General features: G+C 52.8%; 3 protein-coding genes across 4 annotated transcripts; all 3 read right to left on the bottom strand.

The window, feature by feature from the left end:
- Positions 1 to 20,574: 20,574 nt before the first annotated feature.
- On the bottom strand, positions 20,575 to 21,364 carry LOC104584143 (predicted GPI-anchored protein 58). The gene is made up of 3 exons (XM_010238286.1): positions 21,162 to 21,364; positions 20,903 to 21,081; positions 20,575 to 20,828 (listed from the first exon to the last, which is right to left on the bottom strand). Exons 1-3 carry the CDS (start codon positions 21,362 to 21,364, stop codon positions 20,575 to 20,577), a joined length of 636 nt encoding a protein of 211 aa, XP_010236588.1.
- Positions 21,365 to 25,521: 4,157 nt separating this feature from the next.
- LOC100843365 (late embryogenesis abundant protein 31) lies at positions 25,522 to 26,980 on the bottom strand. The gene is made up of 3 exons (XM_003571752.4): positions 26,596 to 26,980; positions 26,223 to 26,504; positions 25,522 to 26,121 (listed from the first exon to the last, which is right to left on the bottom strand). Exons 1-3 carry the CDS (start codon positions 26,953 to 26,955, stop codon positions 25,960 to 25,962), a joined length of 804 nt encoding a protein of 267 aa, XP_003571800.1. The 5' UTR covers positions 26,956 to 26,980; the 3' UTR covers positions 25,522 to 25,959.
- A 2,946-nt stretch (positions 26,981 to 29,926) lies between these two features.
- Positions 29,927 to 39,406, bottom strand: LOC100842763 (E3 ubiquitin ligase PARAQUAT TOLERANCE 3). Of its 2 annotated transcripts, XM_024461782.1 has the most exons (16): positions 38,448 to 39,406; positions 37,758 to 37,857; positions 37,396 to 37,474; positions 37,099 to 37,262; positions 36,919 to 36,998; positions 36,675 to 36,746; positions 36,443 to 36,599; positions 36,198 to 36,346; positions 35,846 to 36,013; positions 35,478 to 35,765; positions 35,269 to 35,313; positions 34,327 to 34,585; positions 33,958 to 34,083; positions 33,193 to 33,231; positions 31,478 to 31,634; positions 29,927 to 30,750 (listed from the first exon to the last, which is right to left on the bottom strand). In XM_024461782.1, exons 1-16 carry the CDS (start codon positions 38,611 to 38,613, stop codon positions 30,130 to 30,132), a joined length of 2,670 nt encoding a protein of 889 aa, XP_024317550.1. In that variant the 5' UTR covers positions 38,614 to 39,406; the 3' UTR covers positions 29,927 to 30,129. The 2 variants fall into 2 exon arrangements, with proteins under 2 accessions (XP_024317550.1, XP_010234748.1); XM_010236446.3 differs by lacking the exon at positions 33,193 to 33,231 and having other exon boundaries at positions 38,448 to 39,405.
- Between the last annotated feature and the right edge of the window lie 30,696 nt (positions 39,407 to 70,102).

Raw genomic sequence — 70,102 nt, 5'->3', positions numbered from 1 at the left:
AACCTCCTCATTAATGAAGCCATTGAGAAAAGCACTTTTAACATCCATTTGATAAAGCTTGAAACCTTTAGATGCAGCAAATGCCAATAAAATTCTTATAGCTACTAATCTAGCAACAGGGGCAAAAGTTTCATCAAAATCAAGACCCTCAATTTGAGTAAAACCTTGAGCAACCAACCTAGCCTTGTTGCGAATAATAACACCATCCTCACTTTGTTTGTTTTTAAAAACCCAACGTGTACCAATAAGGGTATGACTTGGAGGTGGTGAAACAAGAGTCCAAACTTGGTTACGCTCAAAATTTTCCAATTCCTCATGCATGGCATTGATCCACGATTCATCAGTAAATGCATGAGATATATCTTTGGGCTCAAAAGAAGCAACAAATGCAGAATGATTGTGAGAGTTTGAATCGATAAACCTTGACCGTGTGACTCTCTCAGTCATGCTTCCAATAATCTGTTCAGGAGGGTGCCTCTTTTGAATGTGTCGGGGTGCTGAAATATTTGACTCAGCAGCTTGCTCAACCCCAGCTTGAGTAGTCGAGATAGTCTCCTGAGGGTGATCAACAACATACGACAAACCGGTGCCCTTCCGGATCATCGTAGCTTTCACTTCCATTGTTCCTTCGCACAAACGTCCTGCATGACCTTGATCCTCGACCTCAGCTTCTCCCAAGCTTCGTCCCTCGATCCCGTCATCGACCACGTTCCTCTAGCTCCGGCAACACCTGAAAGCAAACACACAAATAACCAGTACGAGCACAAGTCCACGACTTGACTCAGGGTAAGTTTCACACAACTCATGCCATGTTTTCACATAAGAAACTAATGGATCAGCACACCACTAGCAAAGCACTAAGTCCAAACAAGATACATGTCATCACTTAAATATCCATATTATCCAAAGTATCCACATCAATGTTTCATCTAAAACACTTGCCAATGTTACACATCACATTTGGCATATCGCATATACATTGGTGTTGTGTTTGGAGGCTTTTTGGTACTTTGCATACATATAGGATTGCGGCACTAGTCTGGAGTGGTAATTCTGCGAACACTGAACCACTACCAGCTGTCCACGCAACTCTTGAGTCCGTACGACGCTTCGGCCAGGCTCTTGTTTCGGATTAGACTCAGTTGGGTGGTTCCCTGGATTAGTTGTGGGGCTTGGAAACGTCGTGTCGCCCAATCTTGCCGACACACGCCTTTGTGTGTTCCTACTCGAGTGGCAACAAGGGTTGGACGAACGTGTACGGGTAAATTGGCACACCCTGCAGGGATAAATCTTTCGGAAAGCCGTGTCCGCGGTTATGAACGACTTGGTTGGTCATTACTTGATCATAGAGAACTTAATCTTTTAATCAACTTAATCTCATAAACTTGACTAGTAATTAGCCTTAATCATGGATACGCTTAAAATTGTTTAACTGTGAGTGCCTTTGGATCATTTCCTCACAAGGGGTTGAGGGGGTGATAAGAGGTTGTGTTTGGTTGGTGTTACTTCACTCCTTGAGGAACAAGAACAAGCTGCTTCATCACCAACAGTACTGTCTGAGCAAACCGCCCAGCAGGAAAAAGGAGATGAGGTGCTGGGGTGGAATAAGGAAGAGCTCGCTCATCGTAAAGAACCCCCCACCAGCAGCTCGTTGCCTCGGACAGAGTCTGTGGATGCCTCTGCTGAAGAAGGAAGAACTTGTGACTTCGAAGCTGAAGCCACCCATGATCTCAACGTCAACGATGCAGAGACTGACGCAGATGCCCCCGTGCCAACGCCGCAAGTCCGTGTGAAGAAAGTTGTGATGAAGAATGTCGCACCATCCGAACCGTCTGACCCAAGCTCCTCAAGTGATGAGGAGGAAGAAGAGAAGAAGGAAGAAGAGAAGGAAGACGCGCAAGAGTCTGATGATCTGATGGAGATTGACCGTCTGCCGGAAGATCTGTTGAAGACTGCGCCAAAGAAGAAACGATCTGGAGTGGCAAAGGGTCGTGAGGACAGGAGACTCTCTCGGATGCTCGTGAGATCTCAAGCAATGTCTAAGGACAACCAGGAGTTACTGTCTCCAAAGCCCAATATGCCAGTCTCCTCTGACCGTGAGAAGGTATACTTCAGGCCCTGAAGAACGCAGAGCTTCGCCTTGTGTGGCTGAACAATGGGCTGAAGTACAAAGAGGACAGATCAGCTGAAATCCCGCATTTTTGGTCTTTTGAGGAGCAGGATTATTTTGCCCAGGACCACTTTGCAAAGATGAAGTATCTTAATGATGATTGGTTTGCTTACAATCGTCAGAGTAGTGTCATGCCTGCAGCCAATGCGCTCAATGATCTGAATGCGTTCCAGGGCGGCTACAAGCGCCTGGGAACCATGGCGGAGCTGCACATGGTCGTGCAGAAACCGGGGTAGACGTTGCGGGACTTCACCAACAGGTTCTCCAACCTCTCCTACTCCATCCCTGAGGCGGAAGCGGCTGCCATCATCAACACGTACACCATCAACGTCCGTGACCCGAAGATTCGTGAGAAGCTTAATACGCACCGAATCCGGACCACCAGGGATCTCTACGCTCTCGCGCACAAATGCGCGATGGCCGAGGAAGGGTGTTTGGCGCCCGAGCTTGCCGCCAAAGCGGCGGCAAACACACCGAAGGGCTCCGGGAAGAAGGGCTCCCGGAAGTGCGGCGGGAAGCAGGTACTCACCGAGGAGCCGGGGCCCCCCCAAAGGCTCGCCAAGAAGGCAGCGTCGGCAGGAGCATCGGGCAGCAAGCCGGCAGCGGCCGCACGCTGCCCCACCCACACCAACGCCACCCACGACACGCAGGACTGCCGCACTCTCCAGACCATCAAGGAGAAGCGCGAGCAGCGCCCCGAGGAGCGCTGTGCTGCCGGGGCCTCCTTCAACTGCGGGGATATCGGGCACCTCTCCCGGGACTGCCCAAACAACCCCCGCGGCGGAGAAGGCCGGGCACAACCAGCGGCGACAAGGGAGAACCTGCGGGGGGCTGCGGCAAGGACCGGCCTCCCCAGGGACGTGACAAGCCTCGTGCTGAGCAGCACGGGGATATCTACAGCGACGACGACGCTGATGAGCCTGGCTTCCAGGAACCTCGCGACGTCGCCTGCATCCACGGGGGAGCCTATGCTCTCACGTCTCATGCTGCCGTGAAACGGCTTACCGTCTGGACGCACCGCCGTTGAGGTGGCCGCACGTGCCAATCACCTTCAGCTCGGACAATCACCTGATCCGTCCCTTGGGTTCAGGGGTCCTCCCCCTCGTGGTGTCGCCGATCATAAACAACATGACGGTGACCAAGGTACTGGTGGACAGCGGGGCAAGCCTCAACCTGCTGTCCGCCAAGCTGGTGGGACACCTTCAGCTGCCCCTAGAGCAGATGAAGCCCACCGACCCGTTCCGGGGGATTAACCCCGGAGGGGTGCAGCCCATGGGGCGAATCACGCTCCCGGTGACCTTCGGCTCCCGGGAAGCGTTCCGGACTGAGCACATCATTTTTGATGTGGCTCACACCCCGTTGCCGTACAACGGGATAATTGGTCGGCCAGCGCTGATCAAGTTCATGGCGGCAACGCATTGCGCCTACGGCGTGATGAAGATGCCGTCAACATACGGCGTTCTCTCCATCAAGTGCGACCTGAAGGACGCAGTTGGTGCGTGGGCGAGGTCACGATTCTAGCACCGGAGCCAGTCGCACAAGCGGCCACGATGCCGCCCGCGCCGGCCAGCGAGTTCACTCGCGGGCCGAAGACGTGCAACGGCAGCTGCGCCACGAACACACCGCGTCGTGGGTGACGCCGTCGGGACCGCACCCTACTCACCCGGGTGCGCCAGGGGACAGGGCGGAGGGAAGCCGGTCGGAGAATCGGCTGCCTCCAGCCCAAACCCCGGCAGAAGCCATCATCGTCGCGCGAGTCATGGTGCGCGACGAGCCGCAGCAAGGCACGCCGGCGCACGAGGCGTGGAGTGCAGAGCTGGACGCAAGGCGAGGGCGCCCTGGCTGGTTCGGCCGGGGGCAGACCCCGGGACGTGGAGATGCGCCCCGTGCCTGGGGGCAGGGAGAAAACTCTCCCCCGCAGGGAGGGCCGGGAGGCGAGGATCCCTTGGGGTCCTCGGATTCGTCACCTACCGTCACGCGGGGTGACGCGCGGGGCGTCCTGAACGCGCGCCAGCAAGAAGACCTCCGCCAGCACCTGGAGCGCCGGCGCCGGCGTGAGGCAGAGCGCCCTCGTCCAGAGGAGCAGGAGGATGCTCTCATAGGCGCCGAGGACGGCTGCACCGTGTTCACCCGTGAGCTGCGCCGGGTAACGTGTACCCGCAAGTTTCGAGCGCCAGCGCTTGGGACATACGATGGGACCGTGAACCCGAAGGATTTCCTCCTGACCTACACGTTGGGGATGCACGCCATCAGCGCCGACGACAAGGTCAGGGCCAACTGGTTCCCGATGGTTCTCAAAGGATCAGCGAGAACTTGGTTTGCTCAACCTGCCTGCCGGGTCTATAGCCTCATGGGCTGACCTGCACGAGCAGTTTGTGAGCGCGTTTCAGGGCGGCTACAAGCTCCCGGGAACCATGGCGGAGCTGCACACCGTGGTGCAGAAGCCAGGAGAGACGCTGCGGAGCTTCGTCACCTGCTTCTCCAGCCTCTCCTACTCCATCCCCGAGGCGGAGGCTGCTGCCATCATCAACACCTTCGGCATCAACGTCCGCGACCCCAAGATGCGGGAGAAGCTGAAGCACGCACCAGATCCGGACGACGCAACAGCTTTATGCCTTGGCGCACAACTGTTCCATGATCGAGGAAGGGCGCTTGGCGCCCGAACTCGCAGCTAAGGCTGTCGTGAGGTCCGCTGAGGGCTCGTAGAAGAAGGGCTCCCAGAAGCGCAGCGGGAAGCAGGCGCTTGCCGCGGAATCGGGGGCTACCTTGAGGCCGGCAAAAAAGGCCTCGTCCACTGGCGGGTCTGGCGGCAAGGCGTGTGACGCGCCCCGCTGCCCCATCCACACCAACGCCACCCATGACGCGCAGGATTGCCGCATCCTGTAGGGCATCAAGCAGAGGCGCGAGCAGCGCCACGAGGAGCGCCGAGCGGCTGGCGCGTGCTTCAACTATGGAGATATCGGGCATCTCTCCCGGGATTGCCCGAATGACCCCAGGGCCGGAGCGAAGCCTGCCGGTGGGGATGCCGGCAGAGAGGAAGCCCAGGGGGGCCGAGCCCAAGCCCACGCTGGCAGGGAGCGGCCTCCCCGGGGACGAGACAAGGCTCGCGCTGAGGAGCAGTGCGGGTCTAACTACAATGAGGGGACGAGCCTGGCTTCCAGGAGCCTCGCGGCGTCGCCAGCATTCATGGAGAGCCTATGCTCTCTCATCCCATACTGCGGTGAAGCGCCTCACCCAGGAAGTGTGTGCGCTATTGCCGGACATGGAGCCGCAGCAGCCGCTGAAGTGGTCGCACGTGCCGATCACCTTCAGCCCTGACGATCACCCAGCCTGGCAGCTGGGGTCAGAGGTTTTACCCTTTGTGGTCTCACCGATCATTAACAACATGACATGGTGACCAAGGTGCTGGAGGACAACGGAGCGAGGTTGAACCTCCTGTCCGCCAGGTTGGTGGAGAATCTTCAGCTGCCGCTAGAGCAGATGAAGCCCACCGACCCGTTCCGGGGAGTGAACACCAGGATCGTGCGCCCCCTGGGGCGCATCACGCTGCCAGTGACCTTCGGGTCCCGGGAAGCGTTTCGGACCGAGCACCTCATGTTCGACGTGGCTCACACCCCGTTGCCATACAACGGGATCCTTGGTCGGCCGGCGCTGATCAAGTTCATGGCGGCAACTAATTGCGCCTACGGCAGGATGAAGATGCCGGCCACGTACGGAGTCCTCTCCATCAAGTGCGACTTTAAGGATGCGGCTTGGTGTGTTGGCGAGGTCGTCAAGGCTGCCGCCGCAGCTGATTCTGGCGACGAAGGCGTCGCCGGAAGCGAAGGCTCGCTGCCGGGCGACAGCCCCGCAGCGAAGAAGGCTCGTATCACCCCGTAGGAACTTGCCGGGGGAGCCATAAGCTCGAGCTCACGCCCCGGCAAGGGCCAGAAGCTCAAGGAGGAGGCCGCCAATGTGAAGAAGCTGCCCCTCCAGGCCGGCAACGAGGAGCGCACCGTCACCATCGGTGCGAACCTCAGTGCCAAATAGGAAAGCGCCCTCATCACTTCCCTCCGGGAGAATGCCGACGTGTTCGCTTGGGAGCCATCGGATCTTCCCAGAGTCCCTAAGGAGGTGATCGAGCATCGACTGGCGGTGCGTCCAGACGCCCGCCTCGTCAAGCAGAAGATCCGCCGGCAAGCACAGGAGCGCAAAGATTTCATCAAGTAAGAAATGGACAAGCTTAAAGCTGCGGGGGCTATCAGGAAAGTACTGTACCCCACTTGTACCCAAGGGGAAGAATAAACTTTGCATGTGTGTAGACTTTACTGATCTTAACCGTGCGTGTCCTAAGGATCCTTTCCCTGTACCTCGTATTGATCAAATCGTTGGTTCCACTGCTGGTTGTGATTTGCGGTGTTTTTTGGATGCTTTTTCCGGCTACCATCAAATTAAGATGGCAGTCGAAGACGAAGAAAAAACGGCGTTCATCATCCCGGTTGGCTGCTACTGTTATACGTGCATTCCTTTCGGGTTGAAGAACGCGGGCTCAACATTCCAGCGTGCGTTGTGCAAATGTTTGGGAGCCCAGCTAAGCCGGAACGTAGAGGCCTACATGGACGATATCGTCATCAAGTCAAAGCACGGGGACTCGCTTATTGATGACTTGCGGGAGACGTTTGATAACCTCCGCAGGATCAAGCTCAAGTTGAACCTCGAGAAGTGCATCTTCGGTGTGTACTCGGGGCAGCTTCTGGGCTTCTTGGTTTCACACGGGGGGATTCAGGCCAACCCAAAGAAGATAGAAGCTATCGAGAAGATGGAGGCTCCCCGCAGGGTGAAGGACGTGCAGTGCCTCAACGGCTGTGTAGCCGCGCTGGGGCGTTTCATCTCAAGGCTGGGCGAACACACCCTGCCTTTCTTCAAGGTAATGAAAAAGAATGGCCCAATTGACTGGACCCCTGAGGCTGAGGTGGCGTTCCAGGATCTCAAGCAGTACCTGAAGTCGCCGCCAATCCACGTCGCCCCCAAGCCGGGCGAGCCGCTGCTACTCTACCTAGCGGCGACTAACCAAGTGGTCAGCTCGGTGCTTGTTGCCGAGAGAGAAGAAGAACTCCCGGGGGCTGAGCTTGCGGGGATGGGGGCTGAGCCACCCCCGGCAACCGCCTCCGACCCGGGAACCGTCGTCGAGCCGACGGCGACGATGCCCCGCAAGCGGCTCGTGCAGCACCCCATGTACTTCGTCAGCACGGTGTTGCGCGACGCCCGCACGCGGTACCTGCAAGTGCAAAAGCTCTTGCTGGGGGTCCTGCTTGCATCACGCAAGCTGTGCCACTACTTCCAGGCGCACCGCGTCACGGTGGTGTCGGGGTTCTGCCTCGAGCGGGCCCTCACCAAACGTGAAGCCACCGAAAGGGTGGCCGAGTGGAGGATGGAGTTGTCGGAGTTCGATCTACACTTCACGAACACCAAGAGCATCAAGAGTGCTGCGTTGGCCGATTTCGTTGCGGAGTGGACCTCGATGGGCATAGAAGAAGAGCAGCCGAAGACTAGCCTGCCCGGCAAGCTGGACGAAGTCCACTGGATCATGTACCTCGACGGCGCTTTCGGCCTGCAGGGAGCTGGCGTTGGAGTCGTCATCGCGTCACCCACGGGAGACCAGCTGAAGTTCGCCATCAAACTCGACTTGCCCAACTTGACCAACAACACGGATGAGTACGAAGGGTTGCTCGCGGGGTTGCGGGCGGCAATCGCCCTCGATATCAAGTGCCTGGTTGTTCGCGGGGATTCCCAACTCGTGATCAACCAGGTCAACAAGGACTACGACTGCCCACAGATGGCAGCGTACGTGGATGAAGTCCGCAAGCTAGAACGCAAGTTCAAGGGTTTGCGGTTCGAGCACGTCGAGCACAATGATAACTTTGCAGCTGACGAACTGTCCAAGTGGGCAGCAGAGCACCGGAAGGTCCCGGCGGGGGTGTTCTGGGACAGGCGGACTGCGCCTTCGGTCACTCCTAAGCCGAATTCCGGGGAAGCCCCCCCGGCAACCGAAGGAAACCCCGCTGCAGCGGAGGTCCGTGCCGCTGACGTGGCGGCATGCACGAGTAGGGAAACCCCTCCTTGGGCAGCGGACATCGCCCGCTACCTTAAGGGGGAAGCCCTCCCGGAAGACGACGTTGCCACGGAGCGCGTAGCCCGGCAGGCCAAGATGTACGCTCTGGTAGACGGGGATCTCTACCAGAGGCGTGCAAATGGAGTGAAGCTCCTCTGCGTGCCCCAAGACGAAGGGCGCGCGCTTCTGGAGGACATACACTGAGGCACATGCTCACACCATGTGGCCTCCCGGGCACTAGCCGGCAAGGCCTTCTGGCACGGCTTCTACTGGCTTACAGCGCTAGCCGATGCCGAGCAGCTACTCAAGACGTGTGAGGCGCGCCAGTTCCACACGAAGAAGAGTAACTAGCTGGCGCAGGCCCTGCAAGTCATCCCATCCGCCTGGCCGTTCGCGGTCTGGGGGCTGGACATCGTCGGTAAGTTGCCGAGAGCGGTTGGTGGCTGCGAGTATTTGCTTGTGGCCATCGACAAGTTCTCCAAGTGGGTGGAAGTGGAACCAGTGCGGAAGGTGACCGCTCAGGCGGCCATCAAATTTTTCAAAGGCATTGTGTGCCGGTTCGGAGTGCCCAACAGCATCATCACCGACAACGGCATGGAATTCACGAGCGCCGTATTCCAAGCCTACTGTGAGGGCATGGGCACCAATATCCACTTCGCCTCTGTCGTTCACCCGAGGAGCAACGGAAAGGCAGAGCGAGCCAATGCAGAGGTGTTGCGGGGCTCAAGACGATAACTTTTGACAAGCTCAAAGGCCACGGAAGCACTGGGTCGAAGAACTCCAGCCCGTGCTATGGTCAATCAGGACCACACCTAGCCGGGCAACGAGCGAAACTCCTTTCGCCCTTGTCTACGGGGCAGTAGCGGTGCTGCCCCTCGAGCTCAAGCATGGATCCCCTCGGGTACGCGCGTACGGCAACAATGGCCAACACGAGCAGAGGGTTGACGATCTGAACTTCATCGAAGAACTTCGATGCCGGGCTGCTGTACGAGCTGCATGCTATCAGCAGGGACTCCGCCGTTATCATGACAGGCGGGTCCGTCCCCGGGAGCTCGAGATCGGAGACCTTGTCCTGCGCCGGATACAAGGAACGAAGCCCAGGAACAAGCTGGCTCCGAAATGGGAGGGGCCCATCCAGGTAGTGCAGGTGACCAGGCCGGGGCTGTCCGGCTAGAAACCGAAGAAGGCTTGCCGGTGCAAAACAGTTGGAACCTTGAGCACTTGCACAAGTTCTACCTGTGAAGCGGCGGAGCCCGACCCATAGGTGATGCTCCGGTAGCATGCCTCTCGAACTAGTGTAGCCGGGCAACCCCCAGTTGTAATCTGCTAGTTTCTATGAATAAAGATAAGTGCTTTCCTCTGAATTTCAAGCTGTCTCGATTATTTGCATGTTTTTTCTTCTGTCTCCCGCTTTAGGTGCACAGAAGTCTCTTTCCATTCTTGGTTGTGAGCAGGGGCTGCCGGAGCCTCGAAAACAAAAACCCGTTGCCGGATCACTCCGGCATGGGGCCATGCCGTTGCCGGGTTCCCCGCAACACGCATCACGCGGAAGCTGCATCGTGGAATGGAAGAGTGCTCACACCCAAGTTTGGCATCGACCCTTTTGTGCCCGGGGGCTGGGAGGTAGGAGGGTTACCTGTGCTCTATCTGGGTTGCGTCTTCTTTCGTGCATTTTGATTATTTTTTGCAGCATCTTGGGCTCGGTAAGAATCTGACATGCAGGACAAGGACGGGATTGGGTGCACTGTGATGCTCGTGGAGTGCTCACGGGCCGTGTCATTTAGCGGTAGCCAATGGTGCGTGGCGACCGTTTCAAGGTTCTTACCGCAAGAGGGTGTTGCCACGGGTGCTGCAGTAACTCGGCGCGCATGGCGGCAGGATTCTTCACCGTGCCTATAAAAGGGCATGGTGGTCATGGAGCAACTCAAAGTGAAGCTAAGAAGATAGCTGCGAGGGCGAGGGAGACCGCGGAGACACGGTGGTGGTGCATGCCATCCGCGCTCAGCGCCGATGGGTGCACTGCCGTCGTGCCCTCGCCGCATCCCTCTAGCGGGTGTTCCCAAGGTGGTCCCAAGGCGAGGGTTGCCGCGGAGACGCTGTGGTGGAGCACGTCATCAATGCTCGGCGCCGACGGTGGCCCCGCCACAGCGTCCCTGCTGTATCCCTCCAGCAAGCGTTCCAAGTGCGAGAACAGAAAGCTAAGTGCACGATCCTAGCCTCCTAGCTTTCTGATACTTAACGTTGGCTCGTTGGTGTGGTTTGAGTCTTGCGTGTGGTTGGGGTGTTAGAAGGACGCTTGCGGGGGGAGTGCGCTCCTCATGCGGCTTGCGGGTCCGCTCCGTGGGCACATGCTTGGGAGTAGCTATCCCGCGAGCGGAGTGGCTCGCCGCAGCTACTTGACCCCCGGTTGCCACTGCGGGTCCGTCCCGGATCCTTGGTCTGGTTAAGTGGGTAGCGCACGAGTCCTCGGCAACACAAGGCATAACACGCGAAGGCCAAAAGATCCACCCCGCGCGCCAACTCCAGGAACAAGAACCAAGTACAAAGTAGAATCAGAAAACGAAAATTTATAAAAGTGGCGAACAATTACATGGACTGATAAAACATTAATTGTTCAACGGCGCCAAGCGCGATACTTGCAGGAATCAAAAAAAGACACAAAGAGAAAATGAGGACCGGCAGGGGGCTGCAGTGACTAGTTGCCGGCGTCTCCCGCTGGGGGCTCTGGCTCCAGCTTCCTCTGCATCCGGTCCACCACTTCATCAACGAAACGGCTTACCGCCCTGGTGTGGGAGGGGCCGTCCTCACTGTCCGACCATGCGTCCAGCAGCGCCTCGAAGGGGAAGTCGGGGTGCTGGCAGTGCACCAGGGGGAGGATCGTCTCGGCGATCTCCCTGGCGCACGACGCTATCTCCCCGTCGCAGAACTTGGAGATCCACACGTCCAGTGCCCCGAGCTTCCCCACCATGTCAGAGAAGAAGGGGATCAGGGTGCTGACGTCTGTGCCGTCCACCTTCGCGGCCTGCATCTCGAACCTCAGCAGCAGCTCATGCACGGCCTGGGCGATCTCGCGTAGCTTTTCGGTCTCCCACCGCCGCTGCTCCGCCAACTTGTTGTGGTTGCCGCGCGCCAGCGCCACAGCGCTCTTGGCCTTGCTGAGGAGTTCCGCGAGCCGCGTGATCTCCTTGGCCTTGGCCACATTGTCCTCACCCAGCTTGACAAGCTCGCCCCGGGTGGTGGACAATTCCGACTCGAGATGGACACTCTTCTCCATGGCGGAGTTGAGCTCCTTCTCTTGCCACGCCGATGCCGCGGCCGCGTCCTCCGCGGTCTTGGCCTGCTCCTCCAGCTTCGTCCGCAGCGCCTGGAGCTGGAAGGAGTAGCTCCTGACTAGCTCGCTCTTCTCACTGAGGCGAGCTTGGGCTGTCGCGAGCACCTCTTCGTGCTCCTTGTTGGCCTTCTCCCGCACCGCGGCCAGCGAGTCTAGTGCTTGCTGGTGCTCGGCACGTTGGGCCTCTAGTTGCCGATGGAGCTCGGCCTCGGGGACAACCGGCGTTCTGGCCTCGTCCCTAGCCTGCCGAGCCAGGCGCGTCTCCTCCCGCAACCGGGAGAGCTCCTATCGCTCTCTCTCGACGTCTCGCCGCACCTCGCCGAGCTGGCTCTTCGCGAGCTTGTGGTGCTCCCTCACCTTGTTGAAGGAGGTGACGAACGCTAGCTGCTGCTCCTTGATGGCATCGAAGATTTGGTGCCCCTGATCGTAGATGCTCGGGTCCCAAGTCGCCCCGGCAAGGATGCCGGGGTCTGGGCTGGAGGTAGCGGCGAACGACCCCCGCCGTGACGGTCTGGCCGGGAGGAGCACTGTCCTCCTGTAGGGAAGCCGCCTGCGGCTCCCCCGGCACTTCCTCCTCCACCCCTGCGTCCGAAGGTGGCGGGTCTGGTGGAGGAACCGCGCCCCCAGCAGGGGTCGCCTCCTGCGGGGCAGCCGCGGGATCCGTGCCTCCGGCCTGCGAGGCCGGGGGTGCGCTGCCGGGCCTCGCTCCGGTAGCAGCAGTGGGCGCTGCCACCGTTGTGTCTGGGGCGGTGGGGTTTGGCGCGGGGGCCGCTTCTGGCTTGTTCCCCGCCCCAACGTCCTCGACGTCGGAGCTGAGGTCAATCACCACGCCACCTGCCCCGGTTGAGGGCGCGGAAGTACCTGAGACAAAGAACAAAATTAGTGCCTCGATCTAAGCTGAGGTACCCGGCGACGAACGCAAGGAGGCTCTAGATGAGTACTTGCGGGGCCGCCGTGCTGGCAGGGGGGGCCTTGTCCCCTTCTGTCCCGGCTCCCGCTCCCGGGCTGTTTGCTGCGGGCTCCTCCTCCACTAGGATCGGGTCGGCGGCAGGCGTGGTGGCGGCGCCGCTGGCCCCTGTGCCGGTTTGGCTGGCGCTGGCCCTGGCCCGGGTGCGTGGCTTCTTGCTAGGCGCGGCGGGCGTGGTGTCCATCCTCCCCCTCTTGCCGGCTCCTGCCGGGGTACTGTCCCTGCAAGGCGTAAACAAAGGAGTGAGGAAGCCAGAGTTGGCGCGAGCTTTGTAGGAAGAAGGGGGGGAGAGACGTCAGCTTACCTCGGGGGGTTGAGCTTGAACGTGTAACCCTCGAAGATTCCCCGCTTGGGCGGAGCCACGGACCCTGGTGGGGAAGCCGCAGCCCCGGTCACCGTGGATGCCGCGACGGCGCTTGCGGCCGCTGCGGAGGCGGCCGCTGCCGCGGGCACCCTTGTCCTCCGCACCAGAGGAGCGTCGTCCTTGTCCACCTCCTCTGCCTCAGGGAGGGCCGACTGGGCCCCGGCCACGTGGCCAGCCTCGTCGCCGGAGGACTCGACGTCGGGCCAACTGAGCTCCGATTCCCCCCTGCTCTCCTCGAACACTCGCTTCCCATGGGCTGCGGCTAGTAGAGGTTGCGGGGCTCGAGCACGGGAATCGGACATCAGCCCCCACTCGTTGCAGGGCGGGTAGCTGCTGACGATGTCGTGCAGCCCCGCGACGCCGGTGTGGAGGGATGGTGCCCCCAGGGGCAGATCAGTGAATGGGGCATCCTCGCCGGTGATCCCCTTCACCCACGCCCGAATTGCATCCGGGGTCACACCCGCGTTCTGGAGGCGCGTGTTGTCCCCGGGCCCCGTGTACATCCACGTGGGGCAAGATCGCAACTGCAGCGGCGCGATGCGCCGGCTGATGTAGGTCCACACCACGTCGAGATCAGTGAGCCCCGCTAGTCGCAGGGCCTTGATCCTCTCGATGATGGGGCGGAGCTCCGCGTCGCGGCTATAGCGGTCCCGCCAACTGTGGTTGGTCACCGACATCTCGGTGGGCGCGTAGATGAACTCGTTAGGTTCCTCCACGCGAAACCAGCACCAATCCACGCGCCACTCCTTCTCGATCTTCTTCTCCAACCGGACGATGAACTCTGACTTCATCCGGTCGCGGGCGCGGAACACCACCCCCGACGACATCGCCTCCGCCTGCTCTACGCGCGGATAGAAGTAGTGCCGAAACAATGCCACCGACGGCATCACTCCGACGAACCCCTTGCAGAGGAACTGGAAGACGGCGAGGAGGAAGAGGGAGGTGGGGTGGAGTGGCGCCACCCGGAGTTGGTACACCTCCATGAGTGCGTGGAGGAACAGGGAGTATGGAGGCACCAACCCGGCTAGGATGAAGCGCGCGAACACCCGAAAGTCGTTCTTCTGGTGGTCGGCGCTGTACTCGTTGAACCGCGAGGCGACGGCGTGCCAGATCTTGTCCAGCCCCTCACCGTTGTAGCCGGGCCTGAAGAAGGCCTCTGTGGCCCTCAGCGCCCATTTCATCTGTTCCTTCTCCGAGATAGGCTTCTTGGGAGCCTTCTCGCCCTTGTCAGCCGCGGAACTCTTGGAGCCTTTCCCTTTCTTGGGGGCGGTGGGCACCATGGGGAACGTGGGCGGAGGCTAGCAGGATTCAAGGGCGCAAGGAAGAGGGGGATGAGGAAGAAGGGCTGGGGGCTAAGTGTTTGCTCCTCAGCACAGCGGTGGGGTCTTATAATGCCCCGACGCTAGGCAACGGTCGCATCCGCAACCTATGGGTGCGCTGGGATATAACTACGTTTTAAGGAGATAATGCGGGACGTGACCTTAACCACCCATGATTAGAGGAGAGGTTAGGGCGGAAATCTCACACCCACCATTCTGCCCGTAACACAGAGTCCATGGAGCAACGCATGAACGGGGACCCGAAACGACTCGGGACCCACACGTCGGTTAAGGGCGTAGCCCGGCAACCGACCAGGGGTGATTTCGCCCAGGAACAGGCGTTGCCGGCCCACGCCCGGGGGCTACTGTCGCACCAGTGGCACCCGGGTTACCACCGCTGCATGACGTGTGGGTCGCCTCGCTTGCTCCCCGCAAGGGTAGCACCCCGGGCAGCCCCGTGCAAGCTGCCCGGCAAATCACCAACCCGGCAGGGCTAGCCGGGCTGCGGGGGTTGCTCTAGAAGGCAACGAGAAGATTCCCGTCTGGGCACCCCCCGGGAAGGTCGATTGCCGGTGAGGGTGTTCCTGGCCGTAGGCGCTTACTACAGGGGCGGGACCAAGCGGGTAGAGCAACGACGCCACATGGCTGCCCGGCGGGCTCCCTGTGCGCAGGGCTCGCCAGCACGAGGAGTGAAGCACAAGCAAGCATTTAATGCTTCGACAGAAAGGTGATTTCCCATCCAGTCAGCCCACAGTGACTGGCCTGCTGTGAATTCTAGGCACATAGCGCCCTAATCGCAGGGCTACTCACCATGCATGCAAGCCAGCGCAGCGAGGGAAAGTTGCCTGGTTTCTTTGTTCGCCACTTGTCACCCATGCACCAAGGCACCTGTGGTATTCCCTTGAGTATAAAAGGAGGACCATCGCCAACGGTCAAAGGGTTCGGTTCGGTTCGATTCCTTACAAGTTTTAGCCAGAAATAGCAAGTAGTCCTTAGCAAGAAAGGAGAGAGCACCCGGGGACTCCCCCGGCAACCTGTAAACCATTGTCCATCGGCTCATAAAAACACAGAAGCAGGACGTAGGATTTTACACCTCAGGGTGGCCCGTACCTAGGTAAAACAACTTGTGTTCCCTCACGCTTGACATTGGCCTCGCCGGCGATTGCCAGAGCGATTGCCCTCTGTTGAACCAAAAAGGGGGTGCCACTCACCCCCGGTGTCTACGCCCCGGGCTACGACACCCGGCTACCTCCTCTTCCCCTGATCCGGGGGACAGCCCATGCAGTCTGCTCCCCGCAAACGGCTAGTGCGGCATCCTGTGTACTTCGTTAGCACGGTGCTGGGCGATGCCCGGGTATTGTACCCGCAGGTCCAGAAGCTTCTGCTTAGGATCCTGCTCGCTTCAAGGAAGCTGCGCCATTACTTCCAGGCGCACAGCATCACAGTGGTGTCGGGGTTCTGTTTGGAAAGGGCCCTCACCAAACGTGAAGCCACCGGAAGGGTGGCCGAGTGGAGAATGGAGCTGGCGGAGTTCGGGTTGCGTTTCGTGAAAACCAAGAGTATCAAGAGTGCCGCTCTCGCTGACTTCGCCGCGGAGTGGATGTCGACGGGCATAGACAAAGAAGAGCCGGGAGCGAGCCTTCCCGGCACATTAGACGAAGGGTACAGGGTTATGTACTTCGACGGTGCTTTCTGCTTGCAGGGTGCCGGCGCTGGAGTGGTGATCGAGTCGCCCATCGGAGATCAACTCAAGTTTGTAATCCAGCTGGACTTTGCCAACTCCACCAACAATACAGCAGAGTACAAGGGACTGCTTGCCGGCCTGCGCGCGGCGATCGCCCTCAACATCAAGCGCCTGGTTGTTTGCAGGGTCCAATTCGTGATCAACCAGGTGAACAAGGACTACGACTGCCCCCAGATGGCAGCGTACGTGGAAGAAGTGCAGGAATTGGAGTCCAAGTTCAAAGGACTTCGATTTGAGCACGTAAAGTGCAAGGACAACTTTGTTGCGGATGAACTGTCCAAGTGGCCAGCGGAACGCAGCAAAGTGCCTCCCGGGGTGTTCATGCAGAGGCAGTCGAAGCCCTCTGTCGACCCCAAGAAAGTTGCCGGGGAAGCCCCTCCGGCAACTCAAGGTGACCCTGCAACTGCAGGAGACCATGCCACCAAATTGGTGGCATGCACTAGCCGGGAACCACCACCCTGGGGGGCAGATATTATTCGCTACCTCAGGGACGGGACCCTCCCGGAGGAAGACATTGTCGCGGAGCGAGTAGCCCGGCAAGCTAAAATGTACGCCCTGGTGGACGGAGAACTCTACCGGAGGCGCCCTACGAAATCGTGCTCCTCTGCGTGCCCCAGGAGGAAGGGCGCGCGTTGCTGGAAGATATACACCGAGGCACATGCTCACACCATGTAGCCTCCAGGACACTAGCTGGGAAAGCGTTCCGGCACGGTTTCTACTGGCTGACAGCACTCGCCGATGCCGAGCAATTAGTCAAGACCTGTGAAGCATGCCAGTTCCACGCCAAGATGAGCAACCAACCAGCGCAAGCCCTGCAAGTCATCCCATCCTCGTGGCCGTTCGCGGTCTGGGGGCTGGACATCATCGCCAAGCTACCGAGAGCAGTCGGCGGCTACGAGTACTTTCTTGTGGCCATCGACAAGTTTTCGAAATGGATCGAGGTGGAGCCTGTCCGAGCCGTCACGGCACAGGCAGCCATCAAGTTCTTCAAAGGCATTGTGTGCCGGTTTGGTGTGCCCAATGGCATCACCGACAACGGCACGCAATTCACTAGTGCGGTGTTCCAAGCTAACTGTGAGGACATGGGCACTAAGATTCACTTTGGCTCCGTTGCCTATCCAAGGAGCAACGGGCAAGTTGAGCGAGCCAACGCAGAGGTGCTGTGGGGATTCAAAACGAGAACCTTTGACAAGCTCAAAGGCCACGGGAAGCACTAGGTTGAAGAACTCCAGCCCGTGCTATGGTCGTTGCAGACCACATCGAGTCGAGCAACGGGTCAAACTCCGTTTGCCCTCGTCTACAGGGCAGAGGCTGTGCTACCCCTCGAGCTCAAGTATGGGTCACCTCGGGTACGCGCATACGGCGACAAGAGCCAACACGAGCAAAGGATTGATGAGCTTACCTTCATCGAAGAGATTCAATGCCGGGTTGCTGTACGAGCTGCATGCTACCACCAGGGACTCCGTCGTTATCACGACTGAAGAGTCCGTCCCCGGGAGCTCGAGGTTGGAAACCTCGTCCTGCGCCGGATACAAGGAACGAAGGCCGGGAACAAGTTGACTCCAATCTGGGAAGGCCCTTTCCGGGTAGTGCAAGTGACCAGACCGGGGGCTGTTCGGCTGGAAACCGAAGAAGGCTTGCCGGTGCCCAATAGTTGGAACATTGCGCACCTACGCAAGTTCTACCCGTGAAACGGTGGCGCCTTACCCACGGGTGATGCTGCGGTAGCGTACCTCTTTAAGCTAGTGTAGCCGGGCAAGGCCCGATTGTAATCCGCTAGCACAAAGTTGAATAAAGATAAGAATTGCATGGGTAAATATTGTGCTTTGCTGTTTATAAATGCTTCTGTCTCCTGCTCTAGGTGCACAGAATTGTCTTCTCGTCCCTGGCTGTGAGCAGGGGGCTGTCGGAACCCCGAAAACCAAAGCTCGTTGCCGGGACACCCCGGAACGAGGCCTAGCAGTTGCCGGACCAGTCCGCAACGTGTTACGTGCCAGCGAGGCACTGTGGAAATGTAAAGATGCTCACAGCCAGGATTGAGGTTGACTCTTCTGTGCCCGGGGGCTGGGAGGCAGGAGGTTATCTAATTTATACTGTTTTTCGTACATTTCGAAAAAAAATTGTTATATACCTTGGGCACTGCAGGAATCTGACATGTAGAATAGAGATGAGGAGGAGGCACACTGTGATGCCCGTGGGGTGGTCATGGGTGTCGTCGTCTTGCGAGTAAGTTGTACATATATGGCAATTACTTCGAGGCTTGATGCAGGAGACTGAGACAAGGCCAGCACTTCCACGCGTCGATTGGTGGTCCCAGGCGTGTGGAGGCAAGTGCAACGCTTCAGCTATTTAAGGAGCCCGGGGCGAGTGCAACACCAGCAACGGGCAAGAAGGCAAGAGATGTCGCGGAGCGACGGTGGTGGTGCATCCCTCTGCGCTCGTCGCTGAGGGTGTTCCCACCACCGTGGCCCTGCCACATCTCTCATGGAACGACACCGGAAGGCAAGAGATGTCGCAAAGAGGCGATGGTGGTGCATCCCTCTGCGCTTGTCGCTGAGGGTGTTCCCACCATCGCAGCCCTGCCACATCTCTTACGAAAAGACACCAAAAATGGCGATGCAGTGGGCGAGGGGCCTCATGAAGACGCTGTGGTGGTGCATGCCTCCGCGCATGCCGCTGGAGGGTGAACTGCCACAACGTCCTTGCCATGGCTCTCAACAAGGTGCAACAAAGTCCAAAGAGAACGAGAAGCTAAGTATCTCACTTAGGGTCCTTAGTGTTTTCCCTTCAGTAACGCTGACTTGCTGGGGTAGGTTCGGTCTCCATGTTGCTGGAGCGTAGGAAGGACGCTTGCGGGGTGAGGACGCCCCCCACACGTGGCTCGCGGATCCGTCCCGGAGGTGTGCGCGCTGGGGTAGTTAACCCGCGGGCAGAGTGACTAGCTGCTACTGTTTGGCCCTAGGTCGGCACTGCGGGTCCGTCCTGGGTCCCTAATCAGGCCAAGCACGTGGTTGGCGAGTCCCCGGGTACGCAAGGCTAAAGCACGAGAAGGACAGAGCCCTTCCCGGCAAGCTAGTCTTAGGCAGAGAAGCAAGTAAAAATAACATTGGATATATATATTCAAGCTTGGGCAAAACAAGTTGATAAATAACACTGGCAATAACAAGGGAAGCTAACATAAAAGTACTAAGGCGCCTCACGCCGCTTGCAGGAAAACACAAAGAAAAAGAAAAGGAAAGGAACTACGCGGGAGGAGCTCCCGGGGCGGCTGCGTCGGTGTCAGGGGCGTCCTTGGCATCGGGGGCTTCTCCGGCAACCTCCTCAGCAGCGGCTTCGTCGTCATCGACCTTGCCCTGCATTCGAGCCACCATCTCGTCCACGACGCTCTGCACCACCTCCCGGTGAGTCTTGGCCTCTTCCTCGTCCGACCAGGCGTCGAAGACCGACTCAAACGGGAAGTCAGGGTGGGCGGAGTGGACCCGGGTAAGGATCTGCCTGGCAACCTGCTCGGCCGCAAGGCCGACTTGCCGGTCACTGAAGGCTGTGACGCAAGTTTGGAGGCCGCCCAACCGGCCGATGAAATCCGCAAAGAACGAAGTGAAGCTCCCCAGATCCGCCCCACCGAAAGTAGCCACAAGGATGTCGAATCCCCGCAGCGCTTCCAGCGCCGAGTCGGCTAGCTTCTTCAGCTTGGCCACCTCCCCCACGCTGTGGGCCCGCAGCTCGGTGCACGCGCCACGAGCCTCCTGGGCCTGAATCTTGTGCTCGCGGCACTCGGACTTCAGCCGACCGATCTCCGCCGCTTTCTTGGTGTTGTCGTCGTCGATTCGCCGAAGCTCCTGCCGCGCCACGTCAAGCTCGCCCTCAAGGGACGAGTTGGCATCTTGGATGGCCTTGAGCTGCCCCGCAAGCTCGCGCTCCCGAGAGCTGGCCTGCTCCTGCAACTCCTTCTCCCGGCGCGCTGAAGCTTCGGCTGCTGTTGCAGCCGCCGCCTCCAGCTCTCCGACCTCGCGACGGAGGCGCTAGATCTCCAGGGAGTAGCCAGACAGCTTGTCCGTCTTCTCCCAGAGATGCCCTTGGAACGAGCCCAGAGCCGCCTGGTGCTCCTCCTCGCGCTTGGCGTGTGTGGCCTTCACCAGCTCGAGCTCCCGATGGTGCTCTTGCTGGAGGTCCCACAGTTGCTGGAGGACCTGCGCCTCCGGCACACCTTGCACGGCAGGCGCTGCCTTGGCTTGCCACGCCTGCTGGACCTCCTCCCGGAGCCACTGCAGCTCGGTGCGCTGCTCCTCCGCCTCCCGTCGCGCCGCGCCCAGTTCCGCCACTACGCGGGCGTGGTGCTGCTGCGCGTCGTTCAAGAAATCGACGAACATCCCCTGCTGCAGCTGGATGCTGTCGATCACCTGGTGTCCCTACTAGAACACGCTAGGGTCGAACGTGATCTGACCCCAAGTTTGCTCGGCGAGTTCCCCTGCTCCCAGGCTGAAGGCTGGTCCGGCGGAGGAGGAGGACCCCGCCGCGACCGTTTGCGACCCCGAGGGCGCGTCGGGATTTAGGGGTGCGCCCCCGGCATGGCCGAGCCCCGCTGCTCCTATTCGTTCGAAGGGGCGAGCTGGGGGCTCAGGGGCTTCTCCAGAGCATCGCTGCCTGCCCCAGCTGCCTCGGATGGCCCCCCCTGCGTGGCGTCACCTGCGGGAGCGGCCACGGCCTCGGCGGGTGCCGTGGCCGGTTGCTGAAGGGCTTTGGCGTGGGCAGTCTCCGCCGGAGCATCGTCATCGACCTCGCCCGTAAGTTCGATAACCCGCACCTCAGTAGGCGCGGGCGCAGCTGGAGCCCCTCCGGCAGCTGCACAAATGGAACTTGCATCAAGCATAAGGATTGACACGAATAGCAAGAGAAATATTCGAACTTGCGCGTACCTGCCGCCGGGTCGGTACCCTGCGAGCTCGAGTCAGGGACCCTTGGGTCCCCCGTAGCTGCTGCCGCCGCCACAACCGCTGCATCAGCGACGTCTTGGTCGCCGCCGCCCAGAGCCGGGCTGGGCTTTTTGGTTGGGGCAACCGGCGACACGCTGGTCTGCCCCCTCTTCCTCGACGGACTGGAAAACGAAGAAGCAAATTAGTCAGGCACAGAATAACTAAGCGGAATTGAAGATGTTCGGGGTGGGATCAGACTTACCCCGCCGGCTTGAGCTTCAGCACCCTGTCCGCCAGGATGCTCCTTGCCGGAGGGCCGCTCCGCGAGAGGGGAGCTGTAGGAGTTGCCGGGGTGGTCGGGGTGGCTACCGCAGCCGCGCCACTGCCACCGGAGGCCCCAGCCCCCGCGTCGCAGCGACGCTCCTGGAGCTGCGGGCTGGCCTCCCACCTGCTCGCCCGCTCCATCGCGGACAACCTCGCCATGGGGATGTCGTCTTCTTCGTCCTCCTCCTCTTCTGGCACGACCTCGCCAGCTGCCGAGGGAGCGTCGTCGTCGCCGTCGTCGCTGAGGTCTCCTCCGACCCCCAGCGAGGAGTCGTCGGAGTTCGAGCCCTCTGCCTTGGCGGAAGCCTGGCCTTGGCCCCCTTTCCCCGAGCCGGCGGCTGGCCCCTTGCCCTTCTGGGGCCTGGGCTGCGGGGGGGAGGGTTGCGCCGAGGGATCCTCCATGATCCCCCACTCGTCACAGAGTGGGAGATCTCGGGCTCCCGGGTTCGGGATCCCGGCGTGGAGCGCGTGCGCTCTGGGCGTGAGCATCCGGCAAGGTTCGTCCTCGCCGGTAATGCCCTTCACCCAGAACTGCACCTCCTCCGGGAGCAGGTCCATGCGCTGCAGCCGGGTCTGGTCGCCGGGCCCGGTGTGCAGCCACGCCGGATGCGAGCGCCGCTGCAGGGGGGCCACACGCCTCCCGATGAAGTGGCACGCCACGTCCGTATCCGTGAGCCCGGCATCACGGAGCGCCCTGATCTTTGTGCAGATCGGGGCCAACTCTGCGTCCTTCGGGTCGCGGAGCGTCCAGTCGTCAGAGCCCTTTAGAGGCCCGAGGGACTCCTCGTGGAACTCCTGGAGCTTGTCGGTGCGCACCCAGCACCAGTGGCAACGTCATTCGTTCTCGATCTTCTTCTTCCCCAGCTCGATGAATTCTGATTTGAGCCGGTCGCGGAAGCGGAACACCATCCCCGAGGACAGAGAAGTCCTCTTCTCTACCCTCGGGTAGAAGTAGTGGCGGAACAACGCCACCGACGGCATCACCCCCACGAACGCTTCACAAAGGTGTTGAAAAATAGCCAATGTGAAGAACGAGGTGGGGTGGAGCTGCGCCATGAGGAGCCCGTAGGACTCCATGATGGCGAAGAGAAAGTATGAGTGCAGCGGTGCGAACCCGGCAAGCACGAACCTCCCGAAGATCCGGAAGTAGTGACCGTCGCGCTCCGCACCGACGGGGAGGACCCACGTTGGCCCATGCTCGTTGTGCTTGGTGGCCAGGACCAGCTTTTCGACTCCCTCGCCGTTGTACCCGGGGGAGAAGAAGGCGAACTTGGCTCGCATCTCATCATCTTTCCGGGCTCTGTCTGACAGTTCCTTCTTGCCGGCCTTGTCGTGCTTGTCCCCTTTGCTGGTGCTCCCCTTGGGACGGTTCTGCCCCTTGGAAGACATCGGCAGAGGTGGAGAGGAGAATTTGGTCGGAGTTAGAGTGCGGGGAGCTTGGGAAGAGGCAATGGCAGGAGCAAAAGGCAATGGGGAGTGCTCGCCGCCAGCCTTGGGTATTTATCGGGGCTGGCGGATTGCAACGGACACCCCCACGATGGGCAGTAAGAGCCCTAAAGAACCGAAGATTAAGAGGGGAGTGCGCGATGTGGCCTTAACTCTCTGGTGATTAAGAGAGATAAGGCACGAGATCATGCGCCCGACCGTTTCACTCGGAGGAGTCGAACGATAAAAGCGGCCCACGGGGCCGGGTGCCCAGGGGTTCCCCCTTGGGGACCCACGCGTCGGGTAGGGCGTAGCCCGACAACCGACCGAGGATAGCACTTGAAGAGGCGTCAAGGCTGCCGGCCCACGCCCGGGGTCTACTGTCGTTCCAATGGCCCATGGGGTCCCACTAATACAGGACGCGTGGGTCGCCTTTGACGGGGCCGCATCAGGAAGGACTCCCGGGAAGTGACGAGCCCAGGAAGCCTGCCTCGAGGGACGGCCCCTAGTGAAGACAAAGCTAGGAACCAAGTACGGAACGATCCCGAGAACCCCGGTCCCGGGAAGCCAAAGGAATGCCTCCCGGCAACTAGCGGATGCGCTAGCCGGGAAGGTGCACCCCGGCAACCCGCACTCGGGCATGCAGGCGGGACCCACAGAACAGTGAAGACAGGACAAGACGACGGGCGCAGTGCATTTAATGCACCGACAGGAGTCTTATCAGCAAGCCTAGTCTTGTTTAGCAAGGCTAGAACGGTCACCCTAAGAGCTACTTTTTCTACCGTGTACAGTAGGGCGGGCGCTGCATGGCGTCCAGCATGGATGAACAAATTTGTATTCCGTGTGGACGTGACACGCGTCTAGCTAACGTGTTACGCTGCACACCATGGCACCTGTGGTATCCCCTTGCCTATAAAAGGAGGACCAATGCCACCGATCAAAAGGTTCCGACCCAAGCAATTAGAACATAGCGTAGCATTCACCCAAGTAGCCAGCCCGAGAACCCTCCAGGTGATCTGTACACTCTCGAACTTGCGAATATACCAAAAAGCAGGATGTAGGGTGTTACACCTCCGGATGGCCCGAACCTAGGTAAAACTCTCGCGTCTACACTTCGTGTCTATCGCCACGCCGGCGACCGCTGGAGCGATCACCTCGCCCTCCACCGAACCAAAAAGGGGGTGCCCGGCATCCCCGGTGCCGGAGACCGTGCTCCAACATGTCTCTTCTCCAGGTGGGTGGTATCACAGCCGAAAGGCAGAGGAAAAATGTTGAGTGCATTGGAAACACCTCTAGCTTGTTTCTTCACTTGGTTTCTTCAAGAGCTCATAGGTTGATGGATTTTCTCATTAGTGTACCTGAGTTCAACCAACAACAATGGAGATGAAAGAATAGCCATATCACTAAAGTTATGAGATAAACTTAAGTTAGCGTTCACCTGATCGCTTATCAGTTTGGCACGACTTCGTGTGATAGGTCCATTGATTGTTGGTGTAGTGTCGATGGCTGGGATGTCCTCATCATGATTAAATGATGCTTCCTTGGTGTGGCAAATTCATGAGTGTGTTCTTCGTGAAAGTATGATATCCTGTACGCCTCACGGTTATCATGGCCTCATGCCCACATCTAGTGATTTTCCTAACATGTTTTCTTTTCTTCTCTCCATTCAAACTCATCTTACCGTTCCTTCTCTTTCTTTGATCGGAAGCCTAATTTTGCGCAAAGAAAGTGCCTCCAGATTATCCCATTATCAATGGTCTCCTTCTTCTGCCCAATTCGAACCGAAAATCCAACATTGCGTGCACAAGTCTTGTAAAAATCTTCAACTGCTTACATACTATTGAATGTCATACCTACACCTGGCTTTTATTTTTCATCACATTCGGGTGTACACGATGAACCCTAAAAATTACAACACCTATTAGTCATACAAGCTGATAATTATTAGAGAAATTTGCAATAATGATACTCACACAAATTGGGCCGCTGGAAGCTCTCTTTTGTGGTGTACTGAAGCTATCCAAAATGATCGGGGGAGGATGTATTTCTGTATCATGGCCTCCTTCCTCGTTGCAATCAGGGGGTTCAAAAACCAAATTGCAACTAAGCTGATAAGAAAACAACCATTGCAGTGAGCAATTTGAATCAACTAACGAAGAAGAAAAGCACCATCAAAGAATTCCAATGCTTACCTATGTACTGCTACTACGAGTCAGGTGCGTGGAAGGGGACAAAGTCTCATCGATGGTGTTGCTTATGGCGAGAGGCAATGAAGCACGCTCTGAAGGGCAAGTGACGACCGGTGTAGCAAAATGGCTCATGGGCAGGGCCGGTGGAAGTCGGGGGATCACATACATGGCATGTGGAGGTCGGAGGATCACGGACGGGGCCGGTGGAGGTCGTGGCTCATGGGATCACTGTCGGCGTCCAGTGAGTGCTCCCAAACATGGCCGGAGGAGGTCCAGTGCTCTTGTACGTGGACCGCGGAAGGATAGTGCTCCCATAGGGGGCCGGCGGAGGGCGCGGGATGAAGGCAGGCAATCGGCGAGTGCTACGGGAGGTGAAGGGCGAAGCGACGACGGTCACGTGCGAGGCCACCGGAGGCGGGGGAAGAACATGGCCGCTGGAGGTCCAACACCGGTGATTGGAGCTTGCAGCTCCACGGTGAGAATGATCGTGGAAGACAGAATGTTTTCGAGCGCCCAATCGTTACCAGCTTCGGTGGAAGCGACAGGGGGTTTCCAGTAAAACTGCGGTTAAGTTGTTGGTTATATTCCCACGTTCGATCTGAAGCGTCTATTGCGGATCCGACGGCTGGAGTTGCAGGTTTTCAGGTCTTCATCACATGGGCGTTTTCACATGATATTTCGAAATAGAAATTACAACTTAACCGGTATCCTTTCACAGTACACGCGCCACCAAAGAACAATCAAAACCTATATTTCCAAGAAGGATGTCACCCATTCATCAAACCATCTTCTCTCTTCGTTGATCGTTCCTACAAGGAAAGCTCATAACAATATATACATACATATAATTTAAAAGCTAAGGGATAATAAACTATCACCGGCCTGTCTTACTTTCAAAAGTTTGTCTCATCTCATGTTTCCATCTTAAACCAATTACTGTGGAGGGAGTAGATGGGATATTTGTTCTCTTTTTATCATGATCTCTTAATTACTACTACCAGTCGTGAGGGGGAGTGGGGAGACATGAAGAAACTGACAAGGCGAGGGGAGTGGGCAGACACGAAGAAGTGAAAGGCGATGGCCGATGGAGCTTGCGGGCGTAGGTGCCCGCAATAGTTGAGGCTACAGCCTAGTGGTGTTGAGCCGCGCTGCCGCGGCGACGGACGCCCCCACCCCGCCAGGCCGCGCCGTGGCGTCGGGCTTGCCGCGCACCTCCGCGCCCACCACCCGCGCCGCGTCCTCCCTCTCCACCTCCTTGTCCGCGCCCAGCTTCACCGTCGCGTCCTACGCAACAAAACCAAACTTCAGTTAGCCGTTGATTAACCACAACAGAACACTAAAATAACAGTAACGACATCCATCAGCGGGCCGGGCCGACGAGTTACCGCGAGGACGTCGCGGAGGCGGGTCTTGTCCTCCTCCCGCTCCGCCACGGCGTTGGCGTCCGCAGCCGCACGCGCCCGAGCCGCCAGGCTCCCAGCAGCCGGTGTCGCGCCGTTCACGCGCGCCTCGGCCGCCTCGATTGCTGCCGCGTCGCTCGCCTCCACCGGCTCCTCGCCCGCCGAGAACGCCGTCGCCTCCAGCGCCTCGCCCATCGTTATCTTCGTGCCGTCTGCCAACGAAGCTTCTTCGTCCGCCGCCGCCGAAACGAACTCCTGGCCCACGTGCTAAACCCACACACACGACAACGTCTCACGAACACGTGCATCCGGGAAGTACTAGTAGTACATAAGAAGAACATCCTTGTTGTTCGGTTACCTGGCCGGCGACGAACTCTGTGAAGATGCGGCCGCCGGGGACCCGCGTCTCGGAGACGGTGACGCCGAGCTCGGCGGCGGCGCCGGTGGCCTCGCCGTGGGCCACGGCGCCGGCCCGCACGTTGCGGGCCGCCGCGGACTGCATGACGGAGGCCGGCCCGCTCTTGGGCGTCCGGCCCAGCACGGCGCTCTCGGCGGCCTGCATCGTGGCCGCGTCCTGCGGCGCGATGGGCGCGCCGGCCAGCTCGCCGTGCACCGCGAACACGTCTCCGTATCGGACGGGCCCGTCGACGCTGCCCTCGTCCTCCTCGTCGTGCTCGTCGCCGGGCACCGGCATGCTCGGCGGCACCTCCTGGCTCATATCCTTTCTTGCTTCTCTCGATCGATCTTGCTAGTACTGCTCGGGACAGCGCCGGACCGACTACTGACAGGCTTAATGGGGGAGGCATGGAACATGGAGACGAGAGGGGGCACGTGAACGCGAGGGTGAAAGATGCGGTGCCACGTAGCATTGGCAACGATACGTGGCGCGACCGTAGGGCTACAGGACCAACACACGAAGGAACAGGTAACACTTATCGGTGTAGGGTCAACACCTATCGGCATAGGTCGATCAGGCATTATTGGATCGATCCGCAAACCAAGCAACGATGAATGCATACGGGACTCTCTCCGGCCAGGGTAAGTCTCTAGGTAAGTCTCAGGGCGTGCGCGGCAACCTCGCGATCCCGGCTTCCCATGAATCTACCGTGGAGCACCACCGAACACAAAATATTCAAGAAGTTAGACCAATTTTTTTCACAAAACACGAAACATCTCTTTTGGAGATCCCGGAACTGCAAAACGTGGAGCAGTCTTAAATTACAGTGGATGTGACACCGCCAAGTGAAAACGCTTCGCGTGCCCCCAAATTTCACTTATGCTTCAATTGGACAGTCTGGTGTGCTATGCACGACACAAGTGTGCTATATCATGCAATTGACAAGGACAGGGCCACGTTTCCGCATCCTTCAAAAGATTAGCATTTCTACTTATTGTTAATAAAATGTAATCTTATCGTAGGCATGCCCTTATGACTAAACTGAAATATTCTTTATTGTCTTTATGTAGGGAAGTACTACCTAGTAGATGCAGGCTATCCTAACAGACCATACAAAGAAGAAAGGTACCATGTTCCTGACTTCCATAGAGGTGTAGCTCCAAATACTCCTAAGAAGAAATTCAATAGGATCTACTCGTCCAAGCGCAATTGCATTGGGAGAGCCTTTGGAGTATTGAAGAACAAATGGCAAATTCTTCTCAAGATGCCGAAGTACTCCGTTGATACCCAAAAGATGATTGTTGCTACGAGTATGACATTGCACAATTATGTTCGTGCCCATGATAGACAAGATATCCATTTTGAGCGCTGCGACAGGGATCCAGATTATATTCCAGAAATTCCGGAACGATATAAGAGGTATGTTGTTCCTCCAGGTGCTTCGGATTCATCAACTCCGGAGGCAAACGGTGATGACATGGATGCGATCAGGGATCAGCTTGCTATCGCTATTGCTGCTGGTTGGTGATGCCCACTTCGGTGTGACTGATGTTTTTTGTCGTTTGAAACATGCTAGTGAACTGTGATGCTTTTGTCATTTGGAACATGTGAGTACAGGCACGAAGAACTGAACCATCAGGAGTTTCTCTTTGTTAGATAAAGAATATATGTATATGTTAATGAGTTCTCCTTTCTCTGACTTCTCTTTGTTAGATACTGTAATCAGGAACTTGCTTACTGTACTACTAGCGTAGTAGCGAGCCATATGAAAGTTGATCTTATGTTGATCAGGAGCTTGCTTACTGTAATCAGGAGCTTGCTTGCTGTCACGGTTGGTCATCTTGCCCAGGTCTTTGACAGCTGATGTTATGTTGATCAGGAGCTTCTCTTTGTTGGTCTAGCACCAGTTGTTTATGTTTTGAACGGCAGGTACTATGATATAGTATATGTGCCGGTAGAGACATGTTTGTTATCAAAATGGTTTTGAATAGCGGAGTTCCTTTGTTTACACAAGTATCTGATCAATCGATTGAATAACTTGATTGGCCTAATGGGCTCAATTTCCCTCCCGATCTGGCCGGCCTGCAATGTTCCACCTTCATCCAGCGAGCAGGCCAAATAGAGCTAGCTGGGTTGTGGGCTTTCAGCCCAGCTAAAACGAGAAGCTGTCCCGAACACCTCTCGCTCTCGATCAGAAGCAGGAGCACGGGATAGAAGCAGGATTGATGGATTTCTAAGAAGCGGGGGCGTTCCCGAACACGCCTTTAGGCCCTGTTTGTTTGGCCTTCTGCTTCAGCTTTTGGTGCTTCTAGCAATCTTAAAAGCACTTCTCCCGTTTACACAAGCTGAGAAGCACCTCCAGACGTGCTTCTCAACTAGAAGCACCAAAAGCCGTCCAGAGGTGCTTCTCAGCTTCATGTGTAAACAAAAGATGTGCTTTTGAGATTGCTAAAAGCACAAAAAACTGAAACAGAAGCCCAAACAAACAGGTCCTTAGAGAATTCCGGTTACCGAACATGACGTCAAGAATTTCATTTTCAGTTTAGCAAAACGTTGCGCACAACAGAAATCAATCTAAAATCTGAATTTTTCAAAACAAACATTCACACGTCTATTCTCGTCTACCTGCGATAGGATTCTCGTTGATCAACACATCGTTGATCAACACAGAAACAAAAATATATAGATTCATCGGATTAGTTCATCCGACAAATAAAATAAGTTCATACAATAGGATCTAATTTTGCATTGAACTATTCCATCTCATCCTTCCTCGGACCATTTGTTCCATTCCATCCCTTCAGGCAAACAAAATATAAACCAATCCATTACCTAGATCAAACACCTAGACCTAGACAGAACTATCTCATGGCATATGAGTGAACCATTCCATGACATTCTACCTTTTAACCACAACCAAACTTATCCAATACTGTGTGTTGATCAAGGCTAAGGTCTACTTCACGGTTCTTCCACTGGAATTTTGTACTACAACTTATTTCATTATCTCCTACGAAAATCATCCAGGGAGATTCCGCTTGGGCCTAAGAGCATTTGTAACGGTAAAGTGCTACAAAAAAGAAGAAGCATAGAGCAGATTTCTTTTATTAAAAAAACAGGTGAAAAAACCTAGATTATCATACTCCACCAAAATTTCAAATGCAACCAAAAATGTATAAAAAACAGTTGGCCAAATAGTAAATTAGACAAAACCAGCCAAAAAAAAGCATACGAAATAAGAAGAAAAAAGAATAAATAAAGGAAGACAAAGAAGAATGCATGAACCAAATCATACTTATTAATACTCATCATCTCTGATTATTTCATTAAACTTGAAATCCCAAATTCAAATCCAACAAAGGTCAATTTACAAGACTACAGGACAAACAAAGAGAAACAGACGCAGGTGCTCTGCTCTACTCTACACATCTGGCAACGCTTATTATCATAGACGCCCCATCACCGGAGAATGGGGGGCAGCAAGGGCCTGTAGGTTCACCGGCGCTTGTGGCCTCCACCGTTGAGCCGGTGGCCTTCACCCCGCTCCCTGGACCGGCGCAAGTCCTGCGGTTCCTCGCGCTCCCGCACCCGCTCCTGCGTGGAGGACGGCATACGCCTCTTGAAGTGCTTCTCCTCCTCGCTCGATTGCTCCTCCTCGTCATACTGAATAGCCGCAGGCCTCTGCCTCTCCTCCTTCACCAAGGTCGTCTCCCGCTCGCGGCGGTGGTGACGGCTGTTGTTCCCAGCCTCTGCGCCTCTCTTCGATGAAGATGAGGACCCAGGGCGCTTGTTGGAGGACGACCTGTGGCTACGCTTGGCGTCAGAGGTGTTGCTATCGCCAGGGAAGCTGATGCGAGAGAAGACGCTGGCCTTGGACTTGGAACGCTGGTCCTCCCCAGTGGCTGCTCCCGCCGCCTTCACGTGCTCTGCCTTGTGCCTTGACATGGACGGTGGTGGTGGCGGGGGGAGGGGCGGGTCGTCGTAGCGGTCAGGGGAGGAGCGCTTCTTGCCGGAGTTGGAGGAGCGGTGGGGGGAACGACGAGAGTGCCGTTTGGGGCTAAGTGACGGCAGCGTCAGTGCACGCTCCGACCTCTTCTTCAACTGGGGCCTCGACCTCTGCATACAAGGAAATGCAAAACCTTTTTTAGAGCAAGTCAGACAAAACTTTCCCTGAGATTTGATCCTCTCCAGAGGATCCAAATCCTACGGCCAAGAATATTCCATGCTTTGCCAAGATAGTCTGTGGCCCAGCCGTAAGACGTTAGTGCAGCATAAATTACGACTTAGCAACGTAATCCTAATTTTGTGGGACAGATTACGGTTTTCATACCATGGACCATGGTCCCCTTTTACCTTTTGTGCATTGTACTTACATCAGGTATGAGGCACCGTAAAAGAAAACAGAACATTTATTTCTTTATAAACTTTAAAACTAATTCCTTCAAAAAAAACTTTAAAACTAAACAAAAAAGGGAAAGCGAGCCAAGAACAAATAAAGCCTTAGGGAAAATAAGACCAATAAAGCTATATGGTAGATATAACCAGACGTGTTTCTCCCATACGACAACGACACTAGGAGCAGCCAAAAGAACGGCATGCATCGCCGCCGGACAACTCAGACCAGCGGCTGCTGCTTGCTGGGATCAGCCGCCCAATCGAGTTGAAACTCAGCTGCTGTGAGCAAAGAGTGCTTTTTTGCAGAATCAACTGTGCAAGTACTGCTCAACTCTCCAATGCTGCCGTCACCAACAAGTTTACTAGCAAACTGATGGTAGTGGAGTACTCCTACAAAACTTTGCAAGATACGAGTAAATGAGTAATAGATTGACAAGAAAAGACATACATCATGAGGCCTCGTCGAGGAACTATCGTTAATGGCTCCTGATGGTTCCCTTGGATACTCCCTGTCTCCATGTTGATAGCGATCCTGATCATGGCCATCCTCCCTTTGCCTCTCCCGCTCCCTTTCCCACCTGCGGGCCAGTTCCCGCTCCCTCTCCCTGCATATAAGTAGATTAGCATTGAAACAAACAGTCAGATTGGTATTGGTACAAATCCCAACTGCTTCCCAATCAGTATTCAGGAGTGTCCCAAGACGAAGGGATCATGCTAGTGGGTCACGACACCTAAGGCCTCATTCGTCTGTACCTCATTCGGCTGTACTATTCCCGGCCATGATCCAGAGGGAATGGCAGGGATGTAGAGGGAATATGATTCATTTTCCACATAATCCCCACCAAAACCCAGGCTTACGAAGAAGGCCTATGACTGCAAGCTAGACCCGCTAAACTTCATCAAGATAGTACAAAATGCACCGATTATATCTATGAACACACAGACTTGATTTGGCCGCTACAGCACATGAAGCGGATTAATGCGCTTGCACCCCGTCCACAATACAGCACGCTTGATGAAACGTAACAGGTCAAACAAAACATGGAAAAAGGGGAAAGTAAGCATTGGCACTGAGCTGTTCTACAGACCAAGGCACTACAATCTAATGTCCCTTTCCTTGTGCGACTTTAGCCTCCAAAATATGAAGGCCAGTCTAGATAGTCCTAAACTTGTGTTACAGAAAGAGTAAAACACACTCAGTCACTGAACTTGGTTTCAATTTAGTCTCTGTATTTTGTAAATCAAGCCTTACGGTCACTCAACTTGACGAAATGTCCCACATACGGTCACCGGTACCGTATTTCTACCGTATGAGTGCATCGCCTGTGCCAGCTAAGCGTGGATTTTTGCAATTTGCCCCCTGACGAATAATACCATGAGGGACCGTATGAGTGCGTCGTCTGTGCCAGCTCAGCGCAGATTTCGTTGGGGGGCAAATTGCAAAAATCCGCGCCGAGCTGGCACATGCGACACTCATATGGTACCAGTGACCGTATGTGCGACATTTCTTCAAGTTGAGTGACCGTAAGTCTCGATTTTCCAAAATACGGTGACTAAATTGAGAACTGAAACCAAGTTCAGTGACCATGAGTGCATTTTCCTGTTACAGAAAATTAGCTATTTTCAGAGAATCTGCGGAATTAACTGAGGATGAAGATTTCTGAAATCTAAAATTTCACTCTGGGACATAAGTGGCAAGTTTTGTTATTCGAAACTTAAAATCTACTTAACACCCTATGACTTTTCTAAGCACATTAGCGGATGACACTATAGGAGCATTTCAGGAGGCCCTGCAGTACAAAATGCAAGATGTCTAACAGGGCATTTTGAGTTTCAAGATTATGGGCTAACCTGCAGAACAATGCATCAGGTGCCAGGCTCAATTAACCATACATGGTTCACATACATCCTCCAGATTATATCACATGCTTATGAAGAAAAGAAGGGACCCAGAGTACGATGAAGATTGATGAGGCTGACATGTCAGACCTTTTTTTCATTTTATTCACTGACTCAAATATGTGAGTTAATCCTTGATCGTAACATAAATCAACACAAAACTAAAAACCACAAAAATAACCATCTTTGGGGGTATATTCTATTATACTTTACTTATAGGCCAATGCACTAATAAATCTAAAAGTAGAAGGCAACTGGTCGTACCATTCTGTACAACATTGTGTAGGGGTGAGCACAGTGAACCTGAAAACCGGACACGAGCTGCACCAAATTAATCAGATTGTAGTGTCGAGACACTGTCTCCACGCGGCCGCACGCTCCCCTCGATATCTCAATCTCTATTCTCTTCAGTCCCTATGGCAAGCAGGACCAAGATGGAGCATCCACCAAGGTCTCTAGCGCCAACAAGATCTAGAGAGCAGTTGCCATGTTTGTCATCCTCCCCATCCACCTGCCACCGCTCCCTGCCGGGCTGCCGGCGGAGCTGATAAGGACACTCAGAGTAGCGCACCTACCAAAGCAATCATCACTCTGGGTTTTGATGCGTAATTTCTTAGCTTGATTGATTCGTAGCTAAACAGACCTGTACTTTCTCTTGGTTGGTTTCCTGTTTTGATTAGTAGAGAGCTGCCTTCAATTTTCTGGTATTGTTCTTGCATCTGTACCGCTATTTTGGTTTTTCTGGTATTGTTCTTGCATCTGTACCTCTATTTTGGTTTTGCGGGTAACCGAATAGACCAAACCAAAATTTTCAGTCAACATGGGTTCTTCATTATTTTGGGCAGCGATGAGTTCAATTTCCAAATTGTAAAACCCAGATTTCTGAGAAAACAAGTTGACTGAACCGAACAAACCTTAATACCCAAATGCCCACCTCTATTAATGAGTAAAGCAAAAGGAAATGCTCTTTAGTGTCTAAGTTGTAGAATATTGAGTGAAAGTAAAACCTTGATTTGAAATATCTAATACCTTCCATTGAATCGATCCATTTCATGTCTCCTCCTATCAGGTTCCATGGCCTCAAATTCGTCCCTTCTCACAACTTGTGGGCCCATGTTCATGCCCATACTATTAACTGCTAAGTGAGAAAGGTCCCTGAAAATGAATTACCAAAGATATTTCATAATTTCAGTAATAGCCTGTCCGTGTAAAGAGAAGGTTGGTATACTGCAAGCTACTGGATAACAAAGTAAAATGTGGCATTTAACTGATCTCCCACCAAATTGGAGAAATACAGCCACAAAGTTTGCAGGTTATACATTCCTCTCAAATTCCAGAGGGCCAAGGAACATGTGCAAACTTCTTACCAGAAAATCAATATGATGTTAAAAGATATACCTAGGAACTGTTGGCATCATGTATGCTGGGGGCATAAAATGGTCTTGTGGCTGTGGGAGAACTACACCAAAATGGTCAAATGGGCCTGGTGGCGGATAACCCATGTAAGGCATGGGAGCTTGAAATTGTGCACCAATGTATTCCATTGCCAGTGGCATTCCCCCTCTGCAGTAAGGGTTAAAACCTTCTGCCGGAACAAAAGGCATGGCAACAAAATTCTGAGCTCCGTTATCTTGATAATTCTTCACCTCCTCCTCAGCTGTAGGTAGAACAGAATAAGCAATGTTTGAATAAATACAAGTAACATGAAGTTGAACCAATAAAGGCGTAATTAAAAAATATGACAAAATATTCCACTTAGCTACACTCCCTCCGGTCTTAAAAAACTTGGTGCTTCAGACATTGACATGATCTCAGAAATGTAACTTTGACCGTTGATTTCTACTACTCCCTCGGTCCCTCCGTCCATCACTGTAAGGCACGTTTGACTTTTCGCAGTGTCCAATGCACAACTTTGACTACGACTTTACTTCTAATGTAGATAACATAACATAAAGTATTTTCCAAGATAAATACAATGATAGAAAATTCTTACATGCTGGATATATACACTTCTGTGCATAATGGTAAACAATGCTTTAAAACGTTGACTGCACACATAATTATGTGCCTTTAGTGATGGAACGCATTGGACGGAGGGAGTACAATATAATTATAAACCTCATAAAAACATTGTATCATGGAAATAGTTTTCAGCCTTTCAGGACAAATCTGTAAATATAAGTTTTAAACATCCAATCAAAATATTTTTCTAAAAATGGTGCTTGAAGTTTGAAGTTTGACCAAAACTATGTCCAAAACATCATATTTTTAAAGACTGGAGGGAGTACTTGCAACTGCACCTTATCTAAATATGGCATATGTTTGGTGATCTGAACATACCATTCCCTTGTGCACGTGCCGCCTTCTTCTTTTTCTTCTTTCCAGCTGAAGACACAAAAAAACATAAGTAGTTTTAATATCAAGATGAACTTTTAGCTAATTGGCCAAAAATGAATGCTGTAATTCTATCTATATCAATCAAACTAGCAGGGAGACTGCATCTGAGGTAAGGGTTGGCTGAAAACGAAAAAGGACCAAAAGATTATCACCTTGTTCACCTGCAGGAAACTTTCCATGCAACTCTTTTGCGACATGAGTCGCTTCTGGTGTTTTTCCTTCTTTCACATTCTTAGAATCCATTGTCCCTTCAGTGGCATCTGTAATTATTGCAGCTTTCTTATCTGAAGAACTCACACCAACATTAGCTTTCACTCCACCATGGCTATGAGCATATGGAGATTCTTCTATAGGCGTCGGTGCTTTAGGCTCTTCCTTTGAAGCAGCAGAAACAGCAGGAGACCTAACCTTCGGTTGTACAGGTAGAGCCGTCTCCATGGCTACGAAAGAGACCGCAATCAGTTTATAACTGTCACAGAGGTAGATAATCTGATCTCACTGATAAAAAATATGCATGTACCCTGTAATTGTGCCATGCTTCCAGCGTTGCCTGTACTGCTAGTTGGCGGTGCCTCTAATATGCGGCTGATTGTTTCTCTTAGTGTTTTATTGGGGAGAAGATCATCTGCTAATATGCTTGTGGCACCACAAACACACATTGACTTGTTAATTATGTAGTCTCTAATGCCTGCCAGCAAAACACAATAGGTCAGCCCACTTTAAAGCATGTTTGTTTGTACTTAAAAGTGCAGGACACAAATGTAACGCAGGGAGCTAGGGAATCCATGCGACAAAAACATTTTTGTATTACATGACAACAGAATCAGTGATAACAATGTGCAAAACAATAGGTTCTTAAAAGCACAGCTTACATTTATCACAGAAACTCCTAAAGCAGCATTTACTAGTTAGAACACCATCCTTAATTACTTCTTTACACAACGGGCAATGCAACTCTGGTGGGAGATCACCAACAGAGCGGATGGTGGGTAAGCCGTCTATCTCCCTCTCAAAAGCAGCTCTGTCACAATACAAAAATAGCATGATTGTTTGTTGCCTCCAAGTAGATGCAGCACTATTTATTACAGAAGTAACTAAATAGGCAGTTTGAACTCACTCATTTGGCTTCAAAACAGCACCAACCCCACTAGGCAATGCATACGAGCCATCTGGAGTTGCCAATAACATAGACTTTGGAATGCCAGTTGGAGGCTTCACCCTTTTCACATCATATCTATTGTCACCATTTGTTGGGCAATGTTGGATGAAATGGCCTGCAAACCAATATTAGTCAATTGAGACAGGGCATAATATTATATTGTCAAAGATTTGACAGGTGATCAACATACCAGGTACTTTACATCTATGACAAACATAGCCAGGAGGAGGTGTCCTGCTTTCCAGCCGACCTAGCTCACGCCCTTGACAAGCAGATAAATAGCATTAATATAAACATTTAGCTTCACAATGATAATGTCAGTAGGTATCCATGTTGCATAAGTGGGCATAGCACTTCCTCACAAAGATCGAAACTTTTTCTAAGATCTACATAGATTGCAAAAAGAATTTGCAACAGAAGGAAGATTTTTTTACCAAAACCACGCCCAGACATCATTCTTCCACCCATCCCTCTGCCATACCCTCTTCCGGAGCCATGTCCATCAGGGATTTGGCTGAAACATGATCATCACATTAAATGATTAAAATCATTTAAGTAATATTATCCCCTAATGAAATAAAATGATCATTCAGCCAATCAAGCAGATCACTCACCTGTAGTCAAGAGCTGCTGTATCAATAAGAGATTTTATTTTACTATCTTCATCAATTTCATTTTCATTAGAAGCACCAATTGCCTGGCTAGCAGGCTCAGAAGGAACCGAGTCATAAACATATAGAGAACTTCCAAACTCATCATCCCACTCAGATTCTTCAGGCTGCCAATTTCAATACATCAAATATCAGCTCCTGGAATTATAGACAACAATAGTAGCTCAAACCTCGAAATATAATAGCAGTGGCAATTATTTTAGGAGATAAATAGTAACCCAGACTAGAAGTTATTCTTACATATTTCATAGATGAATCACCAAGAAAAGCGCTACCAGAAGGCATGACTTCTCCTACCCTATTTTCTGCGCCTATTATCCTGCAAAAATGGATGTGAATCTTAAATCGACTTAACTCCTGACATAGAATATATTCAGTGACATGATCCAGTCAAATCTACTAATGTCTTTTAAAAAAAATCTGTACTCCCTCCGATCCATAATAAGTGTCAGATTTTGTACTACTTTGTCATAATAAGTTACTACAAAATCTGAGACACTTATTATGGATCGGAGGGAGTACCAATGAATAGTGTTTTGACTCTCAGTTATGTGAATTATCAGGTATGATGTGAAGTATGGAATCAAAGAGCAAGACAGTACTCTTCTGGTTCAGTGACAATTGGCATCCTTGGGCGTCCTGGCATCCGGCGAATCAACACTGATGTGTTCTTTGGTATCATGATAGACTCTTCAGCATACTCTGTAGGTGAAGATCCCAGGAAAAGTAATTTAAGTATGACTCATCTAAATCCCTAATAATCAAGATTAAATATACCAAACTATCATGCAGACTAATTCCAAGTGCTAATACTATTTCAATTGCAATGCCCCCCGCGGTACGGTGAAGTATGGATGTTTGCAGATGGAAACAAATAATACATCATTTCCAATGAAATAAATCACTAGTGCAACACAACATTTGGTTCATGTGCTCAACATTAGACACATTCAAATTGTTAAACTTTACAACAACAAAAAAACATGGCACATTGCCAGAAAATAAGAGTCTAAGCTCAGCCTATGACTAATCCTCGGTGTCAATCCTGTAGGTCGGGACTTAGCAAGCTCAGAACATACAGAAATTTTTAGGCTGGCAACAAACGATACCAGGTAGAGAAAGGCCTTAATTTTCATACATATTGAGTGCAACAATCAAACAGCCCAGGATTTACCATACAGAGCCAACAGCATTATAACCTGGGCTTATCACAACAGAATATGGAACTACATTTGTACACATCCACCCACATAAGAAATCAAACAAAGGTTCCTTACTGAGAAAGAACAAACCTTCATCAGTCTGTGCATTTGAGATCATCAGGTCGAAATCTTTGCCTCTGCCAAGATGCTTGGACTCAAATATCCTCTCCTTCAGGTTGATAACAGAGATAAATTGGCCCTCGATCGGGATCGAGTCATAGTCTTTGGCACTCTTGAACTTGTAATACACAGCCATTTGTCCACTAAAAATTCTCCGTTTTGTTTCTCCTGATTTTATCTGTTTTTGTTTTTTTTTCGTTTTTTGTTCCTGTTTTTTCCTCTTTCTTCTGTAATAAAGCAGATTATTCGATAGAAACTAGCAGGAAATAACAAAAAATTATATTGGCCCTCAAATTGAGCGGCAAAAATTGATGCTTTGAACCAGGACAGATCGAGAAAACAAATAAAGACATGAACAAGTGTACAAGCATGCCCATGCAGACGCCTGTTTTCCTACAACGACACGGATGCAGAATCCAGGCCACCCCCTGTAGTAATCCGATCGCCCAGCGCCGCGACAACCGCCGAAAGGCCAACCCTTTCCGCCGGACCGCGGCGGAAAAGCCTCCGAATTGGGCGCTACCACGCCGGAATCGCCATCTCCACGGTGGCGCCCTCCCAGGTCGCCGCAGATCCGAGCCAACAAAGCTTCGGGGAAATCACCTTCCAGATGACGAAATCCGCCGAAAAGAGGCGCCTCTCCGGGCCGACGCCCCAGGAGGCCGGGGAGGTGTGGGGACCTAGGACAGTGGGTCCGAGCGTTGAATCAGGATAGTTCGGAGTGCTCGGATTGAACCTCTAGGGTTTCGACCTCTTGGGGATTCTTCTTCTAATCCTTTGGTTCGTTGCGTCGAGGAAATTAGGAAAGGGATTGGGTGTGGTGTGGTCATGCAGTCACCGGGAACGGGGGAAGGCAAGAGAAGCCAGGGATCCACTTGTTGTTGGGCCGTCGAAAGTGCGAGGGGATACAGTGAAAACTGTTATTCGGTGCAAACTTGCAAACTTACATCTCTGGCCTATCACGTGCGGTCTAGATGAGAAGCGGGAATCCCACACACCACTTAAACACAGTTTTGCACAAACCCCCCTGTAAGAGGAAAGATAACGATTTGCAGAAAAAAGAAAAGGACGAACCCTTCGTCTTCAACGCTGCCGTCATGGAGCCAATAGCTCCTAAATCGCCGGCCGTGCTGCCCCGTTAATGATTGTTGGTAGCCCTCCGCCGGCACCTTCCGATGCGCTACATGCCAACCACCGTCCGTGCGCCCGCCGTCAGCCGTGCTCTCGCCCATCGCCGGCGGTGATTCCGGGCGTGCCGTTGGATGTTTTTTCCGCGCCCTCCACCACCCGTGACTCCTCGGCTCCTCGCCTGACGCTGGATGTATTACAGCGTCCCCAGCCGCCCGTGCCTCCTCGCCTGCTGCAGTACATGCTGTCGCGAACTGTCGGCCATGACTCCGGACGTGCTTCCGCTTGCATATCTTGATAGTGTAGCTATTGTGCGAGTTGATTCAAGAACGTTTTGTTATCTCTTGACCTGAAGAGTAAACCTGAATATTGTGTATCTTCATGAGACAATTTTTATGATGAGATGCCTAGAAACAAATCTGTGAATCTGGAGCCTAAGTCTGAATACAATTTCAGTTTTGAATATTGCTTACATTTTAGGCACCGGTTCAGGAAGTCAGTTTTGAATACTGCTTAGAGTTTAGGCTCCAATTCAAGAATTCAGTTTTGAATTGCTTGGGATTTAGGCTCCAGTTCAAGAATGCAGTTTCCAATATTGCTTAGAATTTAGGCTCATAGATTTTGCAGCTTCAGTATTGTACAGCAACAACAAAACAACAAAAGAGAAATATTTCTGTACATTCACATTCAAGCAAGAATTCAGGTACATCAAAACAACAAGTATGTTGCAGCAAAACATCGACTATTTCTTGCCTTGATCCTGTTCCATCAAAACATCAACTTTCAGTGCATCAGGTGTGCAACAGGTTCGGCAAAACTGAGTTAACAGTGACCCAACAAACACACAGCAGCACACATTCAGGTGGCCCGTTCTCCGTTGCCTGGGCAGTACCACGCGGCCGCAAGGCTCCGCCTCTCGAGTCGCTGATCCATACCAACCTCGCCCACGGCCGCCGCCAGGCAAACGAGATCCAGGAGCTGGCCGGCCGCCATCGCGCCCGGCCGTAGGGTGGGGACAGCGCCAGACCGCGGTTGTCGCCGTCGCGCCTGGACGTAGCTAGGACGTCGCGGGGAGAAGGGGGGCGACCGAGGAGAAGGGTGGCGCCGACGCCGGTGCCGTCCCGAGAGAGGGTGGCCAGGTGGGTCGCCGACGATCCTGCAGATCGGGTGGGAACGAGGGTTCGTCCTTTTCCTTTCTTTTGCGAATCGCTATCTTTCTCTGATGAAGGTGGGGAATATGGGCAGGGGGGTTTGTGCAAAACTGCGTTTAAGTGGTGGGAGGGATTCCCACCTCTCAACTAGACCGCACGTGGTAGATCCGATGGCTAGGAATGGAAGTTTGCAAGTTTGCACTGAATAAGAGTTTTCACCGGATACGTCGCCTGATAACAGCACGTCCAGGAGATAAAACTGAGATTAAAAAATAACGGTTAGTAATAAGGATTCGGTTGGTAAAAACTGACTCGAACAGATCCCGTGTAATCGGCCCATGCGAATTTTTTTGTTGGGATCTAAACTCGCGAGCCAACAATCTCAATATAGTCAAGGCCGGGTTCGAATTAACGGGCTACTGAAAACACGCCAGTCTAGTTGGCGGTAGGGAAATTTTCGCTCCGCGGTCTTGCTGCTTCCGCACCGCCGCTGTCACTGATCTACTCAGCCCAGCTCCATCATGCCTCCTTGCACCGCCAAAAGTCTGACATGGAGCTTTTTTTTGCGGGGAGGCATGGAGTTCCGTGACACGCCCCTTACGGATTCCACCGCCGCGGGGAGCCAGTCGCAGCCGCAAGTAGTTCCGCTACCCTTCCCCACCACGGTCTCGAACCCGGTTTTGGCGGCGGCCAAACACAAGCGGTAGGACAACATCGTCGTCCAGAGAGCTGTCACTGGCTTAGTAGGGTCGATGCCAAATATTTTTTCTCTTTTTGTACAGCAATGCCAAACCTTTTGTTTTATGTTTGGCCCGGCAAAACCTGCTACCATCATTTCTAAATGATAGATGTTTCAGCTTCGTCATAAGTCAAACATCTTATAATTTGATCAAGTTTATAGAAAAACTTATTAATATGTACGATATCAAATAAGTATGTACTATGATATGTAATGTCGGACTTTTAGTAAAACTAATTTATGGTTGTAGATGGTACTAAAAATTTTCAATAAAGTTGGTCAAACTATAATAAATTTTAGAGTAAAATGCATCCGAGGTCCTAATATTATTGAGGAGGTGTCAAGTTTGTCCAAAATTTATTGACTACCTGTACACTGCGCAGGCCATGGCCACGGGCGACCGCCAAAGCTCTAGGGGCCTACTGAGGAAGATCAACGAGCACTGCTTGCCAAATGGCAGGCGACACTATTAACATCGGCAACAGCCCTAGGACTAAGAGAGACGGGGGAGGAAGATCGACAGCAGTCCCGGGGACCCAGAAGTAAGAGACATAGTGAATTGAGAATTTATGGAATTATCGGTTTCATTTTTTTTATGGGAACATCGAACCTAGAGGAAGTGTATGAAGGTCCTGGCTCCAATGTTAGCAGGAGAGGCAACAAAGGACGAGAGGTTTGGGGATGTCTGCTCAGTGTTAGAGCAAGAGATGAAGAAACAAAAGAGGTTGCCACGCCATTGCACGTCACAGAGCTTCACATCAGGTGTGCATGGAGGCAGAGATCGAGACTATGGTTTTCACATTGGTGACAATATGTATGGGTGGTTCAAAGTTCTAACAGGTAGCACCAAAGACCAGACGCTTTGCACTCATGTATATCTAAGCAGGAGTTAGTGTTCCCTGCATCCCTGCATATTCTCTCATAATTGTATTGACCTCCAACTCAGCAAGATTCAGTGAGAACGTACTTCTACAGTACATGGAGTATCTTACCTTAGATATTTTTAGTAGACACTCGCGGTTCTTGACCTACGGAGGTTCCAAACAAACACTGATTTTTGTTAATGTCCACATAACCTGCTCACACATAGATAATTGTACATTCAAATCAAGTTACTAAGCACAAGATAATTGTACAGAATGAACTTGAACGGGTTAACAATAATGCTTAATGTTATAACCATCACATCCTGCCCTGGTGTTGGAACATGCAGGCTGCAGCAATGGTTCAAAGAATTGACTGGATTTCGACCTCTAAAATGACTTCAGGCTAGACCAGGCTCTATGTACCCATGGTTTGACAAGCAGGCCTGCCACTTTGTCGTACACCAACTCGTCCTCCAAGCCCACATTTCATGGCGTCCCTATATATGGGTACCACCATCCAAGTGTTCCCGTACAATACACGTTCTCACATTTCGCACCTGCGGGGCACGGCAATGTGGTGTCATCTAGGAAGAGGTTCATGTGGTTATGAGCTCTATCCTCCTTTTGAGCTTTTTTTTTTGGCTCCTTCTTCTAGCTAGCTTGCCTCAAAATGTAATGAATGGTGCTTTCCCTGCTTTTTCCATTCGTGGTCTCATCATCCAATCTAGATTTTTTTGTCAGGAGGAGAAGTAGCGACACTTATAGCCGATTGACGAGGAAAGTGTCACGAGTTTCTTTAGACCGGTGAAGGGTGACATGTGGAAGTGTATATATGAGTTGAACTTCTTTTTTGTAAATACCATTTGAGGTTTAGAATTTCTAAGCAAATAAATCATTAGCTAGTACCATGCTAACCATATATACCAAAACGTCTTTCATTAAATCATAAAATAAAATAAAACTGATGTGGCAGGTGAGATGTTAACTCTAAACTTTTCATATAGATATGATTCACTGACATACCATCAAACAAACCTTGGAAATCATAACATGGTGGTAGAACAACAACATTGCAAGCAATTTTTTGTGATCAACTAGACTTCTGCCAATAAAGCATACTATTTTCGCTTACGATTGTCTGCTACTCAGTCTATTTCAGTTTGAAGGGTTGTTCTCCCAATTTATGATGTTTCAATTTCCCTGGCCCATCTCTTGATTCTCTCCTTTTCCCAATACCTCGATCCCCCCTCTTAACCGCGGCACCCCTTTCTCTCGATAATTGCTCCCGTTTTCTCTAGATCACGAACCTCTCCCACGATTCCCTCTTCTAGAAGCCCACTCGATTGGTGTTTTCGGCCAGGGAAATTATCGGCAACCAGGGTGGGATCTCCCTTGGTTATGGTGATTGGTGAATAAGGAAAACGGTCCTACAAACCGTTGGTAGATGAAAGAAACATTAAAGATATATTCATTGCATTTCTATTATATTTATCCACATAACAATATAGAAATATCGGAAGATGAAAGGAACATTAAAGATATTTTCCTTTGAAACCTTGTTTCATACATCATGTATATATTATTTTAAACCTCAGCAATAGGGAATATATTCATATACTGTAAATGTTATATAAAGTAATCACAAATTTTACATACCAGGATTGCGGTTATCTAGTTTATAATCACACGGTGTCCTACTTCCGCTCCGCTTGTGCTTTCTCTCTATCTCTCTGTACATTAGACCATCGGATTAATATAGTTTTTGCACAAAATGACATCTACTCTATAAGATTTTGTAGAAGAAACGCTGAACAAGCCAAAGAAATAGGAACTAGGAAGAACATAGCAAATCGGGAAAGTGATACCTGTCTGGTCTTGGACAAGGGTAGATGATGAAATTGTTGAAGGGGAATACTAACTTCCTAGCGGAACTAATCCTCGTTAGACTATAAGGGGGGATTCCAAATCAGTGACCAGTGGAATTACTGGACGATGGTTGAGAAGGCGGAACTGAGGATGGCACAGGGGCTGAGGAAGAAGTAGATCTAGAAGTGAGAGGGATTGATGCCAATGGGGATAAGTTTAGCAGCACCGGTTGGCCATAGTGGGGGGTTCGTGGTGATATATAGATTACAATTAATGCCAGTTAGGAATGCCGTGTTGGACATGCCCCATTACAATACAATAATTGAACTTTCTGTCTTATTGATCTAACTGTGTGCCCCCATGGCCCACCGCCTTTTTGTTCTAGATCTGCTCATGAGGATATTGAAGAAATGTGAGAGTTTCTATATTACACTACTACAGAATCCTTACTCTTGGAAGCTTCCCACTGACGAAAACTAAAACACATCAGCGCAGATCCTTATCCCTGATGCTCGTTATAAGGTGTGTTGCCGGTAGCATCCAGTAGGCCGCGCCAACAAGATATTTCTGACACATCTTGGAAAAACGTCAAAGACGTTTCACACTTCGGACGCTTCGTTTCTACTGACGCTTCTTTAGTTCGTACGCGTGAGAGGAGAATCTAACTGCTCTAACTCTTTCTTTTGCAGAAGTGTCAATTGTGTTCATGAGGAATTCTCTAACTCTTCCTTTTGTCGTCACGTCAGTATACTTTTGATGCTGCACTGACCCCTTGTTCTAGCGTGCGTCAGAATTTGTTGGAACTCACTTTTTTTTACAAGCACGACATTATTGCTAATTAATTCAAAGCTCGCTACAGCTAAGAATAAACACAAATCAAAACAGCATCTAATATCGTTGCAATGCTAACACATGGCGTACATAAACTGGTCCGCTCTTGTAGATGAACTTTGAGATATTCAATCAGTTTCTTCCCTTGTTGTATCTCCCTTTCTTTGTGATCTTCTATCAGCCCGTCCTGAGCAGCAAGATCGAACTCTAGTTTGAGATTCTCATCGGGCAATCCGTTGTTCAGCTTTTCTTTTCTTCCTCCACCATAGCTTGCAGCTTCAACTCCTGAGTTACCTCCACCATCCTATACTCCTCAATGCACACGAGGTACTTAGGGATCATACTCAGGATCATCTTCAAGGAGATTATCTAAGTCTTGGACCGAGAAGGTGTAGGAAACGGAGTCCCTAAGCCATGACATCGTTGATTCACCTCCTTCGTTGGTGTATCCACTACGACCCATGAAGGAAGATTTCACGAGAGGTTTTTTTCCTTCCAATCGCTTTGGCAATTTCCGTATATAGGTTGCTAGACCGCTAACCCATTTTCATCCGACAAGAGTCAAAGGTGTAAGATGAGAACCCACAACATCTTCGGACACTTACAACACCTACAAGGGTCAAACAACTACTCAAAGGATAAGATTTAAGGGTTCTTACGATTTCTGACGCTTAGCAAAGGAGAAGTGTAAGAAATGTATATGGACACACGAGGTCACAGATCAGTTTGGGATCTATAAAAGTTCATGGATGCTGGTAAAAAAGGTAGCACATTCAGATAGAGCGAACTCAGTATAGGTGCAGAGCCATGGCGATGCATCGGGAAGATGCGGGTACTCCTCTTTATTCAGTCTGTCACCTCCCCTTTCGAATGATCGAGATGGAGTAACCTAGAGGGAGGGGGGTGAATAGGTTCTACAAATTTTCTTTCTTTCTTTTGCACTTTAAGGCTTTGCGGATCAATAAAGTGAGCCTAATGCAACTATGTGAACAACCCTATATGATGAGCAAGAACTTCAAGCACGAAGGCTATCAAAAAAGTAAGCACAACAAGTAACCACAAGTGAAAAGAGCAAGGGTAGAAATAACCGAAGCCCGTGGAGACGAAGATGTATCCCGATGTTCACTCTCTTGGGGGAGAGCTAGTCACCATTCGGAGAGGTGTCGAGGGATGATGAACGACATGCCACCGGGAGCGCCACCAAATGCTCAGCTTGTCTCCTTGAAGCTCCACACCGAAGTAGAGCTCCTTCCACTAGTGGTAGTCCTTGAGGTGGACTCCAAATCTTCACAAACTTGCTCGGTGCTCAAATCCATAGCTTGGAAGCTACCGGGAAACACCTAGCTCACCTAGGGTTACGCATGAACCCAAGAGTAACAAGCACACGAAGCTATGCAAGGGGGAAATCAGTTTGGTTTGGTTGAACTTGTAGATCTAGCTCTCCTCTTTCTTTTCTCCAAAGGGATTTGAATTTGGGTGGTGGAGTGAGGAGATCGTGAAGCTTTTCTAAGAGCAACAATGGTGGAATTTAGGGTTTGGGCTCTGGAAATGGCGAAGTAAAAGCTTTCCCCTACGTTGAGGAAGAAGGGGTATAAAAGGCACGGACATAAATCCTCCCGTTTATGACCGTTGCAGCCAGATAGCAGAATCCGGAATCTCATCCAGAATTCCGGATGAGAATCCGGAATCTGGCACTGTAGCAAGGGAATGCTACTGGAGTTTTCAGGGTCATTTTCGGAGCCAATCCGGACAGAATCCGAATGTCCGGAATCTCATCCGGAAAACCGGATGAGAATTCGGATTTCCTGATTCTTCAGGAAATAGCCACAAAACAGTAGATTGAAATGTTTGGCTTTATTTTGTGTCGGAGCACAGATCTCCGGCACCGGGGATGCTAAGCACCCCCTTTTTGGTTCGGTGGAGGGCGAGGCGATTGCTTCGGCAATCGCCGACGTGATGAAAGAACGAAGTGTCAACGCGTGAGTTTACCCAGGTTCGGGCCACCCGGAGGTGTAACACCCTACGTCCTGCTTGGAGTTGTATTCACGAGAATGTGCCTGTTTACATGTTGCCCCGGGGAGTTCCCGGGGGAGCTACTTGTTCTCCTAAGAGATTTTGCCGTGAACAGGAGCAATACTCCTTGCTAATACTAACTGCGGGTCGAACTGGAACCCTTTGACCGGTGGCATTGGTCCTCCTTTTATAGACAAGGGGATACCACTGGTGCCGATGCATGGAGCGTGGCACGTTTCCTATACGCGTGTCATCGTCACAGGAATTACTATACTGTTGATCCACGCTGGGCGCCATGCAGCGCCCAGGCCACTGTACACGGTAGATAAAAATGGATTATAGGGTAGACGCTCTAGCCTTGCTGAGCAAGCCTAGCCCTGCCGATGTGCCTGTCGGTGCATTAAATGCACTGCGTCTGCTGTCTTGTCCTGTCTTCACTGTTCTGTGGGCCCCACTTGCATGCCCGAGCATGGGTTGCTGGGAGCCCCTTCCCGGCTAGCGCACCCGGCTAGCTGCCGGGGCAGCGTTCCTTCCACTTCCCGGGACCAGAGTTCCCGGGTACCCACCGAAGCGGGTGCTTCTCATGTTCCTGTTCTTGGCTTTGTCTTCGCAAATGACCGTCTCTTTGGGGCGGGCTTTCCGGGTCTATCCTTCCCGGGAGGCCAACCTGGTGGGGCTTTGTTACTTGCGACCCACGCGTTCCGTACCTGTGGGCCCCCGTGGGCCACTGGTACGACAGTGATGTCGGAGCACGAGTCTTCGACACCAGGGATGCTGAGCACCCCCTTTTTGGTTCGGTGGAGGGCGAGGCGATTGCTCCGGCGATCGTCAATGTGACGAAAGACACGAAGTGTCGACGTGTGAGTTTACCCAGGTTCGGGCCACCCGGAGGTGTAACACCCTACGTCCTGCTTGGAGTTGTATTCACGAGAATGTGCGTGTTTACATGTTGCCCTAGGGAGTTCCCGGGGGAGATACTTGTTCTCCTAAGAGATTTTGCTGTGAACAGGAGCAATACTCCTTGCTAATACTAACTGCGGGTTGAACTGGAACCCTTTGACCGGTGGCATTGGTCCTCCTTTTATAGACAAGGGGATAACACAGGTCCCGATGCATGCAGCGTGACACGTTTCCTATACACGTGTCATCGCCACAGGAATTACTATAATGTTGATCCACGCTGGGCGCCATGCAGCGCCCAGGCCACTGTACACGGTAGATAAAAATAAATTATAGGATAGACGCTCTAGCCTTGCTGAGCAAGACTAGCCCTGCCGATGTGACTCTTGTTGGTGCATTAAATGCACCGCGTCCGCTGTCTCGTCCTGTCTTCACTGTTCTACGGGCCCCACTTGCATGCCCGAGCGCGGGTTGCTGGGAGCCCCTTCCCGCGTAGCGCATCCGGCCAACTGCCGGGGCAGCGTTCCTTCCACTTCCCGGGACCAGAGTTCCCGGGTACCCACCCAAGCGGGTGCCTCTCATGTTCCGGTTCTTGGCTTTGTCTTCGCAAACAACCGTCTCTTTGGGGCGGGCTTCCCGGGTCTGTCCTTCCTGGGAGGCCAACTTGGCGGGGCTTTGTTACTTGCGACCCACGCGTCCCGTATCAGTGGGACCCCGTGGGCCACTGGTACGACATTTTGATGTTTGGATGGGTAGTGTAAAAAGCTCAAAAGGTTTTCGATCCCCCTATAGTAACAACGTGAAACCCCTCTTAATAGTGCGGCATACCTATGACTCAAGGAGTATAAGATTGCATACATTTAATCTTGCCGCATTTTCTTCCTTTTGAATTGTGGGGTGTCCATCCACTTTACCATCATCTTCAAGGGACTAAAATCTGAGTATAAACTTGTAGAGTTCATTAGTCCCCTAATTATGTTGTCAATCTTCACCAAAACCACGTAGAGCTTAAGATGTCCTTTCACCTTCCGGTCCATGAACTGTCTCGCCTCGGCTATAAAAGTGGACGGATGCAGTACAAGTCGACCAAGAACTCCACCATATGGTTCGCACTATCATAGCCACGTACTACCGTCTCAATGGCCGAGCCGATGCCTCCAAGAGTTCTTCATGCAGTCTCTCTGGCTCCGCCACCGCCTTTGCCTCAGCTTCAGTCTCAACCTCAGCTGCCTAGCTCAGCCTCAGCATCAACCTCAGCCGATGATTCCACCGTTCACCTTCCGCGAGGCTCCTTCGGCGAAACGGTGTCGAGAGATATGCACGAGGTACCCCGGTGATCATGATTATGTTCTTTAAATCCCCTCCTTGTTCTTCACTGCCTCAACTACCTCCACCGCCATAAGCAGCTTCGTCTTTTCTTCCCCTGAAAACACCGGCTCCTCTTGTTGTTCCGGGACGGGCTGATAGTCGACAAATTTACATAAACTTAAAACTTTCAATCCTTAAAATTATGCAACTTGACCAATGTTTTTTTTTGTTATGTACTACCGTCTCAATGGCTGATACCCATGTTGTTGTATTTGTTCCTAAGCTACGTTTCTCATAACACTACTACATAATCTCTTATTTCTGATGCGTCCACGGTCTTGTTTTGTTATGTACTGAACCTGCGCTTCTACCCACGGCCCTACTTCCCATGATTAGTACTATCTCCGTCTGTATACAAATCCAAGTCACTTACTTCCAGACGGAGGGAGTATTTCATGTTTTTCTTTTACCTTTTTATGTTTCGAAGGTTACAAACTCTGATTTTTAAATGTTGGACTTTCCACATTGAAATATATTACCACACTCAAATTCTACTCGACATGATACATATGGCACCGACAAAGGAAATGATAGCATTCTCCTCATTGTAACTCACACGTATGGAGCACCCACATTCCTACGTCTAGATATATGCCACAAAATTGAATGCTATTGCCCGAGGATAATCACATTCCACCTATTTTGGTAAAACGGAAATTATAACGAATGAACGTTCGTTGGATGGTCTCATCGCGCGAAGCGTTCGCTCTTCCTCTCTCGTTCTTGTTTCTCCTCATGCGATTCCATCTTCCTCTTGCGGTCTCACTTCTGCTCATGCTTACCCAACATCGCCGTCCACATTGCTGCAGGCTGTCCCTGTCCCTGCGGCAGCCCCGAACTGGCCTGACCGCCGCCTACCGGCCCCGCCTCCGCGCCCTGCGTCGATCCGCCACGCCCCACCTCGGCTGCCGCTACACCCGCCCCGAGCCGGCACTGCCTTGAGCCGTCGCGCCCCGCCCCGGCCACCGCCGGGAGCCTTCCTGTCTTCGCACGCCGCCCCCGGTGCCGCTGCGCCTCCACGAGCCGCCCCCATCTCCAACTCTCCGCGCACTGCCTCGAGCGTCGCTCGCCGCCGCAGACCTTCGCAGAGGCGCCGGAGAAGAAGGTCCTCGAGAAAGCGGCCGACTCTAGGAGCCACGGGTCGGCGTCGCTGATCTCGGCCTTGACGCAGAGCCAGAAGAGGAAATCCGTGATGCTGTCAATGGCGGTGGGGAGGCGATGCTGGGGGTCGAGGCGGTACCGGACGGAGAGCATGCTGCTGGGGAGCTCGAGGGCGGCACAAAGGCAGTACACGTGGAAGGATGGCTACGCGTAGGAGCCGATGCAGCAGCCCCCGTTATGGAAGTACACGAGCACCGACAACGGCTTGTACATCCGTTCCTTGAGGCTGTGAGCCGCGTGATACACTACGCCGTCGCTGCGTAGCTGGACCATGCCGGAGAAATCCTCCACCATGTGCAGTTCAAGTGCCGTGTCGCTGAAGAAATCCTGCACGATACGTGTGCTAGTTCTTGACCGAAATGTATGGACATTTTTTTTCATTAGGGGATGACAATTTATGTGCATCATCAGTGGCGATTTGTGTTCATTATGTATAGCAATTTAAGTGCATCATCAGTGGTAATTTGTGTTCAATATGGATGTCAAATTTTGTGCATTATGGGTGGCAATATGTGATCATCTGGGTGGCAATTTGTGTTCATTAATGGAGTCAGGGAGATAGTTTTTGTGTGGGGTCATTTTAAATGGAGGTGGCAACTCAATTTGGAGTGAAATAGATGTAGGATGAAGTGGGGGTGCTAAATTTTAACAGAAATGGATGAATCTATAATGATTATTGTGTTCACTAGGTGTGTCAATTTGTGTTCATTAGAGGTGTCAAATTATCTGTATTAGGGGTGGAAATTTATGTTCATCAGAGGTGGCAATTTATCTGCACTAGAGGTGGCAATTATTCTGCATTATGATGGCAACTTATGTTCATCAGATGTGGCAATTTGTGCTTATTTAAGGCAACATGGAGATAGGTTTGTGTGGGGTTGTTTTGAATGGAGGTGGTAGCTCGATTTGGAGTGGAGGAGCTACGAGATGCGTGCTGCATGGTAGATTTTTGACCAAAATATATGGGAATGATTATTTGTATTCATTATGACAACAATTTATATTCAATCTTAGTGGTGGAAATTTGTGTGTATTAAGGGATGGCAATTTCTGTGCATTAGGGATGGCAAGGACATAAGTTTATGTGGGTTATTTTGAATGGAGGTTGTAGCTCCATTTGGAGTGGAGGAGATGAGCGATGCAGAGGTGTGTGTGCTCGATTTTGACCAAAATGGATGGACATACATGGTTATTTGTGTTCATTATGATTGGCGGTTTGTGTGTATTACGGCTGGCAATTTGTGTTCATTAGTATATGACAATCCTTGTTCATTAGGGGGTGATAGTTTTTGTGCATTATGGGTGACAATTTGTGTGCATTTGGTGTAATAGTTTGTATTTATTAAGAGAGACATGGAGATAGAGTTTGTGTGAGTCATTTGGATAGAGGTGGTAGCTCGTTTTGGAGCGGCGGAGATGCGGAATGCAAGTTTATTGGAGACGACAATTTGTATTTAGTAGAGTTGGCAATTTGTCTGCATTAGGGAAGAACGGAAAGATAAAGTTTGTGTGTGGTCGTTTTAAATCGAGGTGGTTGCTCAATTTGAAGTGAAGCAGATGCTTTTTCGGTTGGGATACAAAAAATGTTAGACTCACATGTAATAAACCCATGGCATAAGCTAATGCCGAGTAGGGAGCCATCTGATGCCTGCTACTCGCCATCGCATGCAGTCATCGCACACCTCACACCTGCTGCTGCTTGCATGCAATTGCAAACCCATCTCGCGCCAGTCCTATAGCATGGTGCCGTGCGGGGGAGCTGCAGCGCGGCGTCACGCGCTAGTCTAGTCCTTGGTAAAATATAGTACAAGCCAGGAAGATTGATGGGCTGCTATTTTTCGAATTAGAGGGTGTCAACAACATCAGGTGACTTTACCTTACATGATTGGAGCAACGTATATTGCTTAAATCCGATACAGCAATGGCCAACAGACAACAACATGTGCAATGGCACTTGTGTGTCTTGTTATTTCCATCCTCTGCTTGGCTTGTAGGGTCGATGGTGTGATTGTGTGAAGCAGAGTTTTACTATGTTTGGCTCAGTTTTTGTTATATGGTCAGCTTAGTTTTTGTTCGTCTTTTACTCTTTCATTCAATGGATCGTAGGAAAACAAGGACTATTTAAAATAAATGATATTGTGTGCCACATTTTGCTAAAAATATAGAACGAGTAGTTATTATAAGATGTTTATACAACAGGCCACCGGCAAAAGGAATTCCTATTTATTTTCCTTGCTTTACGCCTATTCTCTTATGTAACAAAGGTCTTGAAGTTACACATCTGCGTGTCGCTGTAGAGGACCAATGTCTGCTAAAGATGGAGATACAATGTGTCACCAACAATACCTTTCCTTGTGCACCGACACACATGCCAACCGGTTGCCCATTTTAAAAATAGAACTTTGCAATGGACTAGTGATATCTCTATTTTAATGACGAAGGTATATATTATCCTAGCCTATGTATATGTGTCACCTAATTACATTTAAATAAATTATCTTGATGACCCCCATGACACTATCATGTAACTACTTTCACTTCCAGATAGTGATACAATGTGTCACGAACATAACTTGTGATATCTTCCATTTCTGGTTACTTATCTTGTTCACGCCGATGGTCTGCCTATTTTGGAACTTATGAGTACCACAAAAAGAGATAAGCATCATTGCCATTTGATACATGCATTTTAGATCATCAATTTTTAGTCACATTAGCTTCATATTTAGGTTGATTTTATGATTTATACATGCTTTTAGAACAATTTGGGGATTTTCCTACAAAGTCCCCAATTTTTGGAATTTAATTCTGGGTGGCAGATTTCCTGTCTTTTCTTGTGTTGATGTTTCAAGAACCTTCTGGACGTCAAATGAGGAGGGGGAAAAACTACTGAAGTTTTTCGTTGAATAAAAGAGCATGGGCAAAAAGAGCCAGCAGGGGGCGCCACGAGGCATCTGGTAGGCCCCATGGCACGTCCCACTAGGCTGGACGTGCCCTGAAGCATCGTATCTCCCCCTTCTTTTTGCCATGTCTTCATTTTTAGGACAGTAAAACTGGCACCCTAAGAGGCCTCTCACGCCATCAGCATTTTCAACCGTCCGATCGTGCTGTCTGCAATTTTCTGGCCGTCTGATGGCGCGTTCATTTCCGGTTGGGCCTGCTGTCCTACAGGCTGCTGCTCCCGAAGAAAAATCCCCGATCTGTGGTTGAAGGGGCCAGTTTTGCGGCCCATACGTCCGTTAAACTGCACTACTGCAGCCGCTGGAAAAAACAATTGTTTCTCGGTTGCCTTCTCCTCCAGTGCGAGCTTGTTGCCGCCCCTGAACCCTAGCACCTTTTCCTGCTCTAGGCATGGCGGCGACCCCGGCTCCAGCTCCGGCTCGGACATTAGGAGGAGGAGAAGAGAGCAGGCAGCCATGGCTCTCGTCCAGGCGATGGCGGTTGCCCCTCCCACCGGCGGCTTCTTTTGGTATCAGGTTTGATTGCTTTTTTAGGAGATCTTTACAGATCTGATCTATGTTTGTTTGTGGTGTTGGTGACACTGCATCAATGGTGCATTTTGATCGGGTGAGTGAATAGAGCCCAAGAACATTTTTCTAGCGGGAAGGATCGTTTTTTCTGCTCTACTAAATTGACAGGATAGAGATTTACTTTTTAGTCTAATATGATTAATTAAACTATTGCTACATAGGCACAATAATGATCATCTAATTCTCCTTCGATGCATCACTTATCATAGTGGTTTTGTCAAATTCAAATCAGATGCCCGGTGATCATTTTGTTTGCTTGTTCATTACTTTTTTATGCCTATCAATGCCTTTTTGATGTGGGTAGGGGTGGCCCGATCTTTCGATGAGATTGATAACTCTCGATTTGGGTAGGAGGTGACGTTGACGATCCGACTACGGCCTAGGAGGCAGCGCCTTAGCAATCGATACACCAACTCCAGAGGGTTATTGATCACGCGGGGGCACGATCAACCTGACCACGAAGGTCTTTGTTCCTGCAAGCAATCGAAGAACAAGCAAGAACAAGATAAATAGCGGATGCAATCTGAAATTGCGAATATACTATATCAAACCAATGTCTCAACGAGACGATAAGTTGGGGTTCCGAAAGCAGTGAAATAGGTGGTCTAACCGACACATGCGATTACACGAAGTTGCAGAGATGGCTAACTTTTAACTAAACAAAACCCCAAGTCTCCATAAGGGGGTTCATGGCGTATATAAAGGAGGAGGGAGAGAGAATTTCGTCCACCTTGAGTAAGGAGGCCGAAATCCAACTCTATCTCTAACTTTCCTAACAAACTACAACTCTTTAGGAAACAGAAAAACAGATCCGTCAGCTTGTTTTGTCCTCCACGGTCAGCACGAGTCGAATCTCCTTGTGGGGCCAGATCCGTTGGAAAAGTCTTGTAATTACCTTTCCAACAAGTAATTGTTTGCTTGATTTGGATTCCGGATGCGACCTGGGTGATTAAAACAAATTCGGGTCTCCTGACAGCTCGGACCCGAATTGGATTCAATTTTAATTCGTGATATCTTTCTCTAGCAAGCTCCGAATCATGTGCTATTTGATTTGTTGGAAAGTACACTTGAAATCCTTCTCTCTCAGCTGCGTGGATGTTTGATTCTTGTTGCACCTCCCGCTGGCCTCCATTGTATCTCATCTTGACCTTAGACTTGAAAAGCTCGACCAAATACGTACGTAATAAAATGATACAAGATAGTAGCTCTGCCTCTTCATGCGTATGACATTGAAAACAAATAGTAATTGACTTCACCTGATTATAAATGTTATCGAATACTATAGAATTGAGGGTGCCGAAGCTCGTATCCATGGTCGTCATGTCCATATCACTTTTATACGTCTTATCACTTTGAACTGATTCAGCCATCCAGTTTTATTGCTAAGGCTTTAGTTATTATTGCTATAAAAGGACTTTGAACAATTGCAATACATGGTCAAGGTATGAGTTGACATTCATGTCCTCATGAAGATGCATGTATACCTTTTATATTTGGTATTTCTGAAACCTGTACTTTTCATTTTTGGTATTCAGAAACAGAAGTTGCTCACGATCGAGCATCGAAATTCATTGATCTCATGGGTTCCACATTACCTCGAGCCCATTCTAACTTGAGAGGGCATGTCAATCTCTCTTGCCTCCGTTTTCTTGCTTTACTTTGTTCAGTAAATATTATACAATTTGTTATCTTTAGTAGACATTGCAAGGTAAATCTAACTTATGGTTCATGGTAAGACTGCTTTCTCCAGATAAGACATTGGAAGGTAAATCTTTACATTGAACTAAACCCGCTTCCTTGGTGGGGAGTTATAATCTTTCTCATTCCTTTTTATTTGTGTCATTAGAGGAAGTGATCGATTTAGCACTTCTTGGAACACTCCAATGATGTAATTTAAGTTTCCCACCTTTTGAAGTGGACAAAGTACCTTTGCATGCATATGTCAACAAGCGTATCGAGTTCAAGCCCCATGATCTGATTTGGTCGTTGAAAAACTTATTTTCTTCACATCAGGTTGAGATGATGTGCAACAATTTTATGACTGGAGCAACTTTGCTGATTTATCAGTATTTTTTCTGGACAAGTATAGTAAGTGTTTTTAGGTAAATGACCCCAATGTCAACTTTATAAGTGCCCAACTTTCTGTAGGCTCATAAGCTGGGTGTATTTCAAGCGGCATGCAAAACTGGGACAGATCTATGACAGGCTTGATGAAATCCCAATGCTATATTTGTGCCCATTTGTGTGTTTTCTGAAGGGTTCATTGAATGGAAAACAAAACTTTTCCTGCGAGATGTGCGGAAGAAACCCAAAAACATATTTACTAGATGTAAGTAATGAGAGGGATTATGAGCATCATACCCTCGTAGACCACAAACCATTACGATTACGGGATCGTTGTTGGCGTATTGGAACTTTCGATGAGATCAATCTAAGTGCAGAAACGACGGCACCTCCTTGGTATCCACACGTTCAGCTTCACTCGTCTCCTCCTTCTTGATCCAGCAAACGAGGAAAGAGGTCGATGAGATTCCAGCAGCACGACGGCGTGGTGTAGGCTATGGTGGAGTTCTCCACGGGCAGGGCTTCACCGTGCGCGTGAGAGGAGGAGGTCAGGCAGAGGAGCTCAGGGGAGAGATCCAGCTGAGGGCTTGGTGTGTTCTCTCCCCGTGGCCCTCCCCTCTATTTATATAGGGGGTGGTGGCCAGGTTTGCCCCTCCTCCAAGGAGAGGCTAGGGCTCCTTCCCACGTGAATGCTCCCCACGTACGTGGTTTCCACCTCGTGGTGGAGTCCCCAACGTTTTCCTCTCCCCTAATGGGCCTAGGCCCATTAGAGAATAATTAATTAGATTGCTCCAATTAATTCATATAAAGTCCCAATTAAATTATCAGGAATATTCCAGAACATTTCAGAACCTTCTGAGAACTTCCAGAACCATCTAGAATATTCCCGGTCAATACCGAAAATACCCCGAACTTTTTCGGAATCCTGAAAGAGCTTTTCCATATATAAATCTTTATCTCCGGACCATTCCGAAGCTCGTCGTGACGTCCTGGATTCCATCCGAGACTCCGAATCAATATTCGATATCACCATCTATTTATCTCATCGAACCCTAGCGACATTAAGCGTTAAGTGTGTGACCCTATGGGTTCGAGAACATGTGGACATGACTGAGACACCTCTCTGATCAATAACCAATAGCGGGACCTGGATGTCCATAATGGTTCCCACATATTCCATGAAGATCTCATCGGTTGAACCCACGATGTTGAGGATTCAATTAATCCGGTATTCAATTCCTTTTGCCTCGCGATATATTACTTGCCCGAGATTTGATCACCGGTATCACCATACCTAGTTCAATCTCGTTACCGGCAAGTTCTCCTTACTCGTACCGCAATGTTGTCGTAGCACGAGGCTCAGACACCGGGGATGCACGGGCACCCCCTTTTAGGTTCGGCAGAGGGCGGCGAGGATCGCTCCGGCGATCGCCGGCGAGGCCAATGTCAAGTGTTGGTGCACAATGAACGTGAGATCGTTTTTACCCAGGTTTGGGCTACCCTGAGGTGTAAGACCCTACGTCCTGCTTCTGAGTTTGCTATTAACCGTTGAGGAAGGGTTTACAGGTTGTCGGGAGGAGTCCTCGGGTGCTCTCACTTTTTTTGGCTAAGTGCTACTTACTATTTCTGGCTAGAACTAGTAGTGAACTGAGTGAAAACTGAATGAATCCAACCCCTTGACCGTTGGCGGGGGTCTTCCTTTTATACTGAATGGGATGCCACAAGTGCCACGGTGCATGGGTGACAAATTGCGAGCAGGGACCTAGGGCAGCTCCCCCTCGGTGCGCTGGCTTGCATGCAAACTAGGTAGCCCTGCAGCTAGGGGTCTAGGCGCCTGAAATTTACCCCATGCGGGTCACCGTTGGCTGAAAGGATAGGGAATCCCCTTTTGGTCGGAGCATTAAATGCTGCCGTGTGCTTCACTCCTCGTCCTGGCGAAACCTGTGCACGGCGTGCCCGATGAGGCGCCACGTGCCGCCGCTGTTTCTCCCGCTCGGTCCTGCCTTTGTAAGTTTTGCTTGCGCCCGGGGACACCCTCCTGGCAAGTGACCTTCCCGGGAAGTGCCCAGGCGGGATTCCTCCTGCTGCCCCGCAAGGCAAACCCCCGCAACCCGGCTAGCCCTGCCGGGCTGGCGACTTGCCAGGCATCTCGCGCGGAGCTGCCCGGGGTGCGATCCTTCCGGGGACCAAGCGAGGTGGCCCACGCGTCGCGTAGCGGTGGTGCCCCGGGTGCCACTGGTGCGACAGTAGCCCCCGGGCGTGGGCCGGCAACGCCCGTTCCCGAGTAGGACCTTCCCAGGTCGGTTGCCGGGCTACGCCCTTAACCGACGCGTGGGCCCCGAGCTGCTTCGAGGCCCTGCTTACACGCTGCTTCAAGGGCTCTGCCATTATGCGTAGAGTAATGGGCGCGAGATTTCTGCCCTAAAGTCCCCATTAAACACGGGTGGTTAAGGCCATGTCCTGCATTATCCCCTCTTGGGGCGTAATTATCTCAGCGCACCCGTAGGGTGCTGAAGCGACCGTTGCTCGGTGCCGGGGCGCTATAAGACCCCGCCGCTGCGCTAGGGAGCAAACACTTAGCCCCCTTACTTTTCCCCTTCGTCTCCAATCTTGCTTGCATCCCTACCTTCGGCCAACTTTCGCCCACACCTCCCATGGCACCCCCCGCTCCCAAGAAAGGGAAAGGCTCCAAGAGGCCTGTCGCCGGCAGGAGCGAGACGGCCTCCCAGAAGCGCGTCTCGGATAAGGATCAGAAAAGGAGGGAGCTGAGGGCCTCGTGCGCCTTCTTCCGGCCTCGCTACAACGGCGAGGCGCTAGACAAGGTCCAGCACACTGTCACCTCACGCTTCAACGAGTACAGGAAGACCCTCATTTTCCCCGCCGGCGCCGACCACCAGGAAAACGACTTCCGGGTGTTCGCGCGCTTCATCCTTGCCGGGCTGGTACCCCCGTACTCCCTGTTCCTCCATGCGCTCATGGAGGCGTACCAGCTCCGGGTGGCGCAACTCCACCCCACTTCCCTCTTTCTCCTCGCCGTCTTCCAGTTTCTCTGCGAGGCGTTCTTCAAAGTGATGCCATCAGTGGCGTTATTCCGGCACTACTTCTACCCCCGCATCGAGCAAGCGGGGGCGATGTCATCGGGGGTGGTGTTCTGTGCCCGCGACCGGATGAAATCAGAGTTCATCGTCCGGTCGGAGAAGAAGATAAAGAAGGAGTGGCGGGCGGACTAGTGCTGGGTCCGCGTGGAGAAACCAGAAGAGTTCATCTTCACGCCCACCGAGCTGCCGGTGCCCAACGACACCTCGCGGAACTGCTACCACCGCGATGCCGAGCTCCTCCCCATCGTCGCGACGCAGGGCTCACTGATCACGATGAGGCTCGGGCCTACATCAGCCGGCGGATCGCGCCGCTGCAACTTTGCTCCTGCCCCGCGTGGATGTACACGGGGTCCGAGGACAGAACACGCCTTCATCAAGGGGGCGTGGACCCGGAGGCCATCCAGGAGTGGGTGAAGGGGATCACCGGCGAGGATGTCCCCGTCACGGAGCTGCCGTCGGGGGTTTTCTCCCTCCACGCCAGCGTTCCAGAGCTGCATGACATCATCGCCAGCTACCTGCCCTGCAACAAGTGGGGGCTGATGGTCAATTTCCCCGCTCGGACCCCGCGGCCCCCTCCCCTGCACCTCGAGGGAAGCGGGTGCTCGAGGAGAGCGGGGAAGAGTCGGAGGTCCGCTGGCCTGACGTCCCATCCTCTGACGACGAGGCGGGCCGGGTCGTCGGGACCCGGGCGGTCATCCCCGTGGCGGACGAGGATGATGAAGACGACGACGCGCCCCTGATCTTATGGGGGTCAAGGGCGCCCGTGGCGGCAGCCACCTCCGCAATGGCCGCTCGCGCCGCGGCGACGCCTAGGGCTGCGGCAACCCCCCGGGCGCCCATGGCCCCGCCTAAGCGGGGGCTCTTCCGGGGGTTCGAGTTCAAGCTCAATCCCCCGAAGGACGGCACCCCGTCGGGAGCCGGCACGCGGGGGAGAGCCGACTCGCCGCCCGCCGCGCCAAGCAAGAGGACGCGCACCTGGGCTGGCGCGGGGGCTGGTGGCGCCGCCGATGCGCCCACCGCCGACCCAATTCCAGTAGAAGAGGAGCCGGCAGCAGGTACTAATCCCCTCCTTGATCTCATGGTGTACATTAACCCCATCCGCTTACCTGCAACTGTGTCGCCTTCTAAACCCGCAGGAGAAATCCAAGCCGCGGCAGGCGGCCCGGTGGCAAGGGCCGGAGTTGGAGGGGAGGTGGCTCCTCCCGCGAGTTCAACGGCCCCGCAAGGTACTTACTTGGAGCCCCTTGCGTCCATCGCTGGGCAACCCACCTTTTTCCTGAACTCTAACCCCTCTCTTTGTCGCAGTCCCGACTGTGCTCACAGCGGGGACGGGCGCCATGGTGGTTGACCTCGGCTCTGACGGCGAGGACGTGGGGACGAGGGAGGAGCCGGAAGGGGCTCCTGCGCCCAGCTCCCCTGCGGCGGACGCGGCGATGGCAGCGCGTCCCGGGCCATGCAGACCGGGGACGTGGATCCCGCGGTCACCCCGCAGGAGGCGCCTCCTGCCGGGGAAACGGCAGCTCCTCCATTCCCGCAACCCATGAGCGCGGGTGTGGAGGAGGTTGCGGCAGGGGAGCAACAGGCTCCGCCGCAAGCGGATGACGCCCTCCCCTGCGGCGGCGGCGGGGGCCTCATCATCATCTGCAGGTGATCTCGGCCTGGACTCCGGCGTACTCGCCGGGCCAACTTGGGACCCCATCACCTGGGACCCGAGCATCTACGACCAAGGGCACCAGCTCCTTGACACGATCAAGGAGTAGCAGCTGGCGTTCGTCACCTCCTTCAACCAGGTGAGGGAGCGCCACGAGCTTGCGAAGGGCCAACTTGGCGAGGTGCGGCAGGCCGTTGAGAGAGAGTGGCAGGAACTCTCCCGGCTGCGGGGGAAGTGCGCCTGGCCCGGCAGGCCAAGGACGAAGCCGCAGCTTCGGTCATCCCGGAGGCGGAGCTCCACCGGCAATTGGAGGCCCAGCGCACCAAGCACCGGCAGGCTCTGGACTCGCTGGCCGAGGCGCACGCAAAGGCCGGGTAGGAGCACGAGGAGGTGCTTGCTACAGCCCAGGCTCGCCTCAACGAGAAGAGCGAGCTGGTCTGCAGCTACCTCTCCCAGCTCCAGGGGCTGCGCACCAAGGTGGAGGAGCAGGCTAAGGTGGCGGAGGACACGGCAGTGGCGTCGGTCCAACGGAAGAAGGAGCTCAACTCCGCCAAGGAGAGGAGCGCCCAACTCGAGTCCGAGCTGGCCGCCTCCCGGGAGGAGCTCGTCAAGGCAGGCGAGGACAACGTGGCCAAGGCCAAGGAGATCGCGCGGCAGGCGGACCTCGTGCGCAAGGGCAAGCACGCCGTGACACCGGCGCGCAGCAACCCTGCCACGCTGGTGGAGTAGAGCCGGAGGGAGACGCTGAAGCTGCTCGAGATCGCCAAGGCGGTGCGCGACCTGCTGCCACGATTCGAGGTGCAGGCCACGCAGGTGGATGGCACGGACGTCAGCATGCTGATCCCGTTCTTCTCTGACCTGGTGGGGAAGCTCAGGGCGCTCGACGTGTGGATCTCCAAGTTCTGCGACCAGGAGATCGCCACGTGCTCCATGGACATCGTCGGGACGATCCTCCCCTGGGTACACCTCCACCACCCGGACTTCCCCTTCGAAACGCTGCTGGACGCCTGGTCCGACAGCGAGGACGTCCCTACCCACTGCCAGGCAGTGAGCAGCTTCGTCGATGAGCTGGTAGACCGGATGCAGAAGAAACCGGAGCCCGAGCCGGAGCCCCCAGCGGGAGATGCCGGCAACTCGCCGCCGCCGCTCCCAGCCGGTCCTCATTTTACCTTTATGTTTTTGCCTTTAATTCCTGTCAGTGTGGCGCTTGGCGCCGTTCAAACATTTAAAGTTCTATTAGTTCATGTAATCGCTTGCTGTTTTTAAGAATTTCGTTCTTTGGTTCTACTTAGTGCTTATTTCTCGTTCGCGGGGTTGGCTCGCAAGGTGGATCTCCTGGCCTTCGTGTGTTATGCCTTGTGTTGCCGGGGACTCGCGCGTCACACACTTAGCCTGACCACAGACCCGGGACGGACCCGCAGTGCCGACCTGGGGCAAGGCGGCAGCGTCGAGCCACTCCGCCCTCGGGACAGCCACCCCCAAGCGTGCGCTCCCGGGACGGACCCGCCAGCCGCACGAGGAGCGCACTCGCCCCACAAGCGTCCTTCTAACACTCCAGGCACACGGGGGGCTCGAACCACACCAGCGAGCGAACGTTAAATATCGGAGAGTTCAGCGTCCAAGACCGTGTACTTAACTGTTTGTTCTTTTGCACTCGGAACGCCTGCCGGAGGGGTGCGGCAAGGACGCTCCGGCAGTGCACCCTTGCCCTGACCCGCCTGTTTGAGGGATGCAGCAGGAACGCTTTGGCGGGGCCGCCGCCGGCGCCAAGCACCGGTGGCGGCACCACCACAGCGTCTCCGCGGCAACCTTCGCCTCGGAAACACCTGTCGGAGGGATGCGGCAAGGGCACGGCGGCAGTGCACCCATCAGCGTTGAGCACTGATGGCATGCACCTCCACCGCGCCTCCGAGGCAACCCTCGCCCTTGAGACACCCTCTGGAAGGATACGGCAAGAACGTTGTGGCGGGGCCGCTGCCGGCGTCGAGCACCGGTGGCGGTGCCACCACAGCGTCTTCGCGGCACCCCTCGCCTTGGAGTAGCCTGGTGGAGGGGTGCGACAAGGACGCTATGGCAGTGCACCCGTCTCTGTGGCCACCCTCGCCTTCGTAGCCGTCTTCTGGCTTCGCTCTGAGCTGCTCCATGGCCATCGCTCCCTTCTATAGGCGCGGTGGAGAATCTTGCCACCACACGCGCCTGGTCACCGCGGCACACGTGGTGCCACACCCCTTGCAGCGCGGTACGGGCCCTGTCACCGCGCGTGCCAAGTCGCCGCGGCACACGTGGCGGCTCCCTCAAGCTGCAGGATCCTCGGAGTGCGTTGAGAGCCTCGAAGTGCGGCTGCTACGCACAACCGGGCACTGCTAAATGACACCCCTCGTGAGTGACCCACGAGCACCACAGTGCACACAACTCTGTCCTTGCCCTGCATGACAGACTCTTACTGAGCCCAGGATGCTGCAAATTTTTTCAAAATACACGAAAAAAGACGCGACAGATAAAGCACAGGTAACCTTCCTGCCTCCCAGCCCCCGGGCACAGAAGGGTCGATACCAAACTTGGGTGTGAGCACTTTTCTTTCCCAGGACGCAGCTTCTGCGTGATGCGCGTTGCAGGGAGCCCGGCAACGGCATGGCCCCGTGCTAGAGTAATCCGGCAGCGGGTTTTTTGTTTTCGAAGCTCCGGCAGCCCCCTGCTCACAACAAAGGATGGAAAGAGACTTCTGTGCACCTAAAGCAGCAAACAGAAGGAGGAAAAACATGCAGATAATCGAGGAAACTTGAAACTGAGGGGAAAATACTTATCTTTATTCACAGAAAACTAGCGGTTTACAATCGGGGGTTGCCCGGCTACACTAGTTCGAGAGGCATGCTACCGGAGCATCACCTGTGGGTCGGGCTCCGCCGCTTCACGGGTAGAACTTGCGCAGGTGCTCAAGGTTCCAACTATTTTGCACCGGCAAGCCTTCTTCGGTTTCCAGCCGGACAGCCCTCGGCCTGGTCACCTGCACTACCCGGAAGGGCCCCTCCCATTTCGGAGCCAGCTTGTTCCCGGCCTTCGTTGCTTGTATCCGGCGCAGGACAAGGTCTCCGATCTCGAGCTCCTGGGGACGGACCCGTGAAGCGACCGCCCCCTTACAAGGGTTCGATCTCTGTGCTTTAGTGCTAGTCCCTGGATCGACTCACTAGCACACACAGTTTCAAGATGTAATATCATTGAACAAAGGTCTCAATATTACAACGTATCATCCAGAATATAAAAGGGTACTTACAACTCGCATAACCTCACGGGTTAGCTGGAAATAAAACAACTGTTTAGCAGCGGAAAACGGAAGTTACAAGGGCACATCAACACCACGGTGAGAGCGTGTTGGAATGTAAGCCCGTAACCCAAACATGCAGAACGTACATCTTACTCGTCGTCGGAGCTTCCTGCATCATTAAACGATGCAGCCACTAGGGTCAATACATTGAATGTATTGGCAAGATTCATAGGAGTTATACCAGAGCCTACCAAATATATGCAAAATGTCGCAAAGTGGAGTTCAGGCTATTTGCATAAAAGCTTAGTTATTGAATCCTATCTTTTATTCAAATAGAATTTTATCACTATTGGACACGGGGTAGACACACCCATGCTCCTATTATCCTAGAGCACATTGATGTGGATTCATCAAGTGCCCCTACCCTGTTCAACCATTCATTTTATTTAAGAAGTTAGAATGAGTGAGACTTTCCTTACAGCTCCACATCTAGTCGCTCAAATTGTCCGTTGCCGGGGACACGGCTAAGTACTTAGTTTTGACGCTCTCGAGAGTTTGTACACATTCCCCACAAGAAACCGACGTGTTAATCCCTTGCTGTCCTCAGGGTAGAGTAGCAACGGCATCAATTACGAGATTTTCAGAGGTAATTCCCTAAACCACAAGAGAATCACGCTCCCCCTACACGGCTACCTCAGTACAATTCTTCGGGTTTAGGTTCATACAACTTACTCTTGTCTCGCCAGAGCCCAGATAGCATTGTGGTTGTACTAGAAGCTTCTAAATAGGAAACTAGTCCAGTCTCGGTTACCCCAGGTGGCATTCCACATTTGCAACGTAGGTGCTCCTCGAATCCACGGAAGAGACGTCCATGGACGATCCATTCCTGAATCCACAGGAACTCGACTCAGAGGGACCCATAGAAATGGACCTGACGCCGCTAATCCTCAAAATCTTCAAAGCTGCCCAACCAGGACGGTTCATTAAATTAATGGTTTTGCCTTATTTCTAACAAAACATTTCATATCGCTAAAGGCATAACAATATCATAATGTAGTTATTTCCCCCACGATACTACCATAGCCTAGCATTCAACTACAATCGATGGCAATTCTGGTAGCAAGGTAATGGCGAGGGTAACTATACTACCTGGGATTTATAGCTAGCATAGAAGTACGAGTAATATTCCTGATGCATCTAATAAAACATCTAGTGCATAGTAAATATATTTAGGAGAATGATCAAAGTGAACTTGCCTTGTCCAAGGTTGTGGTAGTTCTCGCACTCTTCGCAACAACAATGATTACACTCCACACAATCTAAAATAAAAGGAACACACACAATAAACACAACATTCAATACAAAAACCATGCCATGATGCATATGCTATGCTGATGCACACAAAGGTTACTTCTAAGATAAGAAGCTTCGTTTCTGTTTTGAAAAGTTTTTCAAATGGTTTGGACAGATTATACAACATCAAAGTGGTAATTAATATGCAAGAAACATGAATAGGGTTTAAAACAAAAGATTGTATGCCATGATTGGGCGCTAGCCGGCGGCGCGGCCGGTGGCGGAGAAGACGGCGGACGGAACGGAGCGTGGCGGCGGCGGCCAAACACCAAGGCGAGCGCGTCACGGCGTTCGGGACAGGGAGAGGAGAGAGGCTAGGGGAGTGGCGCGGGGAGAACCTCACCGGAACGGCGGAGAAACGCGAAGAACGGCGGTGGCAGCAACGAACTCCGGCGAGCAATTACTTTCTAACCGGTGCGAAATTGGACGTGGGGTTTGGGGGAAGTGGAGGAGAAAAGCGAGGCCTTCGGGGTGACGCGCAAGGATTTGGAGAAAACGGCCCGAGCGCGGAGAAATCGGAGGTGGAGTCGTGGGCAGTTCGCGGGCGTGCGTGGCCGGATTTTTCGGACGGAGGTTGAAGATGACGCGTGGGTCCCACCGGTCAGTGAGAGCGGGCGGCTCGGGCGGGGCCGAGCCGGTCCGGTTCGGTCCGGTTCGGCCGGTTTTTCCTTTTCTTTTATCTATTTTCTGTTTTTGAACCTCAAAATTGATTCGGAGTTTCAAATCACTCCAAATAAAATGCAACAAAATTTGTAAAATCATATTTTCATATGATCTAACTTTTGGAGCAAGAATTTTCTCAAAATAAAATATTTAAAAATACATTTTCCTATAAAATGGCTTTTAGGACCCTTAGGCTATCGAATCAAATTATTTTTTCAAAATACTTTCAAAAGCCAATTTATGGGATAGCTCTATATATATGCATTAAATCCCTTTTTACCACAATACCCTCATGTGTTAAAAATGCAAATACTCAAGAGCAAGATCAAAGCCCAAAATCAAATAAAAGCATTTTTGCAAAAGGGTTTTCTGGGCAAACTTTAGGGTTTTGAAAGTGATCAAATGCAAGGGTGACATGATGCTTATGATATGCAATGCATAGGAAGAATTTTGAAAAATTGGGATGTTACAACCCGCCTGTCATGGTAACGGCGGAGCCCCTGCTGGTAGCGCGCAGCTCGCACAACAGCCCGGCATCGAAGTTTTTCGATGAAGTTCAGATCATCAACCCTCTGCTCGTGTTGGCTTTGGTTGCCGCACGCGCGTACCCGAGGGGATCCGTTCTTGAGCTCGAGGGGCAGCACCGCTTCTGCCCCGTAGACAAGGGCGAAAGGAGTTTCTCCCGTTGCCCGGCTAGGTGTGGTCCTGATCGACCACAGCACGGGCTGAAGTTCTTCGACCCAGTGCTTCCCGTGGCCTTTGAGCTTGTCAAACGTTGTTGTCTTGAGCCCCCGCAGCACTTCTGCGTTGGCTCGTTCCGCCTGTCCGTTGCTCCTCGGGTGAGCGACAGAAGCGAAGTGGATCTTGGTGCCCATGTCCTCGCAATAGGCTTGGAACACGGCGCTCGTAAATTGTGTGCCATTGTCGGTGATGATGCCGTTGGGCACACCAAACTGGCACACAATGGCCTTGAAGAATTTGATGGCTGCCTGTGCAGTCATCTTCCGCACTGGCTCCACTTCCACCCACTTGGAGAACTTGTCAATGGCCACGAGCAAGTACTCGTAGCCGCCAACCGCTCTTGGCAACTTCCCGACATGTCCAGCCCCCAGACCGTGAACGGCCAGGAGGATGGAATGACTTGCAGGGCCTGCGCCGGCTGGTTACTCTTCTTTGCATGGAACCGGCATGCTTCGCCCGTCCTGACCAATTGCTCGGCGTCGGCTAGCGTCGTATGCCAGTAGAAGCCGTGCCGGAACGCGTTGCCGGCCAGAGCCCGGGAGGCCACATGGTGCGAGCAGGTACCTCGATGTATCTCCTCTAGCAGCGCGCGCCCCTCGTCTTGGGGCACGCAGAGGAGTTTCACTCCGTTAGGACGCCTCCGGTAGAGGTTCCCGTCCACCAGGACGTACATCTTGGCTTGCCGGGCTAGGCGCTCCGCGGCAACGTCATCCTCCGGGAGGGCTTCTCCCTTCAGGTAGCGGGCAATATCCACCGCCCAAGGCGGGGTCCCCCTTCGCATGCATGCCACTACGCCAGCGGCATGGACCTCCGCTACCGCGAGGTTTCCTTCGGTTGTCGGGGGGGCTTCCCCAGCAACCGGCTTGGGGGCGACCGAAGGCGTGGTCTGCCTATGCCAGAACACCCCCGCCGGAACCTTCCGGCGCTCCGCTGCCAACTTGGACAGCTCATCAGCTGCGAAGTTATCCTTGCGGTTGACGTGCTCAAATCGCAAACCCTTGAACTAGCGTTCCAGCTTGCGGACTTCGTCCACGTACGCTGCCATCTGCGGGCAGTCGTAGTCCTTGTTAACCTGATTGATCACGAGTAGGGAGTCCTCGCGAACAACCAGGCGCTTGAAGTCCAGGGCGATCGCCGTCCGCAGCCCAGCAAGCAATCCTTCATACTCGGCCGTGTTGTTGGTGGAGTTGGGCAAGTCGAGCTGGATGGCGAACTTCAGCTGATCGCCCGTGGGCGACTCGATGACGATCCCGGCACCAGCCCCTTGCAGGCTGAACGCTCCGTCGAAGTACAGAACCCAATGGCCTTCGTCCAGCTTGCCGGGCAGGCTGGTCTCCGGCTCCTCTTCTTCCACGCCGGTTGAGGTCCACTCCGCAACGAAATCCGCTAGGACCGCGCTCTTGAAGTGCAGGTCAAACTCCGACAGCTCCATCCTCCATTCGGCCACCCTTCCGATGGCTTCACGATTGGTGAGGGCTCACTCGAGGCAAAATCCCAACACAACTGTGATGCGGTGCGCCTGGAAATAGTGGCGCAACTTGCACGACACAAGCAGGATCCCCAGCAAGAACTTCTGCACTTGCGGGTATTGCGTACGGGCATCGCGTAGCACCTTACTGACAAAGTACACCGGGTGTTGCACGAGCCGCTTGCGCGGTGCTAGCGTCGCGGGCTCGACGATGACCCCTGGGTCCGAGGCGGTTACCAGGGGCCACTCAGCCCCTAGGCGGTCTTCCTCCCTTTCGGCAACCAGCACCGAGCTGACCACCTGGTCAGTCGCTACTAGGTAGAGTAGCAACGGCTCGACCCGCTTAGGTGCGACGAGGACGGGCGGCAACTTCAGGTACTGCTTGAGATCCTGGAGCGCCACCTCAGCCTTGGGGGTCCACTCGATCGGGCCCCTCTTCTTCATCACCTTGAAGAAGGGCAGGGCGCGTTTGCCTAACCTCGAGATGAAGCGCCCCAGCGCGGCAACGCAGCCGTTGAGGCGCTGGACGTCCTTCACCTTGCGGGGAGCCTCCATTTTCTCGATAGCCTCTATCTTCTTTGGATTGGCTTGAATCCCCCTGTGTGAAACCAAGAAACCCTGAAGCTGGCCCGAGTCCACACCAAAGGTGCACTTCTCAGGGTTCAGCTTGAGCTTGATCCTGCGGAGGTTATCGAACGTTTCCCGCAGGTCATCAATCACCGAGTCCCCATGCTTTGATTTGATGACGATATCGTCCATGTAGGCTTTACGTTTCGGCCTAGCTGGGGTCCAAACACTCGCGCAATGCACACTGGAATTTTGAGCCCGCGTTCTTCAACCCGAAAGGCATGCACGTGTAGCGGTAGCAGCCAACCGGGGTGATGAACGTTGTTTTCTCCTCGTCCTCGACTGCCATCTTAATTTGTTGGTAGCCGAAAAATGCATCCAAAAAACTCAACAAATCATAGACGGCAGTGGAATCTACTATTTGGTCAATGCGAGGTACAGGGAAAGGATTGGACACGCACGGTTAAGATCAGTAGATTAGCTAACCAAGTGGGGTACAGTACTTCCCTGATAGCCCCCGCAGCTTTGAGCTTGTCCACTTCTTGCTTGATGAAATCTTTGCGCTCCTGTGCTTGCTGGCGGATCTTCTGCTTGATGGGGCGGGCATCTGGGCGCACCGCGAGTCGATGCTCAATCACCACCCTAGGGACTCCAGGGAGATCCGACAGTTCCCAAGCGAACACGTCGGCGTTCTCCCGGAGGAAAGTGACGAGGGTGCTTTCCTATTCGGCGGTGAGGTTCGCACCGACGGTGACGGTGTACTCCTCGCTGCCGGCTTGAAGGGGCAGCTTCTTCACCTTTGCGGCCTCCTCTTTGAGCTTCTGGCCCTTGCCGGGGCGTGAGCTCGAGCCTGTACCTCAGCCGGCAAGTCCTTGCGGGGCAGCACGGGCCTTCTTCGCTGCGGGGGCATCGCCCGGCAGCAGGCCTCTACTCCCGGCAGCGTCTTCGGCGCCGGAGTCGGCCGCGGTGGCGGCCCTAACAACCTCACCGACGCACCAAGTTGCGTCCTTGAGGTCGCACCCGATGGAAAGGACGTCGTACGTGGACGGCATCTTACACGCCGTAGGCGCAGTGGGTCGGCACCATGAACTTGATCAGCGCCGGCCGACCAAGGATCCCGTTGTAAGGCAGCGGGGTGTGCGCCACGTCGAACACCAGGTGCTCGGTCCTGAATGCTTCCCTGGACCCGAAGGTAACCGGCAGCG

Source organism: Brachypodium distachyon, chromosome 3, assembly GCF_000005505.3.
Source record: "Brachypodium distachyon strain Bd21 chromosome 3, Brachypodium_distachyon_v3.0, whole genome shotgun sequence".
NCBI lineage: Eukaryota > Viridiplantae > Streptophyta > Magnoliopsida > Poales > Poaceae > Brachypodium > Brachypodium distachyon.
Note: the sequence above shows the minus strand (reverse complement) of the source record. Positions and strands in the feature narration are given on the sequence as shown.

What these genes read in the sequence shown, in the direction of transcription:
- LOC104584143 (XM_010238286.1), bottom strand. Translation starts at nt 21,364, where the DNA reads ATGGAGCGGGCGAGCAGGTGGGAGGCCAGCCCGCAGCTCCAGGAGCGT. An exon ending in CTGAAGCTCAAGCCGGCGGG is followed by an intron (nt 21,082 to 21,161) that starts GTAAGTCTGATC and finishes TTCGTTTTCCAG; the next exon opens with TCCGTCGAGGAAGAGGGGGC. An exon ending in GGGTACCGACCCGGCGGCAG is followed by an intron (nt 20,829 to 20,902) that starts GTACGCGCAAGT and finishes CCATTTGTGCAG; the next exon opens with CTGCCGGAGGGGCTCCAGCT.
- LOC100843365 (XM_003571752.4), bottom strand. Translation starts at nt 26,955, where the DNA reads ATGAGCCAGGAGGTGCCGCCGAGCATGCCGGTGCCCGGCGACGAGCAC. An exon ending in CAGAGTTCGTCGCCGGCCAG is followed by an intron (nt 26,505 to 26,595) that starts GTAACCGAACAA and finishes GTGTGGGTTTAG; the next exon opens with CACGTGGGCCAGGAGTTCGT. An exon ending in GCCTCCGCGACGTCCTCGCG is followed by an intron (nt 26,122 to 26,222) that starts GTAACTCGTCGG and finishes TTTGTTGCGTAG; the next exon opens with GACGCGACGGTGAAGCTGGG.
- LOC100842763 (XM_024461782.1), bottom strand. Translation starts at nt 38,613, where the DNA reads ATGGCTGTGTATTACAAGTTCAAGAGTGCCAAAGACTATGACTCGATC. An exon ending in GTGATTCATCTATGAAATAT is followed by an intron (nt 37,263 to 37,395) that starts GTAAGAATAACT and finishes TGAAATTGGCAG; the next exon opens with CCTGAAGAATCTGAGTGGGA. An exon ending in AAGCATGGCACAATTACAGG is followed by an intron (nt 35,766 to 35,845) that starts GTACATGCATAT and finishes TCTCTTTCGTAG; the next exon opens with CCATGGAGACGGCTCTACCT.